A 72,089-nucleotide genomic window follows, 5' to 3' on the forward strand; every position below is an offset into this window, starting at 1 on the left:
TAATCAATTTTACACTTTATAATTTTTATTTTATCTAACAAACATCTCATTTTATTGCTTTATTTACTCGTCTTCTAAATCAAATTGTGTGTTTCCTATAAATTATATAAAATTTATTATATGGTATTATGAATAATATTTAAACAACAGGATAACTAAAATAACATAAATAAAATTGTAGGAATTAAATTTACAATCTAACATTTAACATATTACTTTAATAATCTATATATAATTTTTAATATCTATTCCTATTATTGACAAAACACGTTAATTTATAAAAAGGAGAGATTTAAACAGAGTTTTAAAAACATTTTGAAAAGCCTTTTCGTCGAACAACCTATCAAACGTTATAAGGGATCATATAGTGCTTTCATAAAACACACAAAACTACATTAAAAGTTTTCTAAAAAATAGGCAAAAGGTAATGCATCATACATTACATGACACATGTATTGTTTTGTTTTATACCGGTTCATCCTAACTTAACAATACTTGGAGTACCTTTACAAATTGTAAAATGTTTCAATAATTATTAGAAATTACAAATACTATCACTTACTCTTTTTGTCTAGTTACCTAGTTTTTGTTTGAATTTTTAATTAGATTTTAAGTCTTCGTGAGAATAAAAGTATCTTAGTATTTCATAAGAATTTTTTCACTAAGCAAGTAGAGTTTGATCATGGAAGGAGATGTTTAGCAAACATCAAAAGGCAACAGCTATCCCATTCACACAAGCAAATTTGCGTCCATAAGTGACTTTACTTAATATTTTGCTCATAATTTCTTCCACAGACATCTAAATGCACTAATTCTTTTTTGTTGAAAACTATGCTCATAGGACTTTTTGTTGAAAACTATGCTCATAGGACTTTAATTTGACTATAAAATATATTTTTTGGGCATTTGTGCTAGATGCAATTTAATTTTGAAAATCAACCAAACGCTGTAGAGGGAGTGACGACTAACAAAGAAAGGTGCCGGCATGTACACATCCCGAAAGGCGTACACATGTTGTTTTTCCTTTCTTTGGTTAGTATCTTGTGATTAGGAGTTAATGTTTGTTAGTTGGTTTAACTTTTAGTCATTTTATCCTTCAACTATAAATAGGGATTGCCTTATTTGTAAAGACAGATTTGATGATATTGAATGAGAATTTCTCTACACCCTTGAGTGTGCCAAATCTTACCTATGGTCTCATCTTGAGTGTTCAACTCAAGTGGCGACTCCTCCTTCACTCATATTGGCGTTATCCCCAAGTGATGTGGCTTCCTTCGTTTGTCCCATCTCAATTTCTCTATTCTCCTCTTTGTTCCAGCTCACGATCATCCCTCCCCAATCTTCGTTCATTGTTTCAACACTTGGTTTCAAGCTTAATCGGTTCAATCCTTCGCCAATGGCTTATTTCCCCTTTGATTTTCGGATGTCAAACTGTCCATGAACAAACTACTTATCACTAAGAAAAAAAAACAGCATAAAAAAACACATGAACAAAATTTTATTTCTAAGTATTTAACCTATAAGGTGATTCAAATTGTTATGAAAAAATGAATTCTCTTTTCAATGATATATGGTAACATTAAGCACACAAATAAAATTATGTGTCATACCGATCTAAATAAGACATGTCCAAAGAATACATATTCGTTGTTGAGTATAAACTGGTTGCTTGGTAACATAGTCAAGTTTCAAATGTTGAGTTTTATAAATGCCTATTCAGTATATAATCAAATTAGGATGTACCCTCAAGATGAAGAGATTAAGACATTCATGATAGACACAGGTACATACTATTATAAGGTCATGCCTTTTGGTCTTAAGAATGTAGGGGCAACATACTAGTGACTGATGGACAAGGTATTTGCATATTTGATTGGTAAAAAGATGGAGGTATATGTAGATGACATAGTCATCAAATCGATCAACATGAAGGACCATCATGTCGTTTTATAAATGTTTTTTCATACAATTTGGTTACACAACATGCATCTCAACCCAAAAAAAATGATTTTTTTTGGTTAAAGGTGGGAGGTTTCTTGGTTTCATGATCACACAAACAAGAATCGAGCCAAACTCGACAAGCATTGAGTCATCTTGTCTATGAGGAGTCCTAGGAGCATTAAAGAGGTTTAAAGATTGAATAGGAAGTTGTGGGCACTCTTCATATTCTTACCTAGGCTAGTTGAGAAAGCCAAACCCTTCTTCCAACTATTGAAGGGATCTCAACAATTTTATTGGGATCATGAGTGTGAAGCAATGTTTCAAAATAGCAAGAATAATATTGTTTCTTTATCAATACTAGCTAGTCCCTATGCATATGCAATCCTCATGCTATATTTAGCGGTGGCACCCACTACTATCAGCTCAGTTTTGGTTTAGGAGCAAGGTCAACAACCCATGTATTTTATAAGTCAAACCTTGTTGCCAGCAAAGGAGAGATATCAAACAATGAAAAAGTTGGTTTTAGCTTTGGTATTTTCAGCACGAAAACTGAAACACTAGTTTTGGAGCTATACTATTGTAGTTCGAACTGACTACCCTATCTGACAGATATTGAAAAAATTGGATCTTGTATGATGAATGACAACTTGGTCAATCGAGTTATACGAATTTGGGTTAATAATCCAGAATTGAGGACCTATGAAGGCTCAATTCTTAGTTGATTTCCTAGTTGAGTTACCACAACTCAAGGATGAAGTCACACATCAGACTCTTAGTGTGGATGACACTTCTAATAGGAAAGGCAGTGGGGTTGGTGTAATTCTTGAAGGCCTCAATGATTTGATCATTGAACAAATTGTTAAACAATTGATTAAATTAAATTAAATACATTCAAAAACTTCGGTTAAATGATTAAATTAAATATAAATTTATAGGTCAGTTATGCCGATCATGCATCCAATAAAGTATGTCAAGCTAGTGCTCAAACAATAGACTATCATGTATCAGTTATTGGGCCGATCATGTGCCCAAAATTGAAATATGGCTAATATTCCTGTGTTCAAAAATTTGAAATATGATATCGAGCCAATCTGGTGCTCAGAAAATGACTAGTAATGCGTCAAATGTGGGATGATCATTGTGCCTTATGAACCGAGTACAACTCGACTATGTGCTAAAAATAACTTATAAACTCGTGCATTTTAATTATCTTTTAATATATTATGATATATATGATAATATTTTATGTGATATAAACAAAACCAACTCATGATTAACAAAATTCATTTATCATATCTGTTATTATACTCTATATATTAACAAGCCTAAAAAGTCTATAAATGCATGTTATCACAAGGAGTACGAGGATATCATAGTCACTTCTACTCAAAAGTACTTTTTTACTAACTTGAGCGTTGAAGTTTTTTGCGGATGAATTTTTTTCCTTTGTAGTGATTCAAAGTTCGATCACAGATCAGTCCACCTAGGAGACTACTCGATCAAATTCGATAAAAACACTTAGGTTAACAAAATATAATACATGCAAGTTAAAAAACTACCCATTTAATGCCATGAAAAGAGAATTTCATCACACATAAAGATTAAGAAAAAAAAAAAATCATCACACATAGAGATATAAAAAAGAAAATTTCATCACACATAAAGATATAGAAACAAGCCGGTACAAACTCCATTCGATGTAACTTAATAAAACTTGTCCTTTTGTTTCTGCTAGTTCTCTCTCTACAAGGTTTGAAAAAAAATCTAATACTAAAAATATTTGATAAATAAGAACTTCACTTACCACTTTTAAAAATCTATTTATATCCTCTAACTTTTTACACAAAAATATTAATATGTAACATATTCAATGAACAAAATCAATAATTAAAAATCATAATTTATTTCTATTTTAGATAATAGCTTTTGAGTCTTGGAAGTGTTGTTTATTTATTGTATAAAATGATGATGTACTATTTTCCATCCTTACGTTAATGAAAATGTACCAAATTTCCATTCCTTCATTATGAATCCTTCCATATGCCTTTATTACAACTATATTACTTACACATACTTATTTACTGTATATTTGATGTCAACTATACAAACATTTTTTTTATTCTTTTCATTTTTTTTCTTACTAAACAATTAATAAAATCCCCCATTCCTTTCCTTTGTTCTTTATTCTCTTTCTTTGGGACCCAAACATAAGAAAAGTTGGATGACAGAAATTAGGTTTAAAGTTCCCTCTTTCCGGAATCTGCCATTACTTATTTTTTATTCAGAAATTGACTCTTTCTTTGCCCTAGTTATGGACAATTGTCGTATATTCCACTCACACTGTGTTGTCATATTCATGCCACTCATTACATGTATCGGGGAAAAAAATAGACTTTGTTTTTGTGGACAAAATAGAGAAATCATCACTTAACATGCATAGGGCAAAAAAAAAATTATATCACTAAATTTCTTTCCCATATTCTGAAATATCATACACAAGTGTCAATCAAAATTTATATAACTATTTGTACCCGTGACCAGCATGGGACTTTCCAAAACTTGAAATATATTTATTATGTAAATTTAAATTTATAAAACTATAATTACACTACAAGAAAATGCTTCATTAGTAACCAATTTTAGTGACCAAAAGTTGTTAGTTACTATAATTACTAATTTATATACAAGTTTACAAAGTAAAAAAATTATTGGTTACTAAAATAGTTACTATTATGAATAAAAAATTATAATTGGTCATTAAATTGGTTTTTAAAATTAGCTACCATAGTTTTGGCTACCAAAGAAAACTGGTCACTAAAAATTAGCTACCTAAGTTTTGGCTACCAAAATAACTTAGTTACTAAATTGCTCTCTAATTAATTAGTGACAAATTTAGTGACCAATTATAATTTTTTATTTATATTAGTGACTATTTTAGTAACCAATAAATTTTAATTTTGTAAATTGGTATCTAAATTGGTCAATATAGTGACTAACAACTTTTAGTCACTAAAATTGGTTACTAATAAGACATTTTCTTGTAGTGTTAAAAATTATTATAAATATTTTATTTTCAAAATTAAATAAAAATATTTTATTATTTTATTGTATTTAAGTTATTTATATATTTTTAATAAAATATATGTATTTTGAAAAATAAAATGTATGAAATGTATTTAAGTTATTTTTATATTCTTTTAGTAGAACGTGATTTATCTTATAATTGTTTCAAAAACTAGCATATGATAATTGAGTTAACCATAAAAATCTAAATTTAAATGAAGCAACAATTAATAATTTTACATGTTTTTAGGAACACTTAATCAAATATTATATTTTGATACTAGGGATGACAATGAAGGATGAATAATGTGGACCAGTTTGTAGACCCGCAAGAAAAAGTGTGAAAAATTTATAGCTAATTGACCCATTTAGGTCCGTCCTGCATAACCTGTAGTCCACGTGGACCAACGATGGACTGACCAACATAGCTCACATTGACTTAAATTCCTAGAATTTATCAGCACGAACACAACACATCATGTGTGTTCTTCAAAGCAACTTGTCTATTCACATTTCTTATCTAGTTCATCCAAAAGTAGTTCACTTATTCACGTCTAGTTGAAAGTCATTTTCATTTTCAATAAACTTATACTTAACTTATAAATTATATAATTATGAATATTACTTATTTTAAGAAATGGACTTATAAAAATTATGATATATACTAATTTAACTAAATAAAAATAAAGTTATTAAATTTTTTATGCAAGTTATGGGTTGGCCTGTAAACCTACAAGACAAGTGTTATGTGGAGTGGGCAAGAGAAATTAGTCTGCATTTTTTATGTGAAATGGGTCATCCCAACCCATTTTTTTGTTGGCCAAATGTAGGGCGGGCCAAAGTGGGGTTGGCCAATATGCATTGTCATCCCTATTTGATACATGAAATAAATAAGTTCTACAAATTTAAAATAGATTATTAACAAATTAAAAAACATCCATGTGTGTGTGTTGCGAGTGTGTGTGTGTGTTGCGAGTGTGTGTACTAATACTAAATTATTTAACTTTGTACATTATGAAACTTATACTAAAAAAATGGTAAAAATTTAGTTTTAAACTTAAGCACAATCAGATGTTCCTAGAAGGAAAATCTTGATTCATTTCAAACAAAACATAAAAAATGCACATTTAAAATAACATATCAAAGCTCCATCATGCATTCAGATGGCATTAGTCTATAACAAAATAAGCTAGGTTACCTTTTTGCAAAAGTCAAACAATTCCAGATGCATTATTTCAATATTCTAGCAAAGCTTTCTAGTGGTAAGGTAGAAGAATAAAGAAAATATAGGTTAAAATACCTTTTTGCTCTCAATTTTCGTCAAGTTTTTTCAAATAAATTCTAATTTTGGTTTTGTGTTCAAATAGGTCCCAATTTTTGTCAATTTTGTTCAATTGGGTCATTTTTTGCTAACACCGTTTAAATCATTAACGGCCATGAACAGTGACTGCCATGTGTCACTTCGTGGTTTTTTTGAATTTTTTTTTTATTTTTGAATTTTTTTTAAATTTTTTTAATGTACATGTGTCAACCCAATAGCGTGCCACGTGTCACTTCATGGTTTTTTATTTTTTTTAATTTAAAAAAAATATTAAATGTTCATGTGTCAACACAGTAGCGTGCCACATGTCAAAGTCAATGTTCTATATTCAATTTGGTCCCTATATTTGTTATTTTTGTTCAATTTAGTCTCAATTTTTGTTAACATTAACCAATTTGGTCCCTATCGAAGATGTGACCAAATTTAATTTTTATATCAAAGTTATAATGATGTGGATTTTAATATATTATATAAAAATATTTAATAAAAATGTGAATTTTAATATAAAAATTAAATTTGGTTAATGTTAACAAAAATTGGGACTAAATTGAACAAAAATAACAAATATAGGAACTAAATTGAATATAAAACATTGACTTTGACACGTGACACGCTACTGGGTTGACACATGGACATTTAAAAAAATTTAAAAGAAATCAAAAATAAAAAAATTCAAAAAATCACGAAGTGACATGTGGCACGTTACTAGGTTGACATGTGTACATTTAAAAAGAAATTCAAAAAATTCAAAAAATTCAAAAAAACCACTAAGTGACACGTGACAGTCACTGTTCATGACCGTTAATGATTTACACGGTGTTAGCAAAAAAGGACCCAATTGAACAAAATTGACGAAAATTGATACCTATTTGAATACAAAACCAAAATTATGACTTATTTAAAAAAACTTGACAAAAATTTGCACCAAAAAAGTATTTTAACCGAAAATATATCATTCATGGTCTTATTAGATGAAGATTAAGAAATAAATCAGTGGACATAAAACTCATTTAACCTCTTGTAAGAATAGCAAGATTATGAAAATTAAATTTCTTTCTCATAATCTTTCTTGTAACTTTTCCTTACCATAATATAAAATATTATTTTCAATTATTCGTCTAATTTGTTTGTAAGGATTTGTCAAAAAAAAAAAACACAAAGAAAAAGTATCAACAATATGATATATCTTTAGTGATAAGCTAGAATAATACAAAAATATATCATTTATCGCTTTATTATATATAATTTAAATATAACTCAATAAACAAAATACTTACTTGACCTCTTATAAGAACAACTGGATACCAAATTTTGTATGATAATATTTTTTGTAATTTTTTCTTGTTATAATTTGAAGTGTTGTTTTCAATTAATGATATAACTTGTTTATAAAGATTTGTCAAAGACACAGAAATCAAAAATAAAAAAATGAACACAAAAACTAGAAAATAATTATACCAAACAATTAACGATCACACAAATGTTTACAAAATTAGGAAAATTTGAAAGGATAAAATAAAGACTTAAATCAAAAGTATATAGACACGATCAAAACAATGAAAAATGGTTATGCCATTATAATGAAGATTGGATAACAAAGAGGTATTGATAAAAAATCAACATTCCATAGCTCAAAAACATGGTTATTTCAAAATTACAATATTAGAGTGATATAATGAGATAACATAAATTTTAGAATGACGAAGTCATATGAGTACGTGTTTGGTTCTGCGTCAAATTGATGTAGAATTGATTATAATTGATTTTCTAATACAGAATCAATATGTGTTTGGTTTTCAAAATCAATTAAAGGGTAAAAAATTCGCGTTGAATAAGAAGCAACTAATTCTTGCTTCTGTATGGAATCAATTCTCCAACACCGAATCAAACACACCCATAATAAACAATGAATAATAATCAATTTTAGTTCAACCATAAAAGTAAATCAAAAGCTTAAAGTCCATAAAGAAGAAGCCAAATAAATGAACAAAAATTGATAACAATCAATTTCAATTCAAGAATAAACAATAAAAAAAATAATAGAAAGCAGAGAAAATAATGAAATCACCATAGAAATAGCCAGAGAGCGACAACGACCATACAACAAATATTTATCCCTACAATTCAAAATCATGAAAAAAATAAATAAGTCATAACAATGAATTGTAAAATCAAAATCGGAGGAAAAATATACCCCCATGCAACAAATAACAAAACAGAACAAATATCAAATATGAGTTCAATCATAAACCTAAAAAAATTGGAAATGGGAGAGAAAATAATGAAACCACAATGGGAAGATCAAGAGAGCAATAATGAGAGATGAAACTTTAGAACAAAAGACCAAATGAAAACCTTAAAATTCAAAATCAGAACAAAAAATCATATCAATGAACCGTATGATCAAAACTGGAGAAAAATATACCCAATCCATATAACAAATAAAAAATAATAACAAAATAGGTAAAAATGATAAAAAGTTAAAGATAAAATAAAAATAAAAATGAGTTTAACCGTAAACAACAAAAATGAAAAAAGTTGAGAAAATAACAAAACCGACATATGGAAAGAATAAGAGAACGAAAGATGAAACTATAAAACAAAAGACCAGATAAAAATCCTAAAGTAAGGAAAAAAATAAAGAAGTCGAAGCAATTAACTATATATATAAATAAAAGTTGTTTTTATAAGTGTATTGTGCTGTGTAAATTTTGAAATGATATTAGTGTGTCTTTTAACTTCAAGCACGTCAAAATGGTAGGTATCATTTTAGAAAATCAAATATTTATCAATTTTAGTATACATAAAATATGTCAATTTGATTGGTTTTATTTTGAGATATATTACCACATTTGATGATGTTATCAGTTTATGGAGTGCTGAACAAGAAAGTAGATTTTTTGCATCAATATTTTATACGTAACGAATATCCTTTTTATTTGGATTTGGTTATTTTATAATGAAAAGAAATGTACTTTTTTAGAAAATAAAAGATACTTGTTGCAAATGTTGTGATGGAATTAAATAATATCTATATCCATATTTGAAAATTTTAATTTTGATATTTTCCAATTTTATATTTTAAATAAAAGTTTTTCTAAATTAAAATAATTATTTTATTAATTTTATTCTTAAGTAATTGTTTTATTTTTAAGTTTAACTATTTGATATATATTTTTTTAAAATTTAACTATTTTCTAATTATAAATTTACCTACAAAATAAATAAAAATATCTATAATAAAATTAATTTTTTTTATATTTATAATAAAAAAAAATTTTATTTTAAAAAAATAAATTTACTAGTATATTATAGGTATAATTATTCGCAACGTACCCAGTTTCGGTCCAATGTGTCTAAATGGTACCCGCTTTTAACTTCGCATCTATTTAGTACCCAAATTAGTTAATTTGCATCAATTTGGTCCCTTTTAGTTGACTCCGTTAAATGACTTAACGTCTGACCATGTTGACTACTTAAGTGGGAAAAAAAATATTACGTGGCATTATCAGGTGTGTGATGTGGAACAATGTTTCGAAAAATGAAATTGAAAATTAAAAGGGGACGCGATTTGGGAACGAATTAGAAGTTGGTGTTCGAGTGAGAGGCATTGTCGTGAAGTTAGGGTTCAAATCGAATTGGTGATTTCGAGCGTTGCGGAGGAAATTGAAGCTGTAATTGACATCAAAGTGGCAAGTATTTCGGATTCCAGGTGCGCGAATCATTTTAATTTGTCTTTCATTGAATTAATTGTTTTTGGAATGGTAGGGTTTAGGGTTTGATTAATTTAATTGTTTTATGCGGTGCTGTTTCAATTTTTTATGATTTGTTTGACGGTGGTTATCCTTTTTTATGATTCCGTTGACGGTGGTGGTCCATGAAGTGTGTTTGTGGGCACGAGCAGTGGTCCCCCATTATGCTTTTGTCTATTTTCACGCTTTTGTCTATTTTCATGCTTTTGTCGGTCTTATAGTGGTATGGAATTGTAATTTGTGTTGCTTTGTTTGGGTAAAATGGTATTTCGCAGGGTAGTATTTATATGTTATTGTTGGTATGGACGACCATTTCGAAGTTGTTTTTCATCATGGTGGGAGGTTTGAGAGCAATGGGTCACTGCAATATGTTGGACAATTAAGTACTTTGGCATGTGACCCAAATAGATGGAGCTATTTCGAGATTTTGGGTATTCTGAAGGAGATGGGTTATGCAAATGTGAAGGAGATGTGGTATGCAGTGGGTGGAGGATCTGTTTTGGAGGGTAGATTGGAGTTGTTGTCTGATGACCGAGGGGCATGTCATATGGTGAATATTGCCACTCTTAATGGTCAAGTACATCTGTATGTGGTTCATAAAGTAGATGAAGCTGAGGTAGTGAATCTATTAGAATATCATCCTGTTGTGGAAGAGGGTGATGTGAGGGAGGGTGTCCAGGTTCAAAATGAGGATGATGGAGGAGAGGTTGATGAGGGTGTACAGGTTCAAAGTGAAGAGGATGGAGGTCAGGTTGATGTGCCTGTAGAAATTGTAATCGAGGAACATGGAGGTGAGGTTGATGTGCCTGTAGAAATTGTAATTGAGGAACATGGAGGTGAGGTTGATGTGCAGGTGGAAGTTGAAAATGATGGAGGTGTTCAGAATGAAGAACACAAAGATGAAGGTGAGGTTGATGGGCAGGTGGAAGTTGAAAATGATGTAGGTGTTTAGAATGAAGTAGACAAAGATGGAGGTGAGGTTGATGGGTAGGTGGAAGTTGAAAATGATGGAGGTGTTCAGAATGAAGAAGACAAAGATGGAGGTGAAGAAGATGTAGATAAGGATGATGTAAGTAGCTGTAGTGATTCCATAGGGGATAGTTTTGTTGAAGAGGATCTACTTGATGTCAGTATCCATACTTATGAAGATCAAGATGATTCTTGGGACGGTGATGGTCGTGGTTCAGTCAATTTTGGTGGAGTTAGTGGTGGAGTTAGTGGTGGAGTTAGTGGTCAAAATAATCATGCAGCTGATAGGGGCTTATCTGACATTGACTGGGCATCTGAAAGTTTGAATAGTGTTGAGTACAGTGACTGTTCTGGAGATGACAAAGATAGTTATGGAAACTTTGGTATATTTTCAATGCCCAAAAGTATGGAAGGCTACAAATGGGAGGTGGGGACATACTTCACAGAAAAAGAGGAGTTTGTGGAAGCAATAAGAACTTATGGTGTGCACAATGGAAGGAAATTAAAAATCTTTAGAAATGACAAACGAAAGATCTGTGTGAAGTGTCTTGTAGCAAAAGGAACATGTAAGTGGTATGCTTATTGTGCATATAAGGCTGCTCAAAGTACTTGGCAGCTAAGACGAATTATAAATGAACATACCTGCAATAGGGAGTTCAATATCAGGATGATAACATCTAAATGGTTAAGTCAGAGATTAGAAAAAAACATAAGAGATAATCCTGATATTAAACTTACTAATATTAAAAACAGAGTTGGAAGAAAATGGAATATTGGAATCTCCAGGGCAACTGCGAATAATTATACCTATATTATAATAAAGTTTGAAATTTATCATAAATTTTATGTCTAACTAATTAAAAATTTAAAAATATTTATAGTAAAAATATATAAAAATTAACAAATGCGGTAAACACTATTGGTACACTTTGTCCCTTTCATAAGGGCATTGTGCAAGGCCCTCTTTTTCAGCCCCAATGTTTAAGAGCTGCCCCAAACATCTAATGGGCCTAAGGGCTGGCCCATAGGGTGTCCAAGGCCCTAAAGCAACCTAACCCTTCCATTCTGAATTCATTTGCAAAGATCAGTGCCCTTACTCCTCTTCATTTCTCCTCACAGAGCTCTGCTAGGGTTTAATCCTAATCTCGATCCAGTGAGCTCAGTTTTGTCTTCTAGCTTCGTGTAAGTATTCTACAACTCATACCTCGCTTTTCTGTTCGTATGTTCATATTTATAGTTAGAGGTTTTGTCATAGGCTTATGTTAAAACTCGCTTCACTATTCTCTTCCAGCTCGTTAATCTGTCCCTGGAGCTATTGTGTTCCCCTGTTGGAGTCGAACTCTTCTTCTAGCCCTTTCCAGGTAAGGGGAAGTTAGGGTTTACTGTTTTATTGCGTTTTCCGACCTGCTTTGGTTTTAAATCGTGAGTTTGATGTTTGGTTGCCATTAAAATTGTTTGGGAGTTGTTAAAAACATGGTTTGGTCCGATGGGATGCAGGTGCCTGCGTGAACAGTGGCGGGTTCTGGTTTTCTCGCCCAAACGAGTGTGTCTCGCTTAGGCGAGATTAGCAGTAACTCGCCCAGGCTGCTTGTGCGAGCTGTCGCTCAGGCGACGAGCTCCTGTTTTAAGCGAGAGCTCATCTCGCTCAGACGAGGAGGTCTCGCCTAAGCGAGAGGGCGCGACAGTGCCACTGTTCCTGATTCGAGCCCTCGCCTAGGCGAAGGGAGCTCGCCTGAGTGAGGGAAACCTCTCGCCTAAGCGAGGCCCTTCTGCCTGAGCGAGGGGCTGGGCGATGGGTATGTTTGCTCTTTGGTTTCTTTGTTTTTGGATATTGATCATATGTTTGGACTGATTATGCCTTTTAAATTATGAATTGAGTGACCTTGGGTGAATATGATGAATTATGGTTTATGGCTTATGAGTTTAACATGATTTGAGTATGATGTGTGTATGGAATGATTCATGGGCTAAAGATGGTGAATTATGGCATGGTTTTGGAATGGAAATTTATTGGAGGCTGGTTATAAATGTTGGCATGAGGATCATATGCATGGCTAGTACATGTTGGATGGTTAGACATGAATTGTATGTGGTTAGGACGTAATTCCTTGAAATCTCTAGGTGAGATTTCAGGGTGGTGCCTCAGTTGGTCGAGACGTAATTCCATGACCCCTGTTAGTGGGAGTTCATGGTGGTGCCTCATCTATATAATTTAGTAAGATTCAAGGTAAGGTTGCATCCTGACGCTCTAAGGAGTCAGTTAGTCTCACATAGAGCGAATTGACTCTTGTGGTGAGAGTAGCAGGAGGCCTGAAACTTATTAAGGGCTAACCTTGTGTGGGGGGGATTGAGACATTGTAATACTTAGCTCGGGGGTGAGTAGATAAATCCACCACAAGTGCAAGCATCCGCTAAATCCGACTAAATTATACGTATCCGGATGAGTCGTGTCTGAGTCGTAGTGTATTTTCTGAAAGGTCATAACATATTTGGTTGACATATACTGCCTAGACTGTGATATAGCATGTAATTGTATGATAAACTGTTTTATACTCTAGCTTACCCTTTTGCTTGTTTGGTTGTTTTGTATGTGGTTCTTCTCCTTTTGCGATGATCATCAATTTATTGATGTGAGCAGATGCGAGAGGTACTCGAGGTCAACAAGGAAGGGATGATTCCGCCGTATAGTCTACCTGGACTGGACTTCTTTTTATTTGAGCTTTTTCCTAGGGCTATGACCCATGTACTATTTTGTCCTTTAGCACATTATCATCTGCTGTTAAATTCTTGAACTTATTTCTGTATTGGCAACTTGGTGTGTCTTTTTCCCTTTCGAGTATTTTGGATAATTATGTGGAGTGACGCTATATTCCGGATCTTCGTCTCTTATATTATATGTGTGACATGTCTTTTAATTAAAGTATTTATTTAAATGGGGTATTATACATTGCTTATTGGTTGCGGTGTAATTTTTTTTTAGAATCAGTGTGGCATTATATTATTTTATTTTATGTAATGTTGTTTTCTTTATAATTTTTTATATACAATAAATAAATTTTTTAAAATTTTTAGTAAATTACAGTGATTTTTCTATTTTTTTATTCCAAAATTGACATACACATAGAGTGTCCTTTTCCATATATATAAAAAAATAAACAATATACCATTCCATTTTGTATGCGAAGGAAAAGAAAATACTTTTGTCCTCCTATTTGATTCTATATTTAAGGTCGTAGAATAAGAAGTAAGAGATGCATGTATTATTTAGATTTTATGTCCTAATTTTCTAACATTTGATTAGGAAGGGAAAATCCATTTGAAAAGGAAAAAAGAATCTGACAATAACTTTTTTATGGCAAAAAACAAAACCAAAAGGACCAAAATTAAATTATATATTTATTAAATTTCCATTTACACAATGAATAAATAAGTAGTAGTAGTTGTATTATTTTACAAGCAATGATCAGTGCCTTGTTTGGGACCACACCCATGACAAAACAACTGTCCACTAGAAAACGCACTTATCACTTATCAACAACAAATTCTGACCCTTCCTTACCGCAAAAGTCTCAGAAACCCTATCCGTTGCATAAACCAAGATATTTTAATACAATCAATAGATATAGTTGCTACTTAACTTTCTCCAATACTACACAATTTCATCTTTTAAATATTATAATATGATTTAATGTCAAATCATTAATTTAAAAAATTCATTATTAAATAATAAAATTAATTTGAGTATCAGTCATTAAGTGTATCAATTTGACTTCTTATTATTGAAACTTTTATGCATGATGAGTCATGATCCTTCTTTTTTTTCTATTGAAGAGTTAAATTAAAATTACCTCATAAGTTGAAAAAACAAAATCCAAATTGGCATTTTAACAAAAAAAGAAAAAAATACCTAAGATATTTTATCAGAAAAGGAAAAAGAAAAAGAAAAAAGATACCCAAGATATTTTAGTTTACTTCTCTTCACTTGTGAATTGAAGAATCTTATCTCAACCTGTTATTGCAGTACTCAAACAATACATAACCAAACCAACTTTGTTTAACACAACAACACATCACAGTGACACCAACCACTCTCTTTCTCTTTTTCTCTCTCTCACACACACACAAATTCTCTCTAATCTTGTTGCTTCATTCATCAATTCAACTTCTCTGTTGTTTGTTTGATGGAAAACTGTCTCATCCACCACCACCATCACACACTCCTCACTCTACCATCATCATCTCATAAACCCCACTTCAGATTCTTCACAAGGCCTGATTTTGGTGGCGGTGGTGGTGCTTTTCCTGTTTCTTCCTCTTGTTTGTCACACCACAGGCGTAGACCCTTCATCAGAGCAAGTGCTGGAGCCACCCCATGTGAGTTTAGCAGCCTGAACTCTCCTTTGGAGCCCCGTTCCATGGTGGGGAAGTTCCTCAGTGGCGTGCTTCAGAACCACCCTCAGATGTTCCATGTTGCTGTTGGGGAAGAGCTCAAGCTCTTGGCTGAGGATCGTGATGCGGCACATGCTCGCATGGTGCTTGGTTCTGTCACTGATGAGGCCTTGCTGCACAGGTTGGTTGGTGGATTATAAGGTTTTTTATACCCTTTATTTTATTTTTTCCTTTTGGAAGTTGTTTTGGTGTGATTTATGAAGTTTGAATTTCATGTGGCTTGTTGGGGATTTTGGCATGTTATTAGTCAAATTGTATTTAAGGATTCTATTCTGTCATGAGTTTACATGAAAATCTGATCTGTGCTGAGGTTTTAAATTGTGGTTGCGGCGGTTTCATCCTTGATATTGCGAGAAAGTGCTGATAAAAGTGGCTGATGTGGCGGAGACCCAGAAAACTTGATGAGATACTTGATATTGGGGGAAATTGGTGATAAATGTGGCTGATGTGGCGGAAACTGCAAAAACCTTTGTTTTGCGTCCATAATTGTTGTTCTGGACCACTCTTTACAATCTTCACATGTTACTTTATGATATGTGTGACTTCAATGAGGAAATTTTGGTCATTCAATGTGTAAAGTTACGAACCTTGCATCTGGGGTTTTGTTAATAGATGTATGTGGATGCGTAAGTGCGGTAAACAAATTGTGTTTTCCTGATTAATTAGGGGGGGTTTATCTTGTTTTTTGGGTAAATTTCTTGATTTTATCTTAAAGGGAAAGAACTTTGAACTCAATTTTCTAGACATGCAGTGAACTAACCATACTGTGAACCTTAATTAGCTTCATTTGATTTCTTTTGTGGTTTACATGTTTTACTTTTGTAGATAAAACACCTTTTTTGGAGTGTAAGGGAAACTATAACTGATCCATAAAAGATGTTTTAAGCAACAGAGAAAACAGGAAAGATTGGTTGGAAAAGAAAGAATCAGGAAGGCAGCTTATCTCAGATGGAAAATCTTAAAACATTCATACAAAGAATGCTAAAGAAGCCTTCAAAAATGAAGACCTTATCCTGTTAAAAAATTTCATGACCAAGTGATGTTCTTGAAGATGCTAGCATGACACTCCAAATCTCTAATCATATAGGGCTTAGCTTGTAGTGCAGTTTCGTAACAAAGTTCTAGCTTACAGATTTTACCTTTGTAGCTGAGCATTTGAACCAGTCCAAGATAAAGAATGTAATTATTATCATCGAGAACTACTGAACTTTGTTCTACGGGAAAGTAAAAAGCTTAGACATAGTGTCTTGCTGCTACTGAGCTAGAATGGTAAATGGTACTCACCAGGGAATGCTTGGCCAGAGACATAATCAATGGGATGGGTCTAATACGGATCAAGAATTTATGTTTACCGGAAAATTCAGACAAAATTCACTGTTTTTATGATTCTAATGATTCCTAAAGCAGTGAATAGCTTCTGGGTCCTGGTAGAGGCTGAGGAACAATAATAGGAATTGTCATTTCAGGTAACCTAAGTTTGGCATACAATGGTCTCTACACGGGGTTCATAGAGAGGCCTGTTTCGGGTTTTTTCTTTTTCTTTTCTTTGCAAGGTAACACAGGAGACTGTACGCAAAATACAATCACAATGTTTTATAGCTGTCTTAACTCCGTAGTCATTATCAATTCAGGGATGAGTATAATAGTATTATCTAGTTTTACTGAATCAGAGATTGTGTTTTTGCAGCTTATATAGGACGTGAAAGGTACAGCAAATAGTTCAATGAACATGTGATTGTCTTCTTGTAACTTAGTATTTATCCTCCTTCCACCAAATGATGTATGTATTTTGGAAAACAAGCTTTTATGGAACCATAGAACATTTGTATTATAGAACTGTCACATTTTACGTGGGTTGTCAACAGGTTATTTTGGTTAAAATTTTCTAAGCGCTTGTAAACATATTAGAAGAGCTTGCCAACTATATATTGATATCTGCCATGCATGTTTTCCCGCCTTATTTTCTTATGTATTAATATAAAATATTAAAAACTTCAGAGATTTCACTCTATTAGAAATTGTGCTGCATCCACCATTTGTTTGATGTTCTGTTGGTAGCACAATTGGACATTTCCTTTCTGACTTTCTTTTATTTTCTTATGATTGTCTTCAAATCCCCAAATTGTGACCAGCATTCTGTTTGTCAATCTTATAATCCGAGAATAGTTTAGCATCAAGGACTAGTTTTTGGTTCATACCTTAATGCCTTGGCTCTGGACATTCTTAAACGGAACATCCAAAAATAGAGCCATTGTGTCATTGCATTCATTTTACAAATGATATAATGATAGTTGATGAATCAAGAAAAGTACTAAATTTGAACTTCATTGTAGAGTGAACAAGCTTTCGTATCAAGTTTATTTTGATCAAGTAGGAGTAAGGCAAAGCCTAAGGAATGTAAGGTCAGTAAGATCTGGATTCATGATCGTTTGGAGAGGTGAAAACTATGGATTGTATCATACCACAACTTGCACGGTTTGGTCATCATTCCTGGTCTATAGCTAAACCAAACTTTCTCGGATCCTTCTTGATTGTTTTGCACTCCCTAACATTTTGTGGAGAACTATTTGTTCCAAAAAGTAGTGGCCTTTTTCCTGTTACACATAGAGATTTAGAGGCTGACAAATCAATGGTTACATGATTTTAAGTTGGAGATTTAAAATCTTCTTATCTGTTGACAATAAAGCTTCTCACTTCTTAATGGGAGCAGAGGATAGCTGACAACTTTTGGCTCCCTCGGAAACCTTCAAATACAATGTACTAGCTTTTATGAGATTTTAGATGCTTGAACTTTTGCTGACGGCCATTTCCTTTCACCACTTTGACCTGAATTGCCCTGTAATATTTTTTACATTGTTTTAATTGGAGTTAAATATTGATGGTCTTTTCAGATATGAAGCAGTATCTGCATGATTAAATGAATCCAGGTATTGCCTGGCATCAAGTCATGCGTTGGAATGAAATAAACAGAACAGTTAAACCTTCGTCTTAAATTCCTCAGTAGCTGCATAACAAACTTGTAGATATCCATTGAAAAGATGTTGACTTGAACCTTTTCTGAATGTCAGGAGGATTGCACAACTAAAAGAGAATCAATGTCAAATTGCTGTAGAAGATGTTATGTACTTGCTGATTTTTTACAAGTTTTCTGAGATCAGGGTCCCTTTGGTACCAAAACTTTCTAGTTGCCTTTACAATGGCAGGCTAGAGATATTGCCTTCTAAGGACTGGGAACTAGAGTCTATTCATAGCTTGGAAGTTTTGGATATGATAAGGGAACACATAACTACTGTAACTGGCTTGAAAGCAAAATCTAGTGTAACTGAGTGTTGGGCAACAACCCAAGTTAGACAATTCTTACTTGCCCGAGTTTATGTTGCCTCCATATTATATGGTTACTTTTTGAAGTCAGTTTCATTGAGGTACCACCTAGAACGAAATCTATCTTTGGCTGACCATGATATTCACCTTGGTCATAGGACTTCCCTTATGTGTTCTTATGGATTAAAAGATGCCATCTTTGGCCACTTGAGTAACATGCCATCCTTAGGGCAAGGGTTAATCAGGCCAGAAGAGGAGGTTGAGGACTTAAAATGTTATGTTATGAGCTTTCATCCTGGATCATTGCAGAGATGTGCCAGATTGAGATCTAAGGAGGCTGTGAATTTGGTTGGTAGTTATAGTTGTGCACTCTTTAACAACAATGAATCAGGTTCGTTTGAGAATGATGATGTTATTTTGACTTCATTTTCTAGCTTGAAGAGACTAGTCTTGGAAGCTGTTGCCTTTGGATCTTTCCTGTGGGAGACAGAAGATTACATTGACAATGTCTATAAGCTTAAGGAAGACTAAGTAGTGTAAGGGCACTAGTAGCCAAAATATTTCTGAGTTGTGAAGCGAATTCTCCTTGTATATAGAGTGAGTTTTGGAGTTATGTTTATATTGTATATATAGTACACCTTTACTCTATATAATGTAAAGCTCTAGTGCTTGCACTTTCTAAGTTGATAGATATTTTGAACAGTACAAAGTTGTTTGGATCAATATCTTTTGAATATTTACCAAGTTTTTACATTATCACACTAGAGAAAAGAACTTTGCAATTCCTCGTTTGCACAGGATTAGAATTAGTTTCCTTAAGTTCTTTTTGTATTGTTCTTCAATCAAATTGAAATTTCATTCAATGCAAATGTTTATTATGCAGATTGCTGAGGTGAAACTTCAGTTTTGATTTGATAATGATACCAAAAACACTTCTGGAAATGAATACAAGTTTTTTCATTTACATGAATGTCTTGACACAGGTTGCATATAATACTGCAGAAGTTATGCATCTTCAAGTTTAGAATTGTTTATGTTTGAACTCCTCTAATAACGTGTGCCTCCAGGGATGAGTTAGTGAAGCTTAAGAGTTCAACAATTCTTTCACATGTCATGGTGAAACTTATCAGTATTTCCATTACTTCAAGTAATATGGACTTGTTTGATGAGAAGATGATTCAGTTTTTTCCTTTTTTACTTTTATTAATAATCACATAAATGTCACTTTAATTTTACTATGATTTTACTTGTTTACAGATTTTTCTACTAAAATTTTTTCTGAGGATTAACTGAAGGTCTATACTGTCTCAAACTCAAGGTCTAAACTGTACACCATTAGTGAATAAACAGTGATTTTCACAGGCACTACATGTATGGTGGAATTGCTTCAAAATCTTTACTAAAGAGTGATTCATCTGAAGTTAAGTATTTGATTTTTCATTGTGTTTATTTTTAATTATTCCTTACAAATATTCCAAGAAGATGTACATAACAACTAATCTATGAACTTATTGCAAGCATATTTTTGTAACCAAATGGCCAAAGCAATAGTGTATTTCTCATATTAAACATTCATAGAATTGTAACTTTTACATTCTTGAAAAATCCAATATTATGTTATAGTAAACCTTTTAGATGCTTTTATTTTTCTTGGTCAAATCTTCCTCCATCAAGCTTTTGATGCAGTGTTGGTTTTTCTAAGGACCTTATTGTTGAAGATGATAATGGAAGTAATAAATTTGCTAGGCCTTGCAGTGTTTGGATCTTCTTAAAGAGGGCATCACATGATCAATATTTGTTACTGGATATTTGGTTGTGATTCTTGCAGGAATTAAAGATCTCGTTTGAAGATTGTTTGAAAGATCAATTTGACAGAGTATTTAAGAGAGTTCACCAAATTTGTAGTTTTTAATGCATTTAATTTAATGATAGGAGTTTTGTTTTAAAAAGTGTTTTTCTAACATTTTCTAAAGATCATTGTACATAATTTTTTCTCAAGTTTTTGTTCTGTAAGAAAAAATAGTTAGCACTTGAGCACCGACTAAATAGTAAATCACACTTTTAATAATCTTTATTAATAGAGACACATTTAGTGTCAATTCATATAAATAGGATTTTATTTAATTTTAATTATTTAATATTTATTTTATTCTCTTATAAATTATAAGATTTTATAAAATTGAGTTAGAATTAAATCTACTGCTCAAACAATTTAATATATAACTCTTTTAAACTAAAATGACCTTTTTTCACTATTTTCTTTATTAAGATAGAGGAATTAAAATATAATCCCATCTCATTAAATTATAAGGTGATAATCTTATTTCTTGTTGATATAAATTCTCTAATAATTTATATTAAAAGTTAATTCTAAGAAATCGACGTTAATAAAACCTTTTTATTAAAATTGTTGAACAAACTCGTAAATAAAAAAAAAATGATTATAATTTTCATTGCAAACTTAATCATACTACAAAATACATATGAAGTAATGGATGTCTTCATTTTTATTAAACATTCTTTCCACTAAAAACTATTTGTAAATATTTAACCAGAATCCATGAACATAATACACTACAATAAAAATCACTTTAGACAACAACATAAAATTATGATTTAAATTATAAAAACCATGGTCTAAAGATTAGACCACATTTTTTAGATGTAGTATAGGTGAGTGTGGTGATAGGTAATAGACAACGATTTTTAGTACGACAATGTTTTTGAAACCGTTGCTTAAAATCCTTACAATAGACAACAATTTTTCAGATTGATTTTAGACCTCACTTATATTTTTAGACCACATTTTTAATGGTTTTGTCCACATAGTTTAAAGCAACAGTTGTATAATCATGGGCTTTCATGATATTTATACAACATTTATAAAAATGTTGTTTATTATATGTTTAGGCCATATTTATTTAGTCGTTATCTAATTTAGTGTGGTCTAAACTACAAAATGTTGTAATGATATAATTATGTATTATAATATGAGAAAAGAAGATATTAATAACATAATTGAAGAAAATACTAAGAAAGTCACTTTCTATTAATATTTATTTTATTAACAAGTATCTAAATTGTCAGTTTTTTTAATTTGAATTTTTTCTTTTTCACTTTTTGTTGTCACATATTTCTAGATAAATAATTTACGCTTAAATCATAATTTATATTTAAATTATTAACTCTTTTTAGTATAATTATTCAATCATTTAATATAATTTTTAATTATTTAATCTATTATCCAAAAAATACATTTTTATCCATGTTTATTTTGTTGACAAATATTTAAATTCTCAGTTTTTTGTCATTTGAAACTTTTTATTTATTTATTTTTTGTTGTCACGTGTCTAAAAAGAGATAATTTTTGTTTTTATCCATGATTTATATTTAAAATTAATTTTTTTATAATTACTTGATCATTTAATATAATATTTAATTATTTGGTTATTTAATATATTTTACGTTTATTTCAGAAAATAATACAATTTAAATAAATTAATTATTTTTTCTATACTACTTTTTTCTTTTATGATATTTCATTACTTAGTCTTTGAGAATTAAAAAATAATATCTTAAGAGTGATAATTTTAAATAATGAGATCTATTATTTTAATAATATAACCATAATTATAAATAGAAATTTCATAAAAAATCTCATTATTTAAAAACATCTTATCTATCTAAAAACCTCTTTTTTAGAGTTCTTTCATCTCTTCAAGTTTCTTGACTTTGTAATCATCTGTTTGAAAACTAGAGACTGCTTGTGTGATCCTCGCATTGAGATCTTCAAATTCATCCGATCGATTTCTCAAATTGAGTAAATTAAATTTCAGCTCATCATTTGGTGTGTTTTTATCATCTTGCATGTGTATCTCTTTGAGATTGCATATGACTCTATTGTCTTCTGTTTGATTCTCTATTGATCAAGGATCTTGAGGATATGATTTGATCATTTTGTGGTGTATCTGTGTGTAGATAGAGTACCTTGGAGCTTAGGGAAGGTTGTGGTGTTTTTAGAGCCAATCCAACTTTACTCAAGTAAAGGAAGCTAATTAGACTTTGTTTGTCTTGTATGAATATTGAATTGGTTTGACTTTCTTAGATTTGATGATGAAATTTGATTTTTAACATGAAACTATGTAGCAAATTGGTGTTGATTCTAATGTTGACTGTTTGATTGAATATGTGTAATTGATAATGTGCTTAGATTCCTTCATGATGGTGTTTTATGTAAATGGAACTCTGGTGTGACTTGGGAAAGTGTAAAATCCTTAAGTTAATTATCTGGACTTAGAAACGCATAATTCTACAGAATTGGAATTTGCACAATTATGCAAAAATTTTGTTCTGCAGAATTTTGTTCTACAGAATTATGCAGACTCCTTGGGTGAGTTATGCGTTAGGGGCTCCCTCATTTGGGAGTCGTTAGGCAAGCATAACTTGTTGGGCGAATTAAGGGGGATTACTTTTCCTAGAGTCCCAGTGGTAAATTTGTTGAGCGAGCAATCTCGTCGCTAGTCGAAAGTGTAGTCTTCGTGCAACGAAAAGATGTGCTTGTTGGGCGAGTTGATCAAACTTAAGAAAGACTTGCTAATTTATTTTGGAAAATGTTGTTTAATATGGAGATAAATGTTATTGATATTTGAACTAGTGATATGTTTGTGAGCATGGAAAGTGGCTAAGCAAATGAATTTCAAGGGAAATTCTAGTATGATGGTGTTTTAGTGTATGCCTTGATATAATAGATGTCTAGTTAGGAAGGTATTCTGAACTCTAATAATCGTTCACACTCATATAGAATAGAATGAATTATGTGGTGAGAGTGACATGAGATCCTAGTCTTGGAACGTATTGGGCCTAAGACATTATAGGATTAGTCTTATGTATGGTTGGCTGATAACCCCTTTGGTCTAGACTTTCCAAAGTTTAGAAACCATCATAGGTGCATACTTTCTTAGAATTCTATATCAAGTGCATCATCCAGATAATCAGTCTTGAGTCAATTGATTTGTATAATTTGATATAGTGGTGTGATTTATATTATATGAGTATAATGTTTATGTGTGATATAATTGGATATGAAAATGTTTTAAAAATTTTAGCTTACCCTTCTCTTGGTTGTTGTGTTTGTTTTCTTGGTTGCTTTCTTTTGCAATGATCACCGAATGGTGAAAGCAGAGGAGCCTATAGGTGTGGAGACCAGAGTGATGGATGAGAGTATGAGGGCTTAGTAGTCCTAGAATTCAAGTTGCATATATCCACTTTATTTTGATGTGTTGTTTATAATATATTTATAGTTATTTCTTTTGGATAACTGTATAAGTATTTTATACTCCTTAACTATCTGTTTTGTGTTATTAGAATATCTAATATTTTATTTAGTAGTTATGTTATTAAATGAGATGTTACATAATCATTTAATAAAATTAAATTTAAAAAATATATTTTAATTTTATTTTGTAAAATACTATCATTTAAAAAAATAATAATAATAGTTTTATTTTAAAAAACTATCAACAATAAACCATATTTATATTAAGTTATAATATAGATATTTTTTATCATTGAATATTCCTCATATCTTATATCTTACTGTGTAATATTTAAATTGATATTACCTAATAAATAATTACATTGAACACATGTACGAAGGATTCTGTATAAATATTGTATTTAGTTGTTGATTTCAAAAGTTTAATATATATATATATATATTAATTTAATTTTTTTTACATGTGTTACTTCACATTTATGTTACATGACAAGGTCAGTGTATCGTGACAGTAGCAAGGTAATCTGGTACTGCCACATGGGTAGAGTCTTAATTTAGTCCCTACATTTATTTTTAAGATTCAATTTAGTTTTAATTTTTGTAAAAACGTAGCAATATTGTCTCTCTTTAAGTTGATAAAAAATTAATTTTGTATAAATTTTATGGTGATATTTTTACTAAAATTTACATTTTCATTAAATATTTTTGGAAATATATATTTAAGTATGTATTTTTAATGAATATATACTTTACGTATTTTTGTATGGCTTATCCTTTGTGTTTTTTTAGATGCTATATCTTTTGTAATTTTACAAAATCTACTATTTACATCTTTATATACATATCGACTTTCTTAACCTATAAATAGATTTTCAGGTTGATTCTATTCAAAATTTAATTATAAAATTAAAAATGTTATTATATTTTCCTCAAGCACTAAATATTTTTTAATATAATACATATTTAAATATATTTCAACATGATATATTTACTAATGTAAAAGGTAGAAACATGTCGTGGTACAATCTATGATAGAGCCTACGGTTGAGCTTGTGGTTCAATTTTGTATGATGCAACATGGTGTGGTACAACTTATTGCTCGGTCATAGTCTGAGTCAGTGCTGGTTAAGCATGATAATATTATGTTGTGAATAAATATTCTATTGTTAAGAATCTAGATGGTGGTGTTCTAATAGAATCTGGTTCCTTGGGTAGTATGTCTTTTTTTGTGGATGTTACTCTCATTGTCAATAGTTTGTAGGGTTTACAATAATTATATTCAACTCATAATAGTTCTTATGCAATTTCTAATTTTTTGATGTCTAAGGAAACTCATTTTAAAAAGAAATTGACAATAACTTCTAAATGGACTAATATGCTTGATCAGAAGATTATAATACCAGAGAAGATGATGAGCTAATTTAAACTACAAGAAAACCTGGTAGGAATAGGTTAAAGAATGTTTCTATTATGAATTGGTCAGTAACATTATCTACCTAAATTTTGCTTACCAAAGAAATTGGTTTCTAGATTGGTTTCTAAATAATTAATTAGAAACTAATTTAATGACTAATTTACAAGTTCACTATAGAATTGAAATTTATGCTTAAAGTCCAACTCTTAACGATGAACATTATAAAAAAAAAAAAGTGACAAAAGAATATATATTTTTGCACGAATAATAAATATGGATTATATTGAACACTTGAACATACAATAATCAGGTTCACATGACCCACATGCATATCCAAGTTTATTCCACACAAAGGAAGGGTCTACATAACCATCCTTTGTCAAACTCCACACAGATATATATTGTTATACATATAAGCACTTAACAAGGCTAAGGCCATTGTTTCTTCTTCTTCTTATTATTATTTTAATTTTGTGCTTAACTTTTTGGAGCTATGCGATGCGAAGATGAGCATCAATGTGTCTAGTGAATGTGTGCAGGTATTCGACGTAGCCATAAGGAGGATCAACTTCCTCACTAACCCTCTCATATTCAACGGTCCATATGATAATAGCACCACCACTGTTCTTATGAATTGTTTGAAATACGAACTTGAAGAGCTTGAACTGGGGATCAAGATCTCCATCGAAAAGCTTGTACGTGATTCTTTTGTTTGCTTCATCAACACATTCAATACTCTCCAGACATGTTGTCACCTTACCCTCTGTTCTTTCTCAAAATCAAAAACCGATATCACAATTATGCAACAGATAAAGAAATCAACTTACACTATGGTATAAATATTAGTAGTTAGTATTTTTTCAGTGGAGAGTTCTTAACAAGATTATTAGAAATTTCGTTACCTATGGTATAAGTCCAGTGTTTGATGGAGTCGGTGTGGTGCCAGTCTTCACCACGATGCAGCTTGGTTCCATGGACTCTATCACTAAGGTTTTGAACATGGTGGAGTTGCGTTGAAAAGAGGTTGAACCACTTTGCAGCAGTTGCATGAACCCCAATTTCAGAGGTGATTTTACCAGCAAGTGTCATGATGATGAATGAAGAAGGAAGTAGTAGAAGAAACAAATGAACAGAGAAAGATGGAGATTATGAATTGTATTTCCACCATATCCCTCTTATATAGAGCATAATTTATCAACTCCTCCAAACCAATTAAACTATGGGGTCCATTTTCAAAAGGAAATTCCTAATCAAATTTTACTTTCAAACTCCAAACATAGAAATATATATATATATCCCAAAAGATAAGTGTGTAACCAAAATTGTAATTTTGGTATCTTATGATATGATTTTTCATTAGCAATAGGTCTAACTATTTAAGTTAAAAGATCACTTATTTTTTTCTAAAATTATACTAGATGTACTTACTTTTTCTTTAGTTTTAAAATTAGCATTTGGTAAAATAATCTTAATTTATTTTCTAATTTTTAAGTACAAGTTTATCTCAATTATGTTTTTAATGATTAATACTCCTTTTTATATATTTTTAACAAATGACGCTTATTTTTTTATTTAAAAATGCCATATTAATTTACATTTAAAAACAATATGAAAATATAAAAAAATTATTATATTGGCAAATAAAATAGGAAGTGGCAATTATTAAAAACATAAAGAAGTTATACTTTAAAATCATGAAGAAAATGAATATTCATTTTAAAAATACCCAGGAATGGCTATTGTTTTACAAAAGGAATAAAGAAGAAGAAGAATATATATTTTAAAATTAAAGGAGATATAAATGTCATCTAATATAATTTTTGAGAAGTGACAATAATTTTTATTTTTTATTTATAATTTTTGCCACTCGATATGTAATATTTAACATTATATTTGCTTTGCTTCAATGTGGTTTGTCACTTTTATAGAAAATTGTTGCTTAAGAAAGGGGAAGAGGACTGATTTGTGAAATGGTAAAATAATAAAAAATAAGGATCGTGCTATAAAATTGTTAATATTTTAATGAAACGAGGAGAATGATAAATTCCTTTTATCCAGAAAAAAGGATCATGAAAACATGTAACTTAAAAGATGAGAGCAAATGATTCATCTTTTTATACGAGAAGTACTGGAAATCGACCCATCAATCACTGCATCATTACGAATTGTGGTTGGTTTATGAAAAGAAGGAGAAAAACTTTATAAGATTTATGTCGTAGACAATGTGGATGTGAATATGACCTAATACATTCTAAACACGACACATTAGTTAGTGTGTATTTAGAACCGTAAATAATTCTTAGGCATAATAAAATTGATTTATGAAATAAAAATAAATAAAATCTTAGTAATTTGAAAAGAAAATTGACTCATACAGTATTGCAGTGGGCTGCTGTGATAGCTTTGAGAAACAGTCAAGACGAATATATTGATTTGTTTTTTCAAGTGTACATAATTCTATTTGTATAGAGTTTTTTATTTTTAAAGGTAATCATTCATTAATCGGTTACTTTGATTTTAGTGAAAAGAGAAAGATATAGTTAATATATTAGTTTATCTACTACGATAAATATCTTTATTATCTACACGAGCACTTATTAGGTAATAAATATATTTTTTTAGATAATTTGAATTTATTTATGAATTATTTACGAATAAATTTTATAAGTATCATGTTAATAGCTAATTTTATTTATGAAAATAAGTTGTAAATAATTTACTTACGATTATTATTTATGAATTCGAAGTGTTCATAATTATTTATAAAAATATTTATTGAAAACTTTTTCACAAAAATTTTCGTAGATAACTTACCTCCATATTTTATAAATAATTTATCTACAAATATTTTCGCTGATAACTTAAATAAAAGAAAATCAAATAATTGTAAGTTATAACCCGATGTCTCTGCAGAAAAGCAAATAATTGTAACCGTCATTAGTTAATTTATAAGTTACTTTATTTTTTATAATTGGTTTCATCTTCTCATACTAATTTACATGGGTTTGTTTAGGAAGTTTAATTTTTTATGAAGTTTCATTTCATTATTTACATGGATTTAGTTTGATCTCATGCTTATGTTTCTTTTCTTAATTCTTTCTAGCAAATTTTCATGCGATGAGAAGTTTAAAATATCAATCTAATTGAAATCATAGTATATAATGACATCGAGCATAAACATAGAAGAAAAAAATGGGTTGAAAATTCTTAATAAAAATGAAAATATTGAAATCGATTAACTTATCCACTTGTTCTTGCTGTATTTTAGTGATGTTTTACTTTGCAGGGACATAATCAACGTACATCAAACAAATGTTTAAGAGTAGAAATTATTTTATCTTATTCTAAATATTTTAAGATTAAATATGTTTTTAGTTCCTGAATTTTATTGAAATTCATTTTTGTCTGAATTTTTTATACATTTTGATTCCAAACTTTAAATATAAATGGATACAATCTTTTTAACTCAATTATATAATATTTTTTTTGCATTTCCCAACTGACATTAAAGCGAGAACGAGTCAAACATTACAAATAACTCAAATGCTAGCATGAAACACGTTTGATACATAAAAAAATTTAACATAAACAAGTCTACCAATAACATACATTAATAAGATGGCTTTATCAATATAAATTAGACAAGTCTGTCTGTACCCAAATTAGAAAAGTCTATTAATTTATCAATATAAATTAGACGAGTCTATTACCCTTCTCCTTTCTGTGCTTTGTTTTTTTGTGGTGTTTTCTTTTTTTTGTAATGATCATAAATTTTGTTGTGAGCAGACGAGGGAGCCCTTAATGATCGTTAGGATGGTGGAGATGCTACCGTTTAGATTAGGCATGTTGAATCTTGCTCTTTTGAGCATCTTTTGAAGAATTATTTATGTCTTTTATGCTCTAATGAGCAATCTTTTGCACAACTTTTTATGTCTTTAGTGGTGTTTCTCTTGGGTTGTTTTATGCCCACAATACTTTTGTTAATTCTAGTATATTTTGGATGACTATAATGGTTATTTCTAGTATACTTTCCTGTCTTTTGCTCTATTATATTATATTTATGTGATGTTTTATTTATTAGTTTTGAAATGGTTGAAATGCCAAAAGGGGGGGGGGGGTGAATTGGCTAGTTAAAAATTTAGGCTATCTTTGAAAGCTAAAAACCACCTTTAATTGAATCAATTAGATCACCAAGTTAGGATGCAAAAGCTATTGGACTGTATACTTTCAATCGGTCAAAAACAGAGTTAATCGATTGATTTTACTCAACAGATTATGTTCTGGTATAATCAACCGATTAAACAAAAAAACAGTCGACTGAAAAACTGGAAAAAATGCAGAAATGCAGATTTGAGTTTTAAACCAGGAACAATGCAAACGAATGATCAAGATAGGTTCTAAATGATTATGCAAACATGCTTAATGCTGCAAATGCTATGAAAACATGCAAGAACATGAAAAAGATTATCAAAACATAAGTTCTTTAAACTTTAAATGAATATGCAAGAGAGAAAGGTTAGAGAAGAGATGAGATCATAATATTTTTATATTGGTTCACTCATACTTGAGCTACATCTAGTTTATCAAGGCAACTTGAGCTTGACTTTGCAAAGTATCCACCCTTACACTTTCAAAATATGCAAAAACCACACAAAAGACTCTTGAATCACACAAGAGTCACACCAACACAACAAGAACCTTCTTGTAGACCTGGAAAACTAGCAGGCACACACACAAAGTTTGAGAAAGATCAAATCTGAGTGGTAGCACAACCCAACCTACCACAAATCACCTTATCCAAGCTTCAAACCAAGCCAAAAGCTCCAAGAATTTATCCAAGATCAATCTTCAACAAATACAGTCTGAATGATCACGAAAGAGAGTTTCCACACGTTTCTGGAACAATTTCGCGCTAAAAAATGATCATAATAACTCTCTTTCGAAAATCACAGCTCTTATAGTCAAACTGTTACGAAATTCAACAGGTTGATTTCAATTGACTTACGTGAAATCAGTCGATTAAAAAATAAATCAACTGATTGAATTTGTTGCAGTTTAAGACTACTGCAACCAACCTTTTAACCTGTTGAAAAACCATTGAACAAATTAAAAGAGACATTTTAACCTATTGAAAAACCATTCAACAAATTAAAAAACACACCTAAGACCAAACACATCAAATTAATGCTACAAGGTCTACAATATGAATTACAAACTTCAAATACACTTTCTTAATGATGTAACCATGTGGAGAGCACACGCTCCAACCTTGATTGTAACATCTTGACCGGATATTACGGATTTAAAAAAAAATAAAGAAGTAAATAATCAACTTCATTTAATGAAATACTTTTTCCAAAAACGCAGGAAAATTAAAACTTTTATTACATCAACAATAATCTAAAAAAAATCCATAATTATAAACTCTATTATAATTATCAAAAGTTAAATAATATAAACGATTACAATTTATTTAAAATCATAAAATATAAAAATCCTGATAAAACTTCGCTTGAGAAAGTTTAGTTTGGAGCCATTGAGATTCAAACTTATAACCATGCCAATGTCAAATCAATGCACAACCACCCAACCAATTCATGTTTCATGATAAATCATAAAATTCTAAGATTATATTATCACTCAACATGATCAAGCATATTATTAAAAATAGTAATAATTAAATAACGCATAAATGGCATACATAAGACTTGAACCCAAGTTCTCTCACATAATCAAGTACCCTCAACCAATTGAGCTAATACTTTTCCACATCATATCAATCAATATTTAATTCCATAAAGGCTCCCACTACCCGTATTTATTAATTATTTATTTATTTAATTAATTAAATTTAGCGGATCTTACATTGATCAAAATGAATACGATCAAATCTCCTATCCTTCATCAATGTAGGCTTTATTTCAATGGTAATGGATCAAGATAGTTCAAAAGAGCTTCATTAAATCTTCATCAAATCTTCAAGAACCACACCACCTTGGTTTCACATGTCAACATTATTTATTAGAAATTTTTTATTGAATGGGATGTCACAACTTCTCTTGTCTCTCCTTACTTTTTTCTCTTTTAATAGTCCTTTTTTAGCTTTTGTAGGATTTTGAAAAATTATATTCCTTGAATCTCATATTGCCTGTCTATACCAATTTTTTCATCCTTATTTCTGGTAAGTATGTTTTTTCTTTTTGTTTGTGTTGGTGTTGTTTTTATTCTGTTTTAGATTTGTATTAGAATTAGAAATGTGTTTCTTTTGCCCGATTTTATTTTTCGATACTTTTCAATTTACAAGTTTTGAATGTTTTTTTTTTTTGCATATATCTTGATGAGGGACTATAATTTTTCTACAAAACTGTTAATTAGATTATGGTTTAGTCTTTTGGTGGATAATAGATTAATTGGAGTATAATTCAAAGTTGAATTTTCTATGGAAAGATAATTCAAGTTGAGGGAAAAAAACTTACATTGAGAAGAACAATAATTTTTTTAATTATTTTTATTAATGATTGATCCTAAAATAAGCTCTACAGGTTTATGAAAAAGTTGGGACTTGAGAAGGAGAGAGAGACTTGAGATTTCAAGATACTACAAGTCGACTATCGAGTTTACTTTATTGACAACCAAAACAAGATTTTGTTATTTTAACTCATTTATTTTATATACTTATCTTTAGTAGTGTTTTATATTATATAATTTTTTATTTCATATAAAAATATTTAGATAAATATGTCAAGTAGAAAATTTGGATCAGACTATTAAAAAAATCCAAAAGAAGAGAAGAATTAAGAATTTAATTGGACCACAAGAAGGAGATATGAATAAATTTATAAAAATAGATAAGAAAAATGAATTAGAAAATACAAGTGGGTCAACTATGTCTCAAGAAACATTGATTTGATTAACCTTATTATCTATTGAAAAAGAAATATTAAATGAATTAATTATGATAATTTAATAAATATTTTTTCATAAAAAAAGCTCAAAATATAAATCTTAAATAAAATGTCTCATTTTTTAAGTTTGTAAGGTGATTTATTATAGTTTGTTAACTCGACAACATAATTCGTATATGCAAGTGAATAAAATAGCTTATTTTTCTAAAATCTATTTTAAGATATACTAGTTTTCGAAAGATGTATATTTTATTTTAAAAAACTATATATATATATATATATATATATATATATATATATATATATAAACTTACACCTTAACTATATACGTTCAATAATTTTAATTTAAAAATATATTTTTAAAACCTATTCACTACAAAAAATATTTCATTAGTAACTAATTTTAGTGACAAAAAATTGTTCGTCACTATATTGACCAATTTAGATATCAATTTACAATTGATTACCAAAATAGTCACTATTATGAATAAAAAATTATAATTGGTCTCTAAATTGATTTCTAAAATTAGCTACTAAGGTTTTAGCTACCAAATGAAATTGATTACTAAAAATTAGCTACTAAGATTTTTTCTACTAAAGGAATTGGTTTCTAAATCAGTCTCCTATTAGTTAGTGACCAATTTAACGACCAATTATAATTTTTATTCATAATAATGACTATTTTAGTAACGAATAATTTTTTATTTTGTAAATTGGTATCTAATTTGGTCATTATAGTGACTAACAACTTTTGATCACTAAAATTGATTATTAATGAGACATTTTCTTGTAATGTATTATTCAATTACAATTATTTTAATGTAAAATTCTCTTTAATTTGAAATCATAAAAAATGGGTAATGTATGATGAATGAATCAAATTGGTCATACTATGAAGAGGTTATAAAAAAAATTGGGTTTTAATTTTGTTTAAAGTTGTTAGTTTATGCAAATAAAATGACATAGTAAAACATACAATAAGAATCTCTTTTTATAGAAGGACTTAGTAAGGATGTTTAATAGAACTTCCATAGAGAGAATAGGATATCCTAGAAACATACATTTCTTCCTTCATAAAGAGTAGAGACACTCAGATAAAGTGAATTCATTTCTTCCTTCATGACATTCAACTATTGAATGTCTTACATGTTTATATTCAAGAGGTTTATTATTAATACAAATGGTGTCTTAAATGTGGTTGAAATGATTTATAAGCCAAAAATTTTATACTATGTGTCAAAGAATAGTATAAGGTTGATAATGTTAACTCTAAGCTTAAGACCAACAAATTATATGATTTTTTGTAGACAACATGAATTTTTATAGACAACATGAAGAATAAGGGTTAGAAAATGAAATCAAGAGAACAACAAGCTAATATTATTATAGTATTGTCATGGAAAAACAAGTAGAATGACATACCTTCATAAAAGTATTGATGTGCATAATTGATTTCATTATCCTTAATAGTTTCTAAAAAGGTTTTAGATGGTAAATTCACAAGCTCATAGCCAGCTTTAACAAGAAGAAAACTCTAAGGCTGATCAAAATAAATTGAATTGCACTGCATTATTAAAAATTGCATTGAACTCAAAATATAGTTCAAACGAACTAAACTATTTTTTTTCTAATAAATTGAACTGCATTGAACTGAATTGTATTATAATATAAATTGAGCTGCTACTGTATTATTTTTTTAATTGAACTTAACTTTTTATGAACTGAACTGCACTATTTATTACCCGCAAATAGCGGGTACTTTAATACTCATTTATAAACGGGTCGGATACGGATATCATACTATCCGTATCAGTGAGTATTCGTTACCTGTAAAAAATTAAAATTAAAATTTACTTTATATTTTATTAAGTTAAATTTAATTAAACTTAAAATTTAATTTATATTTTATTAGTTTAAATTTAATTAAAATTAACATTTAATATGATTAATTTAATTTATATATTTTTTATTTAAATTTTATTTTAAAATTTTATTAACTATCTTTTTTTAAATATCCGTGGATATCCACGAATTTTAAAACATTTGTAAATATTTTTTAAACGAGTATCCGACAACTAATGAAACGAGTAACGAATCAATTTTGTTTTTACATGTAGACATTATTCCTCAAATTTATCCACTCACTTTTCCTCAAATTCTCTCCGCAATCTAATCACTATCTAAATCTAAATCTAAAGTACACCATTTAAATTTTCTAGCCATAAGTAGTCGTCTATACAATGTTTTCGAATAATGTTTGTATAAAATTTTCAAAATGAGATATTTAAATGTAATTAATAAAGAAGTAACTATCTAATATAATGCAAAGATTTAAATTAATATGTATATCAATTTCATACTTTTGTTATTAGTTTTGAAGAGAAATTTAATGAATTATTATAATTCTGATAATTAACATATTAATTTAGTAAGCATTTATTAGCTTTAAAAGCAAAATATATATAACATAGTCCGAGGGATAAAACAAATTCTTGGTTGATAAACAAATTTTTTTTTAAATTCATATAGATATTATATTATATTTTATTATGGTCAAATATTCTGTTTTATGATAGTATTTAGGTTGTCATTTTTTTCATATATCATAGAATTTTGTACTCTATGCATTGAAAGTTTCTATAAGGTTAAAATACATTTTTGGTTTCGACAAGTTTTGTCAAATAAGTCCTAATTTTGTTTTTGTTTTCAAATAGGTCTCAATTTTCGTCAATTTTGTTCAATTGGGTCTTTTTTTGCTAACACTGTTTAAATCATTAATGACCATGAATAGTGACTACCATGTGTCACTTTGTGGTTTTTTTAATTTTTTTTTAAATTTTTAAAAAACAATTTTTAATTTTTAAAAAATAATTTTTAATTTTTTTTAAATGTCCACGTGTCAACCAAGCATCGTGTCACGTGTCAAAGTCAATGTTCTATATTCAATTTGGTCTCTATATTTGTTATTTTTGTTCAATTTAGTCCTAATTTTTATTAACATGAACAAATTTTGTCCCTCTCCAAATTGAAACCAAATTTAATTTTTATATTAAAATTCACATTTTTTATTAAATATTTTTATATAATATATTAAAATTCATATCATTATAAGGACATCTTTGATAAGGACAAAATTGGTCAATTTTAAACACCCAATTTTACCCGGATGACTAAATAATAAATAAAATAAAAATAAAAATAAATTTTAATAATAATAATCTTATTTTTCTTATTTCATAGACAACTAATTTAAATATGTAATACATTAACCAAAAGTTTTAAAATAGAAAAATAAACTAAATAGAAAAAATAAGAAAAATAAATTTTATAATAAAAATAAATTAAAAAAAATAAACATCAAAAACATAAAAATAATTTGTATGCATAAGAATAAGAATTAAAAAAATAGAGTTTTATAATAATAATAATAATAATAATAATAACAAATTGAAAATAGAAAAATAGTTTTTAAATAATCAAAATAGTTTTATAAAATAAATTTGAATTTATAAAAAAATGGAGAAATGATAACGGTAAAAAAAAACTATAGAAATATTGTTTTTAACAAATATATTAAGCTAATAAGTATATAATACAAACTAATAAAAATAAGAAAAATATATATATATATATATATATATATATATATATATATATATATATATATATATATATATATATATATATATATATAATTTCTACTAAAGAAAGAAATAAAATTAAAATTAGGAAAAGTAAAAAAAAGTTTTTTTTTTAAATAATTTGTCATATGTTACCGTTACTCAACTACATCCTACTAATACTCCCACAATCAAAATTCTCTTTATGTTTCTCTCAACCTCCACACATAGTTAATATCTTAGACAATGCTAAAAAAATAAAGGCTTAAATATACATTTGGTCCCTATTTTTGTTCATTTTATTCAATTTGGTCCCTATTTTTGTTTTTATGTTCAATTAGATCCTCATTTTCGTCAAATTGTGGTCAATTTGGTCCTTTTCACTAACGGTGTTTAAATAGTTAACGTTTTTGAACAGTACATGCCACGTGTCAACTCCTGGTTTTTTTTGATTTTTTTTTTTTGATTTTTTTTTGATTTTTTTTAAAATTTTTTTACTCTTTTTTTTAATTTTTTAAATTTGAAAAAAATGATCCACGTGTCAAGTCATAGTTGTGCCACGTGTCAATGTTAGTGCTACGTGTCAGTTTGTGGTAGTATTATTTTTTTTGTTCAGTTTAGTCCCTACATTTGTTATTTTTATTCAATTTAGTCCCTACATTCGTTATTTTTGTTTAATTTAGTCCCAAATTTTGTTAAAATAAAACCATTCAATTTTTAAAATTGACATTATTATTACTTATTTTTTAAATTTAATTATAAATTATAATATTTAATTATTAATTGAATATAATTCTTAGATTCAATTTTAAACAAAATATAATTATTTAAATATTATTAAAATATAATTATTAAAATTTTAAAAATATATATTAACATTTATAAAATTCACATTTAAATTTAAAATATTTAATATTTTTATTGCATTTTAGATATTAAAATCTAAAATATTTTATATGTAAATGTTAATTTTACAAATATTAGTTTATTTTTCTAAAATATTTTTATATATCAATTTTAAAAATATTTTAGAATATAAATATTAGAAAAAAAATTAATAATTATATTCTTATAATATTTTAAATAATTATATTCTATTTAGCAATTAAATATAAGAATTTATTCAATTTATAATTAAATTTAATAATTTATAATTGAATTTAAAAAATAATAAATTCAAAGGTCAATTTTATAAAAGATATTAATATAATTTGTATAAAAGATATTAAATTTAGTGTCAATTTGAAAGGGAAAAAATTGACTTATTTGAACAAAAATTGGGACTAAATTGAATAAAAATAACGAATATAGGGACTAAATTGAACAAAAAAAATAATACTACCACAAACTGACATGTGGCACTAACATTGACACGTGGCACAACTGTGACTTGACACGTGGACCATTTTTTTCAAATTAAAAAAAAATTAAAAAATTTAAAAAAAAATTAAAAAAAATTAAAAAAATTTAAAAAAAAATAAAAAAAACCAGGAGCTGACACGTGGCATGTACTGTTCAAAAACGTTAACTATTTAAACACCGTTAGTGAAAAGGACCAAATTGACCACAATTTGGCAAAAATGAGGACCTAATTGAACATAAAACGAAAATAGGGACCAAATTGAATAAATCAACAAAAATAGGGACCAAATGTATATTTAAGCCAAAAATAAAAAAGGATATCAGGATCTCATAGTCTCTAAGGCTCGTTCCTCGAGTTCGTTTTTTTTTTCTCTACTTCATTAAAGAGAGGTTTTTCACACAACACATAACGATACATTTCTCCTTTATCCATTGTCATCTTCTTCTCAAGATAAAAAATATCATTTTTGGATGTCACTCTCATCACCCTTCGTTAACAATCATTATAGAACAACTCACATTGAGGGATTGCACACCATGGTACCAAACACAAAAGAAAAAGACCTTGAAAAAGACTTCTAGGAGGAAAAAAAAAGGCATCAAACAGAGAGCTCTAACAAAATAGAAGCGAGTACTCAATTAAAAAATGGAAGAGCAACCTCGGTGAGAGAAGGGGAGAATGATACAAAACATCTAAAGCACCTACGAACATTTATGGAGGACGGCTATTGATAACTGACTTCTCTCATTCTCGTGGCCTTTCCCTCATTCTCGTGGCCTTACTCACAATTCTAATGAAATTTTGGAAACATAAAACATATGTTAGTTTTTATAACTAAGTAGATACATAGGTTATGATTGAAAAAAATTAATACTTACTCTTGTAACATGTTTTTCAAAGCAAATAGAATCTTCCTATGGCATAAATAAAATCATACAACCGTGCATTGTCTTGGAATGATGACACATAGTTGCCAATGATACCTACCATCAATCACAAGTACTTAGCAGAAACAATTAATAATACTTCATAAAATATTACTAGAAAAAAACATACGCATCAATGTATGGCGCAAAATAGATCTCTCTATTTGACTCAACCATCCATGTTTTCAAATAAAGTTTGTTGTGGTCATGTGAGTTTCTCGAAGGTTGAATGGTTTGAGGTTTAATGAATCCATATACGGCAGATCGACCTTGGTCCACAATGAATCTATAATAAATCTACATACATAAAATAAAAATTAATGCAACAATAATATTAAAAAATCAAATACAATTAGTCCAATTTTACAAATAAATAAATATAATTTTATTTCGTAATTTTACAAATATTATTATAAAAATTCAATTAAAAAAAGAAACAGGCCAAAAAAACTAAAAAAAAAATAGTCTAAGATAAAAATTATAATTGCAAATAAAAAAATACAAGCAATTACATACATACAATGAAAAAGAGATAACAAGCAAAATAATCTCAAAACGATGCAAATGGGGATGAAAACGCATAATATTCGGTTGAAAACACTTAAAATCAATCCATAATCAAATACCAACTAGTTTGGTGGTGAAAAATGTTCGAAACTCACCTAGAGGAGGTCGAAATAATGGTCACCGACGGGAAGGATCGCGAAACACTGCAAATGAGGATGAAAACGGAAAATATTCGGTTCAAAACGCCTAAAATCAATCCATAATCAAATCCCAACAAGTTTGGTGGTGAAAAACATTCAAAAATTACCTGGAGGAGCTCGGAATGGTGGTTGCCGACGGAGAAGCTTCGCGAAAAATTGGTGGCGCGACGAAACAATTAGGGTTTATGCGTTTCGCGTAGAGAAAACCTAAAAATTGACGTCGGGGCTGCGTGGTCAGACGTTACTTAACGTCGGTGCAGAGGGGGTCAGGCGTTAAATTAAGTCGGGGGCAAAGAGCTCAGACGTTAATTTTTACATAACGTCGGGGTACTGTGGGTCAGACGTTAAATTACGTCTGTGTTGGAATGAGCAAACGTTAAAAAAGTCAAATAATTTACAAAAATGCCACCGGTCATTTTTAACATGGAACTTTTTCTGGACAGACGTTATATGGGTGACGTTATAAGACTTTTTTATGTTAGTAATAAAGACGTGCAACAGTGAACGATAAATATAGTGATGTTTCTTGCTTAGATTCAGTATATTATATTCATGATTAGAATACTTTCAATGCTAAGAATATTTGTTGAGAACATTTGATGCAAACTTGTGTATTATTTTGTTTCATTCGAAAAAGCTATAGATAAAAAGAAGTATACCAATAATAATAATACAATCTCTTTTCCTACTAAAAAGGCAAAGAAAGTTTGGGGTTTACTTAATTTATTGGCAAAGACCAATCTAGAAAAAATATATAACGAATTTTTATTGCTAATGTTTAATGAAGATAAACATTTTTGTCTTTGAAAAACGAGAAACTACCATTTCAAGAGAAACCCTATTTCTGGTGCCTTTTTAAGCTATCACAGTATATCATTAATTAAGTCTAGATTTCTTAGCATGCATGCTCACATAATATTTTATATTATTATCCTATGTCTACCACACTTTTTGTAAAGACCCTAAAATTACAATGTTGATCGCTAGCAGTGAAACATATTTTCAAATGCCTACTTTAACTTGCAAATACATTTTTTTCTACCAACTTATAAGAATTAATTTTCATAAATTTTCATGGATTATATCGAGTCTCGAGTTTGCTTGATAATCAAAATTTTTATGAATTATTAGGTTGAGTCCTGAACTTGTTTGATAATCATTCTTTTTATAATTTTTTCATAACTTTAATTATTATATCGAGTCCCAGACTGACTTGATATTCATTCTTTTTATAACTTTAATTATCATGTCGATCTCATATTCATTTGATAGTCATTCTTTTTATAACTTTAATTATCATGTCAAGTCTTAGACTTATTTGATAGTCATCCTCTTTTATAACTTTAATTATCATGTTGAGTCCGTACTCGTTTGATAGTCATTCTTTTTCATAGTAGTCTACACCCACCTCCATTAGGAATTTTCCAAAGCATTTCAATCACTGGCAATACTCACGGCATCAAAACCCCAATTGTTCAACCCTAAACCCTTGGTCACTGTTCCATTAAATTTCAATATCAATCACACTCGAAATCCAAGAATTGCTACCCAGATCAACTCCCAAGACCCACCCCTTGATTTCCCTCCGAACAATTCATGCCAACCGCTCAGGAAAAACCTAAAACGAGTATTGAACCCGCGCCGCCTGGATAACCCAGACTTTGAGTCGCTTGGCGGTACAGGGATTCACCGCCAGGCGCTGCATCCAGAAACACAACAATATGCGCAGAAATGGATGAGCCGCCTGGCGGCTATGTATAGCCCGCCAGGCGGTTTTTGGAAATTTTCCAGAATTCATCAAAAACTCAGAATGATCACAATGCATGCATAACTTCAATATTATTTTCACACAATTTACACAAAACAACAACATAATCGCGGTAAATTCCCCTAACCTGGATCCTTTTAAGCTTTAACCCTTGAAAATTTGGATAGTTCTCCCTCGCACACTAGCCCTCCTTGGCTCCTCTCTCTTCAGCCTCTCAATCTCTCCCAAACCTCCCAATTTCCAGAATTTTCGTGCTCTCTCTGTAAGTCAAATTTTCAGATTGCCAAACCCTTCTCTCTACCTCACTATGGCCTTTTAAAGGTGCCCTAAAAACTATGTGATAACATAAAAACGAACCTAAATTTAATTGGGATTTTAATTGCCATTCATGGATCCCTTTATGATCTGTTTTCAGCCTCCCCTCCCCCTCTTGGGTGCCATTTCTCTAGGGTTTACGTTAACCCTTCACCTTCATCTCAAAACCAAAAACAATGACTAAAAAAAAACGTTCAATTTGAGTTCACTAAGACTTAAACCCTTCACCCTGCCAATCGTTAAATCAATATCAAACCATCATGCCAATTCATGTTTCATGCTAATAATCACAATTCAATCATCATATTATTCCACAACATGATAATGCTATATTAAAATAACAATTAATAATAATACAAACAACACATAATTGACATACATAGGACTTGAACCCAATTCCTCTCACATAATCAAAGTACTCTCAACCACTTGAGCTAGTACTTTTCCACGTCATCCCACTCATAATTAATGTCATAATTAATTCTCCTACCCGCATTAATTAATTAATTAATTATTTAATTAATTAAATTTCACGGGTCTTACATTACTCCCACCTTTAAAATTTTTCGTCCTCGAAAAAGAGAACTTACCAGAGAACAAATGAGGATAAGACCGCCTCATGGCGTTTTCCATCTCCTGTGTCATTTTCTGAGTTGCCTCATCCCATAACACCTTCACCGTTCTGATGTCCTTCCCTTTGAGCTGCTTTACTTGAGAATCCAAGATTCTCACTGTTCCGGCATCAACGGTCAAGTCCTCTCGTATTTGTACATCATCCTCCTCCAGAATGTGCGTAGGATCTGCTATGTATTTCCTCAGTTGCGACACATGGAAAACGTTATGTAAGTTTGCCATGTGTGGTGGCAAAGCAACCTCATATGCAGCCGGTCCGATTCGCCTCGTGATCTGGTATGGCCCTATGAATCGAGGAGTCAACTTCCTCGATCGAAGAGCTCTCCCAATGCCTGCTGTGGGAGTCACACGGAGAAATACATGATCACCCGCCTCAAACTCAAGCGGCCTCCTCCTCTTATCTGCATAGGATTTCTGACGACTCTGAGTGGCCTTCATACGGTCCTATATCATCTTCACCTTCTCGGTGGTCTGCTGCAAGAACTCTGGACCGAGCACTATCGACTCTCCGTCCTGTTGCCAACATAGGGGTGTTCGGCATCTCCTACCATACAATGCCTCGTAAGGTGCCATACCGATGCTGAAGTGATAACTATTATTATACGTGAACTCCACCAATGGCAGCATATCACTCCAGGTGCCCAGATGATCTAACACACACGTCCTCAGCAGATCCTCCAATGACTGGATAGTCCTCTCAGACTGTCCATTGGTCTGAGGGTGGTACGCCGAACTCATCCGTAACTGAGTACCCAAGGCCTTCTGCAAAGACTGCCAAAACCTCGACGTGAACCTTGGGTCTCTATCAGATACTATACTGGCAGGCACACCATGTAGTCGAACCACCTCCTTGACATACAATTCTGCCAACTTATCTAAGGACATCTTCTGATTTATGGGCAAGAAATGCGCACACTTCGTCAATCGGTCTATAATTACCCATATGGAGTCGTGTCCTCTCACTGATCTCGGCAAATGTGTGACGAAGTCCATGGAAATGCTGTCCTATTTCCACTGAGGAATATCCAGAGGCTCCAACATACCACCCGGCCTCTGATGCTCAATCTTCGCTTTCTGACACACTAAGCAAGAAGCGACATAATCAGCTACATCGGTCTTCATACCAGTCCACCAGAAAGTAGCTTTCAAATCTTTATACATCTTAGTCATACCTGGGTGTATGCTAAGACGGCTCTTATGCCCTTCATCTGAGAGCATCTTCCTCAAAACTCTACTATTGGGAATACACACCCTCTCTCTGAACCGTAGAATACCGTCCCTGCCCATTCTGAAGTCCTTCCTCTTCTCAGTCCCCAACTCACCAATGATCTGCTGCAGTTCCTGATTATTACCCTGCTCCACCCGGACCTCATCTAGAAACTCGTTGGTGATCCTCAGCATACTGCACCGTATCTGACCTTCACCCATATCCAGTCCCAGGTTCATATCCCTTAACTATTCTAGCAACTCCAGCTCTTTAATCATCATAGCTGCCACATAAACTCTCTTCCGACTCAGAGCATCGGCAACGACATTGGCTTTACCAGGATGGTACAAAAGCTCAAAGTCGTAGTCTTTCAAGTACTCCATCCAGCGCCTCTGCCTCATATTCAGCTCCTTCTGATCAATAAAATATCTTAGACTTTTATGGTCGCTGAATACCTGGAACTGAGCCCCATATAAATAATGTCGCCAGGTCTTGAGAGCAAAAACCACTGCAGCCAACTCTAAATCATGAGTCGGGTAATTCTTCTCATGCACCTTCAACTATCTCGATGCATAGGCCACAGGTCTTTTATCCTGCATCAACACACATCCCAATCCCTGATAAGAGGCGTCACAATATACCTCAAACATTTTAGTCGTATCAGGAATCGCCAACACTGGTCCAGTAGTCAACCTCCTCTTCATATCCTCGAAGTAAGCCTCACATTCATCAGTCCAGGAGAAAGGCTGATCCTTCCTGGTAAGCTACGTCAATGGACTTACCATCTTGGAGAAGCCCTCCACAAAACGCCTGTAATACTCGGCTAAGCCCAGAAAACTCCGTACCTCAGTGACTGTTTGTCGCATCTCCCACTTCACCACTGTCTCGATTTTGGCCGGGTCTATTGCTATTCCTTGGGCTGAAATCACATGACCTAGGAACTGTACCTCTTCCAACCAGAACTCGCACTTCAACAGTTTCCCATGCAGCTGATGCTCTCTGAGAATCCCCAAAACCACTCTCAGATGTTCTGCATGTTCCTCTCGGCTCTCAGAATAGATCAGTATGTCATCAATAAACACTACTACAAACTGATCCAAATATGGCCGGAAGATCCGATTCATATAATCCATGAATATGGCCGGCGCATTAGTCACCCCAAATGGCATCACTACATACTCGTAGTGACCATAGCGCGACTGAAAAGCTGTCTTTTGGACATCCTCCGGCCTGACTAGGATCTGATGGTACCCAGATCTCAAGTCAATTTTTGAGAACACTACAGCTCCCCTCAACTGGTCTAGTAAATCGTCAATCCTCGGCAGTGGATACTTGTTCTTAATAGTTAACTTATTTAACTGCCGGTAATCGACACACAGTCTGGAACTGCCATCCTTCTTTTTCACTAACAACACCGGTGCACCCCAAGGCGAGGCACTCGGACGTATAAACTTTTCTCAAGCAAATCTTCAATCTGCTTCTTCAACTCGGATAACTCAGCTGGTGCCATCCGATAAGGTGCCATGGACACTGGACCGGCCCTAGGGATGAGAATCTATAGTGAAATCCACATCCCGGCTCGGTGGTAATTCCGGGATCTCATCCGGAAAGACGTCTGCGTACTCCTCCACCATAGGAATTTTGCTGATTCTCTCTACAGTACTCAACTTCTCTGCATGAGCCACTATCATGTAACATGTGGCGCCATCCTCTATCTCCTTCACAGCCTGATTAGAAGAGATGAGCTCCAACCCTACTGTCTCAGGGAATACCACCCTGCGTCATCCGATCACCACATGGTTGCTCGACAACCAGTCCATGCCCAGAATGACATCCAGACCCTCCATTGGCAAGCAAATTAGATTCACCTTAAATCTGCGACCCGCCACCTCCATAGGGCATCCCACGCAAACAGAACTGGTGGACACCTCGCCTGACGCTGGTGTGGTGACTATTAACTCGCACCCTAGCTCCCGTATCACAAGCCTGAGCCTCCTCACACATTCATTAGACACGAATGAATGGGTAGCTCCTGAATCATACAACACTACCTCACGGTTACCAAACAACAAACAAGTATTATGTACTAGGTTACCTAACTGAGTCACCTCTGTGGTCGTCAACGCAAAGACACGCCCTGGTGCTTGGGGCCTATCACCCACTGGTTTCCTGACTGGTGCACCTCCAGCTGGTTTCTTATTAGGACAATGTTTGGCATAATGTCCTGTCTGGTCACACACATAGCACTTGCTAGTGCTGCTGCCTCCAGCACTGCCAGAGGGTTTTGGGCAGTCTCTCCGCAAGTGCTCACCACCACAGTTAAAACACTGTAGTTTCCTAGAAGAAGATCCTGGTCTGGTGTATGGTTTCTTCTGCTGACGGGGGTCGATCGTGGTCCTCTATGGTCAAGTCCCACCACTAGGTCCCGTCTCTAGCTGCTCCACTGCCTTGGCCTGCTCCACCAAGATTGGAAACGCTCTGATGCGGAGTGGTACTATGAACCGGCGCAGCTCATGTTTCAACCCGCCCTCATACTTCCTGAACCTCCACTCCTCAGTGGCTGCAGGTGAATAGAATCGTGCCAGATACTCAAAGCTATCTGTGTATGCCTGTACAGTCAGGTTCCCCTGCTGGAAAGTCAGGAATTCAGCTTCCCTCTCATGTCTCGCCGAGTCTGGAAAATACTTCTCCAGGAATCTGGTCCTGAAGGAAGTCCAGATGATCTCCTCGTCGCGAGTTTGCATCAACTATTGCATGCCGACCCACCAGTACTCTGCATCTACCACTAAGAGGAAAGTGACAAATGACAGCCTCAATGCAGTCTATCACCCTGCAGATCTTCTCGCACTCTCTCAACCGTGCGTCTGCCTCGTCAGGGGTAGATTTTCTAGAGAACTTCGAGGGCTTATGCCTCATGAAATCCTCCATCGTCACGGGACGTACGGGTGCCACCACGGCTTAGGGCTGAGCAGCAATAGGATGCATCGCATCCACCATGCGATGAATCGCCTGAGCGATCTCGTCAGCTCCAGCAGTGTTCCTCCTCCTCCTGTTAGCCATGGCCTGAGCACGCCACATTTTTATAGCTGGTTAAATTACACAGCTTAAATCAGAATTCTACATCTAATATTAAATCAACATGAAAGCACACAATCAATTTGTCACACAATTCATGACTCGATGAGCTCACTCCCCTTAGCCCCAAAAATCATTTAGAAAACAATGCTCTGATACCAAATGTAACATCCCGTTAGGATATTACTGGCTTAAATAACTATAACTATTAAAAATATAAAGACACCGCATTTATGAATAACCTCATTTCCCAAAAATGCGGGAAATTTAAAACTTTATTAAACAATCGAATAAAGTCTATGAATACCAAAATCATAATGTTATAAAATTACCCATCAGGGTTTACAACAGTTTCTAAAAACAAATAAAGTAAACATAAGAAGTTCCCCCCAGAAGAACCCCCACTCTCGTCTAAGCATCACCGGCTCCACCTGCATCAACATTCTCTGCTCACGTGTACCGCGTACACGATCATCGCCACACACAAGCAGATAAGGTGAGCTTATGAAAACAACATACATCATCATAAATATCATGTAATCAATTTAATAAATATAAGCTCCAAAAATATTAAAGTTCCATCTCTTAACCAATTCTCTACCGTCTGGCCATAACCAGACCATTCGGGTTCTACCTCTTCTAGTGATTACCTCAAGGTAATTTGCTACCAAACCTATCGGTCACAACCGACAGAGCACGTGCGAGAACCCATGCCACGGATCACACACCGCAACGCCAGGTGGAGTTCCCAATTACGAACATAGTCCGCAATGTCCCAAGACTACCAAACTCGTTAGTCAACAACTGAGGAGGCCAATCTAACTGGACCCATCCGTACTGGCCACAACCAGCACACTCACACCGGCAACACTCGCCAACCAAAGCTCAACTCAAGGGTTCCTCGTGTTCATCTGCCATCCCGAGCTCAACTCGAGGGATGCCATTCCGAGCTCAACTCGAGGAATGTACGTGCTTAACCCCTATCCCAAGCTCAACTCAAGGGATACGTTCCGAGCTCAACTCAAGGAACCCAGCAATCTTACCTTTAAAGCACCACTAAAAGCCTTGTAAAACACCCTACAAAGTCCAACAACTAGGACTTACAACATCCAAATCGTCTAGCGGGGGACACGTACCGCTAGGCGCCACAGCTTCCAGACCGCCTGGCGGGGGACACGTACCGCCAGGCGCTAAGCGCCTAAAAAACCCTCAAACTTAACAACCATCGCCCAGCGGGACAGTTCCTACCACCAGGAGGACGTGCTCCAGTGGGTTACTATTTCTGCCGCTATCGCCTGGCGGGGTCTTGCCTTCCGCCAGGCGGCACTCGCACCAGAACCCCTCTGTTTCCCTGCTATCGCCTGGTGGTTGCTGCTACGTCGCCAAGCGCTGCACCAGCGACCTGCACTATACTGTCATCCAGGCAACCCGACCAGATTAAGCTCTGATTTAATTACTGGACCTCCCTACAAAATTTTCTCCTAAGTCTCTTACATTCACCCTTAGTGGTTAACTTATTATCCACAGTTTAATCTTCCATTTAGATTTAACTATCTAATTGCTTCAAAATTTGTTTGCTTAAGTAACCCCATTCATTGCTGCATAACACAAGGTGTTTACAGTACCTATTTCTTAATGTCACAATTGCCTCAACACCAAAGTCACACTCGTGCTTATTCCAAATCCAGATTTGTAATACATCATACTTTAGCTTGGCAAAGTGTTAAATCCCTAATGTCAAAACAGTTTACATGTCAGTCGTTCCCAATCTACTTTAAATGCCATCTTTATCCCCTGAACTGATTTTTTTCCACCTGGTCATACTCTTTCTTAATCAAATCGTCAATTTCTAATGTATCATTATTAAGCCCGAATAGAATTACATTAAATGTTCTCACCTGAATGCACCTCCCGATCCATCCCTCGTGCCGCTAGGCGGTGCATCAGCCTCTTGGAAATTTCCAGAATTCCACACCTATGCAACCCCAACTCTTCCCTGTTTTTCATTCCAGAATAATCTCCATCACTACTCCCGCAATCTCACCTATATATTATATTCATAGTAGTCTACACCCACCTCCATTAGGAATTTTCCAAAGCATTTCAATCATTGGCAATACTCACGGCATCAAAACCCCAATTGTTCAACCCTAAACCCTTGGTCACTGTTCCATTAAATTTCAATATCAATCACACTCGAAATCCAAGAATTTCTACCCAAATCAACTCCCATGACCCACCCCTTGATTTCCCTCCGAACAATTCATGCCAACCGCTCAGGAAAACCCTAAAACGAGTCTTGAACCCGCGCCACCTGGCGGTCACAACCAATCCCGCCAGGCGGTTCATGCAGAAACACCCAGAATAATCCAGACTTTGAGTTGCCTGGCGGTATAGGGATTCACCGCCAGGCACTGCACCCAGAAACACAACAATATGCGCAGAAATGGATGAGCTGCCTGGCGGCTATGTATAGCCCGCCAGGCGGTTTCTGGAAAATTTCCAGAATTCAACAGAAACTCAGAATGATCACAGTGCATGCATAACTTCAATATTATTTTCACACAATTTACACCAAACAACAACATAATCGCGGTAAACTCCCCTAACCTAGATCCTTTTAAGCTTTAACCCTTGAAAATTTGGATAGTTCTCCCTCGCACACTAGCCCTCCTTGGCTCCTCTCTCTTCAGCCTCTCAATCTCTGCCAAACCTCCCAATTTCCAAAATTTTCGTGCTCTCTCTGTAAGTCAAATTTCCAGATTGCCAAACCATTCTCTCTACCTCACTATGGCCTTTTAAAGGTGCCCTAAAAACTATGTGATAACATAAAAACGAACCTAAATTTAATTGGGATTTTAATTGCCATTCATGGACCCCTTTATGATCTGTTTTCAGCCTCCCATCCCCCTCTTGGGTTCCATTTCTCTAGGGTTTACGTTAACCTTTCACCTTCATGTCAAAACCAAAAACAATGACTAAAAAAAACGTTCAATTTGAGTTCACCAATACTTGAACCCTTCACCCTACCAATCGCTAAATCAATATCAAACCATCATGCCAATTCATGTTTCATGCTAACAATCACAATTCAATCATCATATTATTTCACAACATGATAATGCTATATTAAAATAACAATTAATAATAATACAAACAACACATAATTGGCATACATAGGACTTGAACCCAATTACTCTCACACAATCAAAGTACTCTCAACCACTTGAGCTAGTACTTTTCCACGTCATCCCACTCATAATTAATGTCATAATTAATTCTCCTACCCGCATTTATTAATTAATTAATTATTTAATTAATTAAATTTCACGGGTCTTACAAATTGAGCTAGTACTATTCCACATCATAAAGGTCAACATTAAATGTCATAAAGGCTTCCACTACCCGCATTTATTAAACAATTATTTAAATTCCTCGTGTCTTACAATATGCATTGATATGAGAGTCCAGGGTTGGAGGTTATCTTGATACTCAACTAAGCATTCAAGCATATAGAGAGGAATGGTTGAGGTGTTGAGAGTGGCAAAAGGTTTTAGTCTGAAGAACATTTTGAAGTTCTAGTGGCCTGTATAGGATTAACCTTATGGGTGGAGGTTATCCATCATATGTTATAAAACCTCTCGAGATTCAATATCAGTGTGTGTGTCTGAACGATTGAGTTGAGAAGATTCATCGATTAATAGTTTTGTATTTGTATGATTAGTTGGAATGCATGGTATTATGATACAACTTGTTTTTATTAAAATATGATACTATATTTTTAATTAGCTTATTCTCTCATGTTTATTTGTCTGTTATGTGATATGTTCTTCTTTTGCAATGATCATCTTATTAGTGCGAGTAGATAAAGTAGTAGGTGTAGAGACACCTCTTGATGTTGATGAGTCAGTTGTCTGGGCGGTGCAACAGTTTTAGAACATATTAGGTACAATCTTGTAATAGGATTTTTGTCTAATAGTTTAAAAATGTATATTGGTGATATTACTATAGTCTTATCTTGTAAGACTGTAGTAATATGTGATACACATTGGATTATTTGTCTTTTGAATATTCATAACGAAATATTTTATTTTAGTAGTATTATGCTATTAAAATAGAATGTTACAATGATCGTTGAGGAAAGGTGTCCAAGAGACTAAGAACCTCATAGTCCTTCGCCACTCATCATAATGCAAGATATAACGTGTCCAAAAGAAAGAAAATTTAGGCTTATCGCCATTAAAGAAATAAGAGTGACCATGAGGGTTTATCACTACCGTAATGAAGGTATTTTTAAAACTTTTAAAAGAGGGTGTATACGGGGCATGAAGGCAACCCAAACAAAGACAACCAACTAGCTGGTTCTTTAGGCCAAATGTTGTAGTGGTGTAATAACACTAGAGGAGAATACTTCAGACCTAAGACTCTACAAAAAATTCTAAACGCCTATAAGGCAGCCTAGGCTTTACCCAACACTCCAACAATGAAGTCATCAAAGGGCAGTTGAACATGTAAACTAGTTCAAAAGATGGAGTATATATAAAAGAAATCGCCAGAGTATTCCTCCTGCCAATGACAAGCATTACCTACCTACCTAACCCGGTCTAAAGACACAACATCATTTGGACTATCCTTATCTAAAATCGGTAAGCCTCGACAAACCTACAGACAAAAGACGACCATTTGTATTTTGAAAAGTATTCACGCACACCACTATCAACCCATTCATACCCAGTAAACAAGAGGGAATCTTTCAATACCTCTTTTAACGAGGAGGTATCGACACTAGTGGTATTGCTAGAGGAAATGGTCAAAGATGTCTATACACACTCTAAATGGGCCCTATCAAGAGAACCACCAAACATAGAAGATGAGGATGAGGACAAACATGACACAAGCACAAAATGAACATAGAAATCTTTTACAACCAGAGTAAGCAAAGGTGCTCGCCCATGAGTCCCATAAGCCTATTTATATAAAATCTTTTATGATAAGGAAGGTCACGCCTCTTTGCATCCCAACTGTCAGATCGGTCCATATCCAAGTGATTGTCTCACTTCCCCATGAAACGTCATATCACCTTTGGGCTAGACCCACTTATGCATCACGCCTTTCAAAACTCTTCATCCCCTTTATAAGCTTCGAGCTTGGGGAGCTACTATGCCAATCGAACCTAAAAAGGTCCTACAACCAAGATAAAAGAATATTTCTTGTAATATACATGTCATGGTCAAAGAAACCTCGACCCACCCCTTTTAGTGTATATGTCATGGTCGAGGATGCATCGACCTAGTTCTTGAAAGCATACCGAGTATCTTAACTAGCATGTCTCGATTGTGGGGCTAGTATGTGTGTGTGTGTGTCTATATATATATATATATATATATATATATATATATATATATATATATAGTGGTCAAAGACACCTTGGCACATCCTTTGTAGTGAGCATGTTGTGGTCGAGGACACCTCGACCCAACTGTTGTAGTACACATGTTCTAGTCGAAGACATGTCGACCCAAAAAAGAGTAAAGACAGTCCGCCCTATACCAAAAAAGGCCGAAGAGGCAAAGACTGACTCTGCAGTAAATTCACATCAGTAATAAGACAAATCATATCAGAATGTAGACTAGATTAAGGATAATTGCACTAATTAAAAAACTCTAAAACGAGGTAATCCTACGAATCTTAAGTCCAATACATAGGATTCGTAGGATTACCTCGTTTTATAGTTTTTTAATTAGTGCAATTATCCTTAATCTAGTCTACATTCTGATATGATTTGTCTTATTACTGATGTGAATTTACTGCAGAGTCAATCTTTGCCTCTTCGGCCTTTTTTGGTATAGGGCGGACTGTCTTTACTCTTTTTTGGGTCGACATGTCTTCGACTAGAACATGTGTACTACAACAGTTGGGTTGAGGTGTCCTCGACCACAACATGCTCACTACAAAGGATGTGCCAAGGTGTCCTTGACCACTATATATATATATATATATATATATATATATATATATATATATATATATATATATATACCGTTCATGAGATATGTCAGTAATATCATTTATTATAATCTTACTATTTTATTGTAAGTAACTAACTTGAGTGTTAGATACTAACTAAAAAAAACTTAATTGAGTCATGCTAATAAAACTTGAGACTTAATTAAAGAAAAAAAAATTAGTGGATACAGGATATATTTACAACGCGTTTTCATGACGTAGAGTCGATTGAACGTTACCAAAGAATAAGTTATAAAAGTAAAAGAAAAAATATGTTTTAAAAATATTAAAAATTAAAAGTAAAAGTTGTAAAAGAATTATGATTTGACACGTGACACAATTATGATTTGACACGTGGACAATTTTTTTTGAAATTAAAAAAATTTAAAAAAAAAATTTAAAAAATTAAAAAAAATCAGGAGCTGACACGTGACATTTGCTGTTCAAAGATGTTAACTATTTAAACGCTGTTAGTGAAAAAGACCAAATTGACCACAATTTAACGAAAATGAGGACCTAATTGAACATAAAACGAAAATAGGGATCAAATTGAATAAAAATAACAAAAATAGAGACCAAATGTATATTTAAGTCTTTTATTTATTTTTCACATTTAAAGCTAAATGTGCCATCTGAGTGTATAAAATAAAATGTTCGAACAATAAGGTTCTGTGCTTTTGATTGTCTTTTAATTCCTATAAACTATTCTAAAATCAATTTGAAATTTAAAAATATCTATAAAGGTTTTTAATTAAATTTGTAATACTGTAAAAATAATTTATACTATCATCTAAATATAAATAATCATATATGACAAATATAATAATTTCATAATATTTACTTTAAAGTCCCGCTTAATTTAATTATTGATTAACTGAAAATATGAAATTTATACTGATAATATATGTAGCTTTCAAAATTATTCAAAATTTATTGTGAAAATATGTTTCTCTTTTTCCTTTCCATATGTTACCTGTTTTACATAATTACAAAATTAGAATAGCAAAAGTGAAAACAAGAACAATCTATAAATTGTTTTTATTTTTCAGTTTTAAAACCAATTAAATAACAACCAGTTTAGACGTTAGAGAAAAGAATAAAAACTCAAAAATCTTTCAAAAGGGTTTTAAAAACAGTTCTAACAAAAACTGCATATATGCTTAGCCAACAACAGTGAACGAAATCAGCTTATAATTTTTAAAATGTTAAAAAATAAAATTGCAACAGAAGAAACTATAAATAATGTTGTTTCGCGAAGGGAAAAGTTAAAATTTCTATTATATTTCCTAATATTCTGACTATAAATAAATATTAAATAAAAATTTTCATTCATTAAAAATGTAAATACTTTATATTTTCAATTAATAAAAAAATAATTTATAAGATGTCATCAACATTCTAGAAAGAAACTATTCTTCGACCAAATCCAGCCCTCGGATCTGAAACAGGATATGCTAAGGAATAATTGTATGAAAAGACGATAAAACCAGAAAATTATTGTTAATGACTTTGACATCCCTTATCCTTATCCATCCAACACAAGGGGTAAAATTGTCTCGCGATCGGATATTGAGGGTATACTCGTCTTTTCAATGGCTAAAGTGAGGGGCAAAATCGACAATGAAGTATTTCCGTAATTATGGAAGTCGTTGGAGGGCAAAAGCGTAATATCAAGGAAACATTTTCATATCAATGTGGGGACCACAGCCCCCACCCCACTAACAGCCAAGCAATCTCTATTTAAATCTTTTAAAGGAATAAAATAATGAAATAAATGCTTAGAATATTTCTTCCCTCCCATATTTTAATTATGCTTTATTGTATTTTTGTTTCAGAATTATATTTTTCCTTTATTTATCATGGTTATTTTTGTAAATTTAACTTTCTATTTTTCACCAATTTTAATTTATATTACTCTATTTTTTAATCATTCTATTAATATAAATATTTATTATTATTATTATTATTATAATAATAATAATAGTCTAACTTTATTCTATCTTTAAATTTAACATTTAATATTTTTTTCATAATTATGTTATTAATATTTTTATAATAATCAATGAAGTATGACAGAGTATTTTTATTGAGATTTTATCTTTCAATTACTTATTTGAATAAGTTGAAAAATCTCTCTGTAAAATGAAGTTATAATTTTTTTAAATATTGAAATAAAATGAAAAAGGGACAATCAACCTTTTTCAATTTATTATTTTATTAATTAATTAGTTTTTTTTTAATTAAGATATATGATTGTATAGGTTTGTCAAATTCGATTCTAAAAGAATGAAAATCTTAATTTAATCTGTGAGAATGTAAAAAGTAAAATAATTAGGTGGATTGAAAAGTTTCATCGTATTATTTTATTATTAAAACTTAATTTAAAAAATAAATTTGAATTAACATATATTTTTTAGGTTTAATTCGACATTAAATTATAAAATGTGTGGACTAAGTCCGATTACTATATATCTATTTATTTTGGGAGACTAAATCAAATTATATTTAAAAAACTCGATTTAGGTCTTTTATTTTTCAAACACTTGCGCGACCTACTTTACATTTATATCCAATATTTTAAAAATGTTATTTGTCAACTTACAAATAAATTTGTATTTTTAAATTTTAACAAAAGTAAAAAATATTATATTTATTTATTTCTTTGGTTTCTTCTCCTTCCTTTTTCATCTATGGAATCCTTCCCCTCTCACTCATATGGCTTCTTCGCAAATCCGAATTTCCTCTCTCTAAAACTTTTCTCTCTCCTCTTCTCTCTCTTTCTCCCTACGAATTCATTTTTCTCGTTTCTTTACCGAGAAAGTTCATTCACATTGCCGATCTGTGCTTGCTTATCTCTTGATTCCGCTCTGATTCTTTCGAATTCTCACACGCGGTGAGTTCTTCGTCTTTTCATTTTCTTTTTCCAAATTTTTCTTCGTGCGTTACGTCAAATTTCGATTCTTTGTGTTGCTTTCGTCTCCTCTGGTTTGTAGCTGCCACGTAAACTCAAATGCAGCTTGAATTGTAGTCTGTTTTTCCTTTGCGATCGGTTTATTTCATAGGAGAATGAGGAATGGAAAAGAAAGCCGAGTTCTTTCTTACTTGCTCTGAGTTCAAACAATACTTTATGGATTCATCACAATGGAAAATACCCGAAATTGTGTTTTCTGAATTGTTTCGGACCAGGTTGTATTGAGCGCGCGTATTCTTTGTGCAAAACTGTTATAATTTTGAGGGAAAGACTTTTTATGGTTAGATTGTGAAGAAAACTTCTTCTTAGTCTTTTTTACATATGCATACATATCTTGTGTTTATGTTTATAGCCCTTGTTTGGATTTACTTATTTGGGGTACATAAATATATATATATATATATATATATATATATATATATATATATATATATATATATATATATATATTATATTATATTTCTTTGGTTTCTTTATATAACTTTAAAAAAAAATCGTTTTCCATACTTTAGGCTAAACAAAGCACGTTAAAGTTACATTTTTTTCTTTCTTTCGTTTTTTGTTTAATTTCTTTGTTGTCTTGTCTGATATGGATTCTTTGGTCTGATTTACTTGCTGGTTGCGACTCTGGATTGTCGACCAATAGATTTTGGTTTTTGTGGGTAGATAAAATAGAGTGATATGAGTTTAATTGTTGGTTATAATATTGTACCGGCGTAGAGGGTAGGCATCCGTTAGAATTCTTATGCAACAAGCAATGATTACTGTTGTGTTGCTAGGATCCGAGTGTGCGTGGGAAGCTTTGTTTTCTGATCAATGTTTTATTTTATTGCTGGGTAGATTAGTGGAGTAAATTCCACGAATTCTTTGGGCTTAGGCCCCCCTCCCCCCTTTAGAGGTTTGAAAGACAAACCTTTCACTTGTCTGACAATTGAGCGATATTTTCACTGTTGATTTTGCACAGTGAAATAATATAATACTGCATTTTCCTATTAATGCACTTTTTAAGTGCAAGTATTGTTCGCTAATTTGTGTAATTTTCAAAGCACGGACGTTTATATTTTGTACTGCAGGTTATCACTTGTTCTCCAATGTATGGGCTCAGTTTGAAGTCGGTTTAGTCAAACTGAACATGGATATTCATCTAAAATGATAAAGACTTCACCCGGACACTGGGTTTTCTGAAGGTTGCAACATGTTGACGGACCTCTCCCTTTTTGTAGATAACTTCTACAATGAAAAGTGGATTGTTGATGATACTAAATGCTTCATGCTATATTTTAACTCTAACCCATGTCTGCAAACTAAGTGCCGACACTGTGTTGACAGTTAGCCATCTCTTTATGGAATCTGTTCCAGTCTCTCTGAAGTGTTATTTATAGTGCTGTAATTCTAGCAATGGAAAGGTTAGTTTCTTCTTATCCATTGACTTGTACATTGTTTCTGGTCCTTCAATTCTCTCATTAAATTACATTTTTCCTTGTCTGCTCTTTTCTTCTTTTCAGATATAAAATTTTGAGAGAGCTCGGGGATGGTTCTTGCGGTCATGTATATAAAGCCCGTGATATGCGAACATACGAGATTGTAAGAAAATCTTGCTAGCTAGCACAATTCTTTTCGAATTTAGCGTATTTATCTACTCATATTCTTTAATATTCTTGTGCAGTTATCTTTTGTTGTTGTTAGATTCGTCCTATATAGTAAATGGCCTTTTCAAGTTCCCTTGTCCATTTAATATTCTTTTTGAGTATTAACTTTGTTGGTGATTTTTTTTCCCTCCAAGCTTTCATGCTTTTATCTGTTTGATTCTCTGATAAAATTAAAAAAAAGGCTGATCTACAATTTCTATTTTTTGTAAGACATTCTTTTAAGGATAACAACTTATTCTGTTAGACTAATGTGATAACAATGTTAACATTCATCATGTTTACATTGTATATTGAAATGGATACACTTCTTTTTGCTTTAATTTATAAACGTTGCTTTTGTTTTCTGGGATGCTCCTTTGAGAGGTACACTTACTGCACTCATTTAGGCAGTGGCTTCTTTCATTGTTGTTTAAACCTGCACTTTCTGATGTTACATTTTTTAGTATCTTCTGATGTTATGCTCGTGATTTTGTCTATCAGGTTGCTGTCAAAAAGTTGAAAAGAAAGTTTTGTTTCTGGGAAGAATACACAAATTTAAGAGAAGTTAAGGTATGTTCTGTAGCATTTGTTTTTATGGAGTTATAGATGGCTTTTCCCTTCCTTGAACTGTAATCAGATTTTGTTTAAATTATAGATGGCTTTTCCCTTCATTAATGTGTATTGTGCTCCTTCTGCAGGCCCTCCGTAAAATGAATCACCCAAATATCATAAAGTTGAAAGAGGTTGTTAGAGAAAATAATGAACTATTTTTCATTTTTGAATACATGGTAAAGAAAGTCATCCTCTTTTTTTTTTTTTTGGTCATTTATGTTTTATCACTACACTACTATGCAGTTTATCCAAAACTCTTTAATCTCTATAATTAAGGTTGAATGTTCTGTATTGACACTTGCTTGACAGTGACTAGATTTCATCTGTTCAGGATTGTAATCTTTATCAATTAATAAAGGAGAGAGAAAAACCCTTTTCAGAAGAAGAGATACGGTGCTTTGTGAGGCAAATGCTGGAAGGACTTAGTCATATGCACAAGAAAGGATTCTTTCATCGGGATTTAAAACCTGGTAAGGCATATAATTTCATTTAACAAATTTTGGACAGCATAATATTTTGTTTAAACTTTTCAGTTCAATCTTTCTAAAAGGTGATATGGCTTTTTAACTGATGAAAAATGATTTCTGCTATGCAGAGAATTTGCTGGTAACAAATGATGTTTTGAAAATTGCTGATTTTGGACTGGCTAGAGAAGTATCATCGATGCCTCCATATACTCAATATGTTTCCACACGGTGGTAAGTCATATTCTTTTGTCGCACATTTATAATGTCAGTATACATTTTTCAATGTACAATTTGTGATGTCACCTTAAAAGTCTTTATCCACTGTTGTGTGTACATTTTGTCCTGAGGTTTCTTTTTTATTCTCATAATCTTATCATCATTATTAAATTTAATGTATTTTTATCTTTGTAATTAAGGTATCGAGCTCCAGAAGTTTTGTTGCGAGCCCCTTCTTATACTCCTGCTGTCGGTAGGCTTAAATCTCCTTTTAACTTCAATTTTTCTGGTTGTATTTGTTTCTTGTATAGATAGTGGGCTGGTGCTTGTATTCGGAAACTATGATGGAATGGCTTTGGAGGAAACAGTTTAGATATGTAGTTTCTTCTGCCTCAATCTGTTTTTCCATGGGATCTGCCAAAAGCAAATCCAGACATCATTAGCTGGGGATGATTAGTTTGTCTGTACTATCTAGAGTATTTTCAAATATGGCTTATTTGTGGATAAAATACCTTGTTTCCTTGCCTTATTTTACTGTTTAATGAAGTTTAAGCTATGCTCACTTGACATGGAACTTCAACAATAGAAATTAATGAGAAAGGGATTTTACATGAATGTGAACAATCTCTGTGGCCAAACTTGTTTACCATTATTTATTCTGTAACTCTAAGATGATGGTATGATTGCTTTCTTAAATTATTTGCAGACATGTGGGCAGTTGGTGCTATATTAGCTGAGCTTTTTACTTTGACCCCTTTATTTCCTGGTGAAAGGTATGTTTTTATCCTGGATTTTATGCATTTGGTCTCTAACTGTAAAGTTACTAATAATTGTATTTTGTTAGTTATACATTTAGCTTTGATCCGTTGAATGTATTTTTTTGAGCCCTTTGTGCATTTACTGAACAATTTTCCATAAACAAAATGTCAATTTGCTATGCTCTCTGCATTTGCATGTGGATGGCATTAAAAAATTTTGCTACCAAAGGTAAAACCTGTGATATTATAATAAAGGGCAATCATGTTCAAAGGAAATTCAAAGTAACCACTAGATCAAGGTGCATTGGCATATTTTCACTTTCTGTAATTTGAAACATTTTGTCGGGTCCTAGATGAAATGTTTAATGATTTTGATTTCAATGACTAATATACTTGTGGGCCAGATTGTTTTTAAGGCTTAATTATACATATCTAACTTTCGAAGTCATATTTGAAATGTACAGAAATTTTGTTCTATGGATCAAGGCATTTGTGTACTGATGTTTTTCTTCATATGAAATAATTTTTTTTTTTGTTAAAAGCAAAATTTTCACACCTCTTAAATATACTTCATCTTGGTGTGTTTATTTTCCTTTTTCTTTACTTATCACACATGTATAGAACTTTTGTTCAATGTAAATTGTATTTGATATTGATTCAGATGGTATATGTTTATTCATAAGATTGAATTATTATGCTGTTTCATTGCATCTTATAAAATTACTTTTCTTCATTGACAGTGAAATAGATCAATTGTACAAAATATATGGCATTCTTGGGATGCCTGATTCCTCTGCTTTCACCATCGGGGCAAACAACTCTCAATTATTGGATTTGGTTTCTCATGAAATTGTATGTGTTCACGTAGCAGGAGTTCAGTCATGTACCAGTTGTATTATTATTCTTTTTTTTTTTCTTTATTATTTTTAATCCCCGATTCTTGTGCAGGTTCCACCTGTGAAACTTTCTAACATCATTCCAAATGCTAGTTCGGAAGCTATAGACTTGATGACAGTATGTTTTAGTTAATTGAATCTCTTTTTTTCTCTGTGCAAGTATACACACACTGACCTTGTAAATACTGCTATCCTCTAATATTCACTACAAAATCTGTAGCAACTGCTACATTGGGACCCATCAAGAAGGCCAGATGCAGATCAGTCATTACAACATCCATTTTTCCATGTAAGTTTCTCTTGAAGCCTATTCTTCTTCACTTAATCTCTTCAATTTACTAATATATTCTATATAGGTGAATGCATGGGTTCCTTGTCCACTCAGTGATCCACTCGAGCTGAAGCTGAGTAGCAAGAGTAGGGAATTTTATCTTTTATTTGTGTTTTTTATCCTCGTATTATCTTTACACATTTCAGTTTGTCTCATCTTAAAATGCTAATTGCACTGTTATAGGTATTTGGCTCTACTGTTTATTGTTTTCTTCTTTCACTACTTACAGGGGCAAAGCCAAATCTCGAGCTGAAACTGCAGGATTTTGGCCCTGATCCCGATGATTGTTTTCTTGGCTTGACTTTAGCTGTAAAGCCCAGTGTTTCAAACATAGGTAAATAGAACCTTAACTAATTATTTAACCATAGTAAAAGTAACAGATTTGAATTATATGATATTGTCTACATTGATCTGTTTTTTCTTTTTGAAAGTCATGTGATGCAAATGATAAAGTATTAAATAGCAAACGAAATACTGTAATATAAATATGAAACTATTTCCAATGTATCATTTAACATAATCTAAATTATTATGAGATATAATTATGTCGTCTTCTAAATATTCTAGTGGATAAAATTGAAAAAGGGTAATGCTTTCTTACAAAGAGGTTTAATGGCTCAATTGTATGATGAGAAAATAGTGGTCATCGTTAATTCGAATGTTTATTTATGCAAATATATGCTAGATTGTTTATTTATCCAAATGTATGTCAATTGAAGGTGTCATTTGCGGCAATATTCATTAGTAAAGTAGTTGTTACTTTGGTTGTTTGAATTGATATGGCCCTAATTACTCTTTTTTTTTTTTTTTTTTTTTTTTTTTTTTTTTTTTTTTTTTTTACGGGAGTTTTGAAATTTACAAGTTCTGTATTCTCTCCGGAGAAATATTCTGATTTCCTGGAAACCCTTGGCCTGCATCTGTTGTCAGTTACAATTTGTTGAAAATGGTTTTCAATTTGATATGTTGAGTAGTTATTTGAGTTGTTTAAATCTTTACAGTTATTATTCTTCACTTAGTAAATTGTGCAACCCTTTGGCCTTTTACATTTCAAAGGTTTTTTATTTTCCTTGTTTTATCAATAAAATGCCCTTTGCTGACCATTAATTTGTCTTTTTGCTGCAGATGTGGTCCAAAATGTATCGCACGGTGTAAGAGAGGTTGGTATATGGTGCTGTTAATCCTGCAGCATGTTATATTTAATGTTTTGCAATCCTAATACAACCGTTGTTTACCTCTATTTTGACTTAATCCACCATATGAACATGCAGAACATGCTATTTTGCTCAGATTTTAATGATCATTCAGACCAGTCAGGTGATAATCAGTTTCTTACCTTCTATTTGCGTTGTAATCTTTGATAAGTTTTGTTATTTTTACAAAGATATTCAGGCCTGATTTATATTTTAGGAAATATTCATTCTACTTTCTCTGTTTTGTTCCAATATATGAACTATGGTAATGGTGAAAGAATAATTTTCTAGTATAAAGAAGAAATCATTCTATTTTCACAAGCAAGTTTAGTGTGTTCGTTACATGGGGTTGAGAATAACTCCTAACCATGCTTTGGCTCAATAATGAGAACTCAAACTCATAGGATTTATGATGGGACAACAAAGCGTAGGTGTGTAACGCAATGATGATACATTTAACCAATTGAAACCTCTTTAGCAAGGGCCAAATTAACTGAGCATTGTTATGACGCCTAAGTAAAACAATCCTGTGCCACATGATATAGTTTATTAATCTTTTGATGACATGAGTTTCTTGTTCAAAACTCGATGATGATGACGAGTTATATTTATTTCGTGATATAGTATTCTGGACCTTATTATCTCCTGATCGAAATGGTGTTGCTAACTCCGCAGAGACTTCACTGTCACTGTCATTCAGGTAAAAATGCCTTTTTCCTTTTCTCATATTGTTCATTGTCCATTGATATTTTGTTTTTTTCTTATCTCTTATTTTAGCACCAAGTTAAATTTAGGAAAAAATAAAAATAAAAATAAAATTTGAATTATAATTATAATTATAATTTGTTTTATAACCTGAATATAGAGATATTGTTTTACTGTTTCCAGTTCAGTGCAACAACATCCGCCGATTGGAGTTCCACAGTCTACGGGATTTTCTTTTCAGCCTTTGCAGCCTAACATCTTAACTACACCATTTTTGGCACTGTCTTCTCCCTTCCAGCGCGGCCACTGCCTTTGAATCACTCAACTTTGAACTCCAGCAGTATGATATGGAATCTTTATCATATGCATATAATACTTTTTATTTATTGAAAATTAATATTTTGTGTACAGTTCTGTTTTCACTCAAAATAGTTTCTTCACTCCTTGCCATGAAATATAATGTAATTACCGAGCAAATTCTATAATGATACTTGATTCCATTCCTTAACTGTAACATCACAATTGAGACCGTGTAATTCCGGAACTTAAATAGAGAGCATGAAAGACATATCAAAGTCCTTGTTTCTTTAATATTCTAAAAAGATTCTTTTTCTTTTTTTGAACCTTGTTTTGTCCTAGTATAAGTGCTTGCTTCTTGACTACATCTTTATTTTCCAAAATGGTAACCTATGAATGAATACATAAATAGAGCACTTTAGTTTTATGCTTCTTTAATTTGATTGAAAACTGACACATGGTCCAACTTAAAAGTTAAGCAACCGGGGCTTATCTAGGTACAACTGCAAAGGTGGTTTGGTTCTTATTTGTTGTTTATTAGGAAAAAGGTGTTAAGTATTTTCAGGATAATGATACAACGTCTCAGTTATTTGACTCCAATCTTATCCGCCTACATGGCATTCATTATTTTAATAATTTTAAATGAAACGGTAATTGGAGGCAGTGTCCCAAGTGAGTTTGTGTCATGTGCACGCACGGTGAATTGGAGAAACATTTTAAAAAAACACAGTGCGTTGGTTCTTTTCTCTCGTTTCTTCCTCGTAAGTTTCTTCTTTCTTCTTCGAGCAGGTCACACAAGCACATAGGCATTTGTATTGCAAGAGTTTTTTCTTCCCCAAAAGGCTATCCTTCCATAAAGGTTGGTGTTGTGGGTCGCAGTGGAAGCGAATAGCAGAGTTCTCGAGAGTGGTTTGGGTTGTTGGAGGCGGCGGGTTCCGCGGAAAGTGGTGGGTTCCGTTCGGTGCATTACTTGGGCGCACTCTTGTTGGCGTAGTTGTTGGTTGATTAAAGGTCATTCACACAACGAAGATTTGGCTGGTAGGTTATCGTCCAAAACACCTTTTCGAACGCGGTTAGTTCTGAAATGCTTATTGGTTGAATGTCCAACGCGATGAAGTTATTCAGCACTACGATCTGCTGTTGAAGAAATAGCTGCTGTAAATGTAGAAGTTAGAATGCCATAACAGGATTTTTGAGATAATTTTAGATAGGGATAGTTAGATTGAGGTAGACGAAGGATAATGAATGTAGTCATTGTATATGTATTTTGGAAACTTGGATAAAATAGGAACTGATACATTGGAATATGTTATTTAACTTGCAATGTGTCATGCAGTCTTAGAAGTAAAAGTGTGATTGAAAAAGTCACTTATGTTGGCACAATTATATATATTGTTGAATCATTTGTTGGAGTTAATATGTAGTTTGTACATTGACAGATATATTCATGATTTGATGGTAATCTAACCATCAATATACTTAATTTTGGGAAGGCAATTGTGTTATTTTCGATTGTATTAGTAGACTTCAAAAGGTGTTCCGGTATTGCTTGTACAAAATGTTGAGTATAAAAAGACAGTTATGGAATTAGAAAAGTAGACTTCATTATCGTACCAGAAAAAATGGTTTTTATTTTCAATCTTCAGTTCCAATAACTTGTTTAAGTTGTGTGGTGATGATTGATGGTCATGGAATTATTTGGATGACCTTTGGATTGTATCCAAACCACAAATTATGTAATAATACACTCAAAAAACACTTTCAGTACTGCTTGTACAAAAAGTACAATGTAAAAAGACACTTATGGAATCATAAAAGGACACTTGATTATCGAACCAGAAAAGTTGGTTTTTAATTCAATCTTCAATTGCAATTAGTTATTTAAGTTGTGTGGTGATGATTTATGGTCATGGAATTATTTGGATGGCCTTTGGATTGTATCCAAAACACAAATTATGTAATAATACACTTGAAAAGCAGTTGCAGTACTGCCTGTACAAAAAGTTCAATGTAAAAAGACACTTATGGAATCATATAAGGACACTTGATCCTGGAACTAGAAAATTTGGTTTTTAATTCAATCTTCAATTCCAATTAGTTATTTAAGTTGTTTGGTGATGATTCATGGAGATGGAATTATTTGGATGCCCTTTGGATTGTGTCCAAACCAGATTTCATGCAAAACTACCCTTGAAAAGCAGTTCCAATAGTGCCTGTGCAAAAAGTTGAGTGTAAAAAGACACTTATGGAATCAGAAAAGGACACTTTATTCTTGTACCAGAAAAGTTGGTTTTTAATTCAATCTTCAATTCCAATTAGTTATTTAAGTTGTTTGGTGATGATTCATGGAGATGGAATTATTTGGATGGCCTTTTGATTGTGTCCAAATCAGATTTCATGCAAAAATACCCTTGAAAAGCAGTTCCGATAGTACTTGTGCAAAAAGTTGAGTGTAAAAAGACACTTATGGAATCAGAAAAGGACACTTTATTCTTGAACCAGAAAAGTTGGTTTTTAATTCAATCTTCAGTTCCAATTAGTTATTTAAGTTGTTTGGTGATGATTCATGGAGATGGAATTATTTGGATGCCCTGTGGATTGTGTCCAAACCAAATTTCATGCAAAAATACCCTTGAAAAGCAGTTCCAGTAGTGCCTGTGCAAAAACTTGAGTGTAAAAAGACACTTATGGAATCAGAAAAGGACACTTTATTCTTGTACCAGAAAAGTTGATTTTTAATTCAATCTTCAGTTCCAATTAGTTATTTAAGTTGTTTGGTGATGATTCATGGAGATGATTCATGGAGATGGAATTATTTAGATGCCCTTTGGGTTGTGTCCAAACCAAATTTCATGCAAAAATACCCTTGAAAAGTAGTGCCTGTGCAAAAAGTTGAGTGTAAAAAGACACTTATGGAATCAGAAAAGGACACTTTATTCTTGTACTAGAAAAGTTAGTTTTTAATTCAATCTTCAATTCCAATTAGTTATTTAAGTTGTTTGGTGGTGATTCATGGAGATGGAATTATTTGGATGGCCTTTTGTTTGTGTCCAAACCAGATTTCATGTGAAAATACACTTGAAAAGCAGTTGCAGTATTGCCTGTACAAAAAGTTCAATGTAAAAAGACACTTATGGAATCATAAAAGGGCAGTTGATTCTCGAACTAGAAATGTTGGTTTATATTTCAATGTTCAATTCCAATGACTTGTTTGAGATGTGTGGTGATGATTCATAATGATCGAAATATTTGTATGGCCTTTGGATTGTGTCCAAACCAGAAATTATGTAATAATACACTTGAAAAGCAGTTCCAGTACTGCCTGTACAAAAAGTTCAGCGTAAAAAGACACTTATGGAATTACAGAAGGACACTTCATTCTCGAACTAGAAAAGAAGTTGGTTTCTAATTCAATCTTCAATTCCAATTAGTTCCAATTAAGTTCAGAAATGTTAGACGTTCATTGTTCCTAGTAATGAGTATGGTAAAATTGGAATATCCTATTTTGCACTAACATCTCTTAAAAAGTTGTTCATAAACAACACACATTTGCAAGCCAATAACTTCAAAAAATGCACAATATGCCTTTTTGCACTAAGATGTTTTCTGTTCAAAAAATGTTGATGAACAACACAAATATTGAATCCAAGAAATGCAATTCCTGCACCAAATACATAATTCTGGTTTTTTGTTCATTGCAAAAAGCATCAAATGTCATTGACAAACAACAACAACAAAGCTTAGAATGTGTTTGTCAATGTCATTGGACTTCAATGTGGAGAGTGTCCTATCCACCAAAAAATGTTATATCCATTAAACTTACAACCTGCAAAAAGAAATATATTTTGCAGAAGAAGAACACCAAAATTAGGGCTTCCAATTGTCCACGAAGCTATGACAACGATCCACCTCTATTATTCTTTCCCAAAAGAGCACTGTCGCTTTTCCCTAAACTGCACTCTCGCCTTTAGTTTAAACTGCAACGTTCAGTTCTTTTTTTTCTTACTTTTCCTCACGTGCGCGTGTATCATAATCTCAACATTCACTCGAGCTTCTCTCACGTGTCACTGCTCCTCTTTCATTTAAAAATATTAAAATAATGGATGCCACGTAGGCGGGTAAGATTGGGGTCAAATAACTGAGGCATTATATCATTTTCCTTCCATAAATATGTAGAATTTTAAAAGTATTTTCTTATAACTTGAAGAATTTGAAATACCATCATAAAAGTAAGAATTTCATGTTCTCTGGTCCTGACTTGTTTTTTTTTTTTACCAAAACACTTATTTATGTCTTATTTTGTATCTGCAGTTGTCCATTTGTAAAGTTTCTTCATTTGATTTTTTCTTACTTCCAACAGTCAGCATGGACTAGTTTCTTATTCCTGGTCATCACAATTAGGGAGTAGCATTCTTGGTAAATTACCTTGAAAATTTGAATACAAGTCTTTAAGCTATAAATATCCAACCTGTTGGGTGGTGTATTTTACTTCAATATTCTTAATCTTTCTTTTCTTGAATCTTTCTCATGCACACTTTTTTGTTATATCTTTTTTAGAAATTGTTCATGTTCATGTCATGTTGCTACCTAAAAGTTAAGGTCATAGACGATAATTATATGTAAAATTTTGTTTGATATAATTTGTATTTTTGTTATTTTCATTAATAAAATATGAAAATTTAACAAATGAATATTTGTACTATTTTATTCAACATTTAAAATTTAAAATGACAAACTCATTCAATCTAATATTTAGTTATTGTTGAATAAGATCTAGGTAAATTTATAATTAAGACTTGAGTAAGTTAAGTTAAATATCGTCAATAATACATTATAAGTAACTATTTTAAAAAGTGTAGCCAAAACCTTAGCCATGAAATATGTTATCGAATTATCTATACCTATTAATAAAGAAGATTGATTTTTTTTAATTGTTTTATAACCATTTTTGGTGTAGTAATTTTATCATTATCAATATAAATAATTTTATAATTTTTTTAAATTTTAATTAAACTATTTACTGTAAAACTACTTATAATAAATTCATAAACAATATTTACTTTACATCTCACTGATAGACGTGCTTTGGCGTGTTTTCCACTATTACAGAGTATAAGGATTGTTTGATTGGGGACTTAAGATTGAAGTAACAGCTTGAACGGGCTTTCAATTGCCCCAATTCTTGGTCATATAATGATATCTCATGATTAGCTTAGAAGATATATCTACAATTTATGGAGTCAAATTTAGAATACTTTGTTTTGACACCTCACGCTTACATGAATTATTGAATTATTTAAGGAAAAGTTATAAACACTAAGTATCATTGTCTAGCACAACCTAGCTAAATTTACACTCTCTGAATCACCTATTATTGGTTGCATGTGAAAGAGAAAATTAAAAGAAAAAAGAACAAGAAAACTACAAACATGAGAGAATTATATCAAAACTCATGTAAAAAGGAACTCAACAAACATAAAAAATATCATAGCATAAAATCTTGTTTATGAAGTATCTCATAATCAACTAACGTATATTTGTTATTAGTGTAAAAATTGAATTTTATAACGATTTATTATAACAATTATAATCTATTTGTCATAAGTGAAGCACAGTGAAATAATTGTAAATATGATCATGTCTATATTAGTTATTACAAGAATGAGCATAAAAATTGATATAAAAAGTAAGAATAGTGACAATTTCGTAATAAATTAGAAGACTTTTTATGTCAGTTACACCTAAAATCGATATAAAAAGTGAGATGATGACAGTTTTGTAATAAAGTAGATGATTTTTTGTATCAATTATCTTTGGAACCGACATAGTAAATTGAAGTAGTGATAGATTTTATAATTTACAAGTTTATTAAATTATTTTTAATTTAAAATCGTATCTCCTCTATGGTAGCTCTCATTCTCGCTATGCTGCTTATAATGAAATTAAGATTTTGTGAAAAATTTGGGAATGGAATAAGAGTGGACTTTCTATGCTGGTTGTCGCATAGCTTACATAGAAAATGAAAACTTTATATACTACCAGTATCTATTTCGATATTGAAATCAGCATAAAAATCTTTTCTAACCAGCTTAAAAATCCTTCGCCACTAGTGCACAAATATTAAAGTAGATCAGTATAGTGAGATTTTTCACATAATTATGCAAGATACTTTTTGATAAAAGAAATATTGATTTTGAGTGCAGATTTGTTGGATACAAAGGAGTGGTCCTCACTATTTTGATGAGAAGAGAGGTGACAGACATATCATGCGTATGGAATTCCACATTTGCCATTCCATAGAAGCCATCACATGGAAGAAAAAGGATTTTTGCACGAGAAAATTGATTATGGAATGATAAGAGTAGGTTCTTCCCTCTTTATGTTTTGAGGTTATAATCGCTAGAAAAAAATAGTAGAATTAAAGACCCATGTCAAATGAATATAGTTGATTAGGCCTATTTGTATAAGGGTGTAAAAATAGTTGAAAATAAAAATATTTAAAAGAAGTTTCGTAAAAGTAGACATAATATATATATATATATATATATATATATATATATATATATATATATATATATATATATATTATCATTCTCACTAATAAAAAAATGAGTATATAATTTATAAGTGTAAAAAAAAAAATCACACATATTTGAAATATAGTCATTTATTCCTTTAAAATTTTCAACTCATCAATAATTAAATTAAAACTAAAACTTAATATATATATATATATATATATATATATATATATATATATATATATAAATAAATATAAACATAAATAAAAGGAAAATATATAATAAATAAGTCATAATTAAAATTGAAAATAAAATAAAATATACTACGAAATTAATATTTTACTTTTAAGTATGTCAAGAATATGTTTCTGTTTTTACTTTCTTTTTTTAGTAATGAAAGAAAAGATGTGAGAAATAAAAAGAAAGTTCATCTCTTATAACTTTTACTCTTTAAATGAAAACTGTTGGAGTTGAAAGGGAAATAATTTAATCGGGAGAAGGAAAAAACAGAACCAGGTAAAGTGTACAGTATTATGAGATTGATGTGAAGAAATGACTTGTTTTATTCAATGCAGCAGCAATACATTTATAATAAAAAAAATAAAACTGACAGTAACCACATAACCATGATTTCAGGAAACGTGAATAACAAACATACTTGCACCTAAAGTTTAGGAAGACCTATTGACTAATTAAAAAAATTAAACAACGATCTACAGTTACAAAAAGCAGATATTTAACACTCCTCCTTGCTTTAGGAACTGCTGCACACTCCAATTCTTTTTCTCAATAATTCAAATTTGCTGACAGGCAAAGGCTTTGTGAACATGTCAGCCAACTGATCTTCAGACTTGCAGTAAACTAAGTTCACTTCTCCATTTTGCTGCATCTCCCTCAAAAAATAGAGCTTGATGTTGAAATGTTTTGTTTTCCCATGACATACTGGATTATTTGCAATTGCAATTGCTGCCTGGTTGTCAACAAAAACCTCAATTTTATTTTTCTGCTGAAAGTGTAAATCATATAGAATCTTTTTCAGCCATAGAACTTGATTTACAGCAGCTGTTGCTGCTATGAATTCAGCCTCTGCAGTGGATTGTGCTACAATCTCTTGCTTCTTTGTGCACAATGAGAAAACTCCTGAACCTAAGTTGAAACAATACCCTGAAGTGCTTTTCATGTCATCATAAGATCCAGCCCAATCACTATCAGAAAATCCACACAACTTGAAATTTGTACACTTCTCAAATTTGACACCATAATCAAGAGTGCCTTTCACATACCTTAATATTCTTTTTGCTGCTCTTAAATGCACCTCACTAGCACAATGCATAAATCGAGATAAGAGACTTACAACAAATATAATGTCTGGCCTTGTTGCAGTTAGGTACATTAGACATCCAATCAAGCTCCTGTAGTATCCTTCATCAACTTTATCAACACCATCTTCCTTGATGAATTTATCTCTTTGATTCATTGGTGTGCTAACTGCTTTACATTCATCCATTTGAAATTTCCTCAATATTTCCTTTGCATATTTTCTTTGGCAAATGAACACTTGATTTTCACCTTGTTTGATCTCAATTCCAAGAAAATAGATCATGAGACCAAGATCTGTCATTTCAAATGCTTGCATCATTTCTTGCTTGAATTCTTCAATCAACTTTGTGTCATCTCCAGTTACTAAAAGATCATCAACATATAGTGAAACTATGAGAAAACTATTTCCCTTATCTTTCACATAGAGAGTGAATTCAGATAAGCTTTTTGTAAAGCCTATGCTTAATAGGTGATCATTTATTCTACTATACCAGGCCCTTGGAGCTTGCTTTAGGCCATATAGGGCCTTTCTTAGTAGATAAACTTTATCTTCTTCACCATGCTTCACGAATCCCTCTGGTTGCTCCACATATATTTCTTCTTCTAGAACTCCATTTAAAAATGCTGATTTGACATCCAACTGGAATATTTTCCAGCCCTTTTGCGCAGCTATAGTTAACACCAATCTGATTGTATCTAATATAGACACAAGAGCAAAAGTGTCAGAATAATCAACACCAAAGATTTGTGCATACCCTTTAACCACGAGTCTGGCCTTGTATTTGTTGATTGAGCTATCTGCATTAAGCTTTGTTCTAAAAACCCATTTGACTCCAATGACTTTTCTGTTTTCAGGCTTGTCAACCAACTCCCACGTTTTTTTTTTTTTTGAATCATAGACATCTCCTCCTCCATTGCATTTTTCCATTTTGGGAGTCTTAGTGCTTCCTCACAGCTAGCAGGTTCACAAATAGCTACATTACATCTTTGATAGATGTCAGACAATAGCCTAGTTCCTCTGATTGGAGGATCATCTTCCAATTCATCTTGCAACAGTTATGTGGTTTGTTCTCCATGATGATTATCTTCTATAATTGGAAAGAATTCTGTTGTGCTTTGTGAGTTCTTCCAATCCCATTTCTGACCTTCATTAAAATGTACATCTCTAGTGATAGTCATCTTTTCGGTTTGAGGATGATACACTTTGTAGGCTTTCGAAACAGAACTGTAACCCACAAAGATGCCTGGAGTAGCCTTCTTGTCAAGTTTATCACGCTTAACCTGAGGAATATATACAAAACAGACACAACCAAATACTTTAAGGAAGGTTAGAGAAGGTTTATACCCATACCAAGCCTCAAATGGAGTTTTGTCTTTCAAGGCCTTGGTTGGAAGCCGATTTTGCAAGAAAACTGCTGTATTAGCCGCTTCTGCCCAAAATGTTTTAGGCAGCTCCTTCTCATGCAACATGCATCTAGCCATCTCCATCACAGATCTGTTTCTCCTTTCACTTACCCCATTTTGTTGAGGAGTGTAAGGAGCTGTCAATTGATGCGCAATTCCTGCTTCTTCACAAAATAAATTAAATTTTGTTGATGTATACTCCTTCCCATTGTCTGATCTTAGAAATTGAATCTTGTAGCCACTTTGAGTTTCCACCATTTTCTTGAACTTCATAAATACTCCAGCAACTTCATGCTTGAATTTCAAGAAAAAAATCCAGCACATTCTTGTAAAATCATCTATGAACAAAATAAAGTAGAGACTACCTTGTAGTGATGGTGTTCTTTGAGGTCCTACCACATCAGTGTGAATTAGTTGCAACTTTTGAGAGGCTCTCCAAGATGATTTGGGAAAAGACTTTCTGTTTTGTTTACCAAATTGACAAGCATTACAATTTGAAAGATTTTCAGAAACTGTTGGTACACCTGGAGACATGTCATTCTTCTGTATTTTCAACATTCTTTCAAGATGACAATGACCTAGTCTTTTGTGCCAAAGTTCTGTGAGATTGGCTTGAGTGTAATAGGCTACATTCTTCTCCTTTGTTGGATCAAATGAGAAGCTTTTACCTCTCATTTTAACCCTTAGAACCTCCCGGCCAGCAATGTCAGAGATAAGGCAGTTTTGATGTTCAAAGGACACTT

General features: G+C 31.9%; 5 protein-coding genes across 6 annotated transcripts; 2 read left to right on the top strand and 3 right to left on the bottom strand.

Annotated features, from left to right (window-relative positions):
* Positions 1–15,068: 15,068 nt before the first annotated feature.
* LOC114165987 (phosphoserine aminotransferase, putative (DUF760)) lies at positions 15,069–19,539 on the top strand. Its single transcript, XM_028050635.2, has 2 exons — positions 15,069–15,616; positions 18,564–19,539. The coding sequence occupies exons 1-2, from the start codon at positions 15,228–15,230 to the stop codon at positions 19,345–19,347; spliced, it is 1,173 nt and encodes a 390-aa protein (XP_027906436.1). The 5' UTR covers positions 15,069–15,227; the 3' UTR covers positions 19,348–19,539.
* Positions 19,540–25,758: 6,219 nt separating this feature from the next.
* On the bottom strand, positions 25,759–26,660 carry LOC114167604 (MLP-like protein 43). The gene is made up of 2 exons (XM_028052710.2): positions 26,408–26,660; positions 25,759–26,268 (listed from the first exon to the last, which is right to left on the bottom strand). The coding sequence occupies exons 1-2, from the start codon at positions 26,592–26,594 to the stop codon at positions 25,997–25,999; spliced, it is 459 nt and encodes a 152-aa protein (XP_027908511.1). The 5' UTR covers positions 26,595–26,660; the 3' UTR covers positions 25,759–25,996.
* Positions 26,661–40,460: 13,800 nt separating this feature from the next.
* LOC114165134 (uncharacterized) lies at positions 40,461–42,180 on the bottom strand. Its single transcript, XM_028049801.1, has 2 exons — positions 41,700–42,180; positions 40,461–40,522 (listed from the first exon to the last, which is right to left on the bottom strand). The coding sequence occupies exons 1-2, from the start codon at positions 42,178–42,180 to the stop codon at positions 40,461–40,463; spliced, it is 543 nt and encodes a 180-aa protein (XP_027905602.1).
* Positions 42,181–44,490: 2,310 nt separating this feature from the next.
* On the bottom strand, positions 44,491–45,877 carry LOC114165135 (uncharacterized). The gene is made up of 4 exons (XM_028049802.1): positions 45,635–45,877; positions 45,397–45,558; positions 44,743–45,348; positions 44,491–44,676 (listed from the first exon to the last, which is right to left on the bottom strand). Exons 1-4 carry the CDS (start codon positions 45,875–45,877, stop codon positions 44,491–44,493), a joined length of 1,197 nt encoding a protein of 398 aa, XP_027905603.1.
* An 8,851-nt stretch (positions 45,878–54,728) lies between these two features.
* Positions 54,729–62,427, top strand: MHK (Protein kinase superfamily protein). 2 transcript variants are annotated; one of them, XM_028052144.2, is made up of 19 exons: positions 54,729–54,923; positions 56,075–56,188; positions 56,331–56,407; positions 56,507–56,585; positions 57,131–57,199; positions 57,328–57,417; positions 57,573–57,711; positions 57,837–57,939; positions 58,125–58,177; positions 58,631–58,697; positions 59,423–59,534; positions 59,631–59,696; positions 59,799–59,867; positions 59,935–59,995; positions 60,139–60,243; positions 61,032–61,066; positions 61,178–61,223; positions 61,724–61,799; positions 61,988–62,427. In XM_028052144.2, exons 3-19 carry the CDS (start codon positions 56,400–56,402, stop codon positions 62,118–62,120), a joined length of 1,311 nt encoding a protein of 436 aa, XP_027907945.1. In that variant the 5' UTR covers positions 54,729–54,923; positions 56,075–56,188; positions 56,331–56,399; the 3' UTR covers positions 62,121–62,427. The 2 variants fall into 2 exon arrangements, with proteins under 2 accessions (XP_027907945.1, XP_027907947.1); XM_028052146.2 differs by lacking the exon at positions 56,075–56,188 and having other exon boundaries at positions 54,746–54,923.
* Positions 62,428–72,089: the final 9,662 nt, after the last annotated feature.

This window comes from Vigna unguiculata, chromosome 10 (assembly GCF_037176805.1).
Source record: "Vigna unguiculata cultivar grain cowpea cultivar isolate G323 ecotype 2 chromosome 10, ASM3717680v1, whole genome shotgun sequence".
Taxonomy (NCBI): domain Eukaryota; kingdom Viridiplantae; phylum Streptophyta; class Magnoliopsida; order Fabales; family Fabaceae; genus Vigna; species Vigna unguiculata.

Excerpts from the sequence above, each read along its gene's own strand:
- LOC114165987 (XM_028050635.2), top strand. The coding sequence starts at position 15,228 with ATGGAAAACTGTCTCATCCACCACCACCATCACACACTCCTCACTCTA. Across the intron at positions 15,617-18,563 it reads GATGAGGCCTTGCTGCACAG|GAGGATTGCACAACTAAAAG; the intron begins GTTGGTTGGTGG and ends TCTGAATGTCAG.
- LOC114167604 (XM_028052710.2), bottom strand. The coding sequence starts at position 26,594 with ATGACACTTGCTGGTAAAATCACCTCTGAAATTGGGGTTCATGCAACT. Across the intron at positions 26,269-26,407 it reads ACACTGGACTTATACCATAG|AGGGTAAGGTGACAACATGT; the intron begins GTAACGAAATTT and ends GAGAAAGAACAG.
- LOC114165134 (XM_028049801.1), bottom strand. The coding sequence starts at position 42,180 with ATGAAGGCCACTCAGAGTCGTCAGAAATCCTATGCAGATAAGAGGAGG. Across the intron at positions 40,523-41,699 it reads TTATCCTCATTTGTTCTCTG|TGACCAAGGGTTTAGGGTTG; the intron begins GTAAGTTCTCTT and ends TTAATGGAACAG.
- LOC114165135 (XM_028049802.1), bottom strand. The coding sequence starts at position 45,877 with ATGGAGGATTTCATGAGGCATAAGCCCTCGAAGTTCTCTAGAAAATCT. Across the intron at positions 45,559-45,634 it reads AGGACCAGATTCCTGGAGAA|GCATACACAGATAGCTTTGA; the intron begins GTATTTTCCAGA and ends CTGACTGTACAG. Across the intron at positions 45,349-45,396 it reads TCTTGGTGGAGCAGGCCAAG|AGGACCACGATCGACCCCCG; the intron begins GCAGTGGAGCAG and ends ACTTGACCATAG.
- MHK (XM_028052144.2), top strand. Across the intron at positions 57,200-57,327 it reads CAAATTTAAGAGAAGTTAAG|GCCCTCCGTAAAATGAATCA; the intron begins GTATGTTCTGTA and ends CTCCTTCTGCAG. Across the intron at positions 59,697-59,798 it reads AAGCTATAGACTTGATGACA|CAACTGCTACATTGGGACCC; the intron begins GTATGTTTTAGT and ends CAAAATCTGTAG.